Below are 72,089 nucleotides of genomic sequence, written 5' to 3'. Positions count from 1 at the left end.
TTTTAGCTAGATAACGATGTACATATTGAACTTGAGTTGTATTTTTTTTAGTAATTCTATTGTACAGAGAGATCGTCACGATCATCTTATTCCCGGTGTGCTTCATGAAGAAAAAAATTCGACATTGACGTCAAAAGAGACTCTAAAGTCACGAAAAAAAAACACACACACACAAATACACACACTACTATATATATCTATACACACATATACAAACACAAGTATTTTGTAATGGAAATCAGAGAATATTGTTAGATTAGAGGTCTAATCTTTCTGGCAGATGTTTCTAAGTCGCATGGATATTTGATTACTTGACGCTGTCATTCAAATACAAGACACACTTCTTTACCTGTACTGAGGTTTTCCTTGTTATCAGTTGTTTTTTTTTTTTTTTATTTATTAAAAGAGAAAAAAAAAGAGAGAAAATCAAACCGAATATGTAACAATAAAAACAGTCATATGGATGCAGACATGCAGCTCACACCTTTTACATAACGTCTGATTCTTCTCGTCTCCGGCTTTTGGGGGAGTGTTTACATTTTTTAAGCATTTTGTTCTTTCATATTAAGATCGTGTGTTTAGGTTCTCTGCGCTCTCTTCACAAGCATCCTGGAGGCGTTGCCAGATCAGAAAGGGGTGGAGCTTTTGCTTAAATGCAGTTGTGATCACCTGGGTTTGTGGAAACTCATTCATGATTCAAAACCAGCTATGACATGTTCCTTTGTCAGTTTATAACAAGCACGAAACACATTCATGCCACGTTATAATGCATTTATAAGAAATTGTGTCGCATTATGAATGATTGCTCTCATGAATGTTCAGGTTTGTCACTTGTCATGTCACATCACATTTCAGAGATTTTACCGGAGTGAAGTAGGTAAATCTTTATGCACAATTAATACAGTTATACTTTATATCACCACGACAACAGGACACAATGAAGTGAAACAACACAATTAAGTAACGAATTTCCATGTGAACGTGTTTAAATAGTATTGCTAACTTTGACCTTTGTTAAAAGGAAGTGAAGTGAAGGAGTCACTGCGGATGAACGAAGCACTTTTCTTCTACAATATTATTAAATCTGGTTCACGAACAGCCATTATTTTCCGCCTTTCTTTAATTAATTATTTATTTATTTCATTGATTTGATGTATGCCAGGCTTTCTTCTTTTTTTTTTTTTTTGTTTCACATCACAGATATCAGCAGTCGCTGCAGGACGACTTCGATCTTTTATTCGTTCCACCACACGTTTCACTCTTCATCTAAATCCCGAGGCCCATCTGACGATCTGAACAATCTTTCACATGGATTTTTCACAGCACCGTTCGTGTTGTTCATTTGCTCTCACCCACACGTATACACACACACACACACACGTGCGCGCACACACACGTGCATGCACACACACACACGTGCATGCACACACACACACGTGCATGCACACACAGTGCTCTCCTGTGCAGGAAAAGCAAAGTGTGAAATGTACATTTTCAAAACGAGCACCTTATTACATGGGTGACTGACTTATTGAACCGCATCGAACGAAACCCGGGCCGTTCAGCAGGCGAGGAGAAAGTTAATTAAAATTCAGCAAAGGCTTAAAATTCAATAATCCCTGCACAACTTTCAGATGAGCTCCGGTGATTAGGAGGATTCATTACAGCACACCTTCTCTTTGCTAAGACTAAAGGCTTCGGGTTACTTCATGCGGAGACGCCGTTCAGCCGACTTACCCGAACAAAAAGACGTCGTGTGGAGGTTCTGCTCGCTGCTTCGTGCACGCTCCACACACGAACACGGTACACGACCCAACACTGGGATCGGCCAAAACATAACCAAACCTACACACGCAAGGTATCGCAAGGTTTTCAGTAGCATGCTAATTCCAGCACATGCGCCCATTATGTCTCACATACACTTTCTTTTACTTTTCAATATTCTATCATTTTGTTTGTTCTTTTCTTTAAAATTTTTTTATACATTTTCGGAAACTTTTTTACACCAAGTAATTTGTTTTCTGGTAATCGTCAAACTCTCATGAAGTTTTAACAGCACCATCTGGAGGACTGGAGCTAGTTCAGGCTGTACTCAGGGTAAAGAAAGGCAGATACATTTGTGACGTGCAAAAAGCTGGATTTTTTTTTCCAGACCTTTCAGTGTGGACGAGCAACTTTTCGAAACGAATGAAAACTAAAGTGTGGACTGGGAGCATTTTTTAGACAGAAATGCCATTTTCAATTGTATATGGATTAGTGTAGACGTAGCCGCATGGTTGGGTGAGAAATAAATACTGAAATTACATGCATTTGTGTTCAAGCAGGAGACATGCAGCGTGGAGTTTCAATAAAACAGATGTATGTTGTTGCAGGATTTCAGCTCGAGTAAGGAGCAGTGCTCAGTCCAGTGCCACTGACTGATCATGTAACGTAAGCACAATATATTCTAAAATTCATGTTTTCACCAGGGAATGTATTTCACCTCTGCTTTTGAGGCTGATTCTTCTAATCTGGAAACATCTGGCGATTTCACAGGCAGAAACTACACGCCGGTAATTTGCATAATGTGAAAAACATGCAGTGTAACCCGACTCTGAAAACGTAAAACTTTCCACTCAATGTATATATATATATATAAAACCAGATCAGTGTTTAATGCAGCGGGTTCACAGTTTAAAAAAAGGCACATGTTCGTAAACTGTTTTTGAGTTGAAGCACGAGGAGCTCAGAAGCTCAGGAAGTTGTATAGCGTATGTTCTACCAGATCAATAAAACAAAGAAAAAAAATATATATAAAACAATTACTCATTATTTAGGGAAGGAATTTCAAACAACATACAGAACATGTCAAATGTTTTTTTATGGTGTTTCAGAAAAACCTGCATGTTCCTCTAGTGTCTACGCAACAAACCTGGTAATGTAACAGTATGAAGATTCACTTTGACCAAATCTAAAAAGGTCCAGATGTTCCACTTTGTTTTCACTGAAAATGAATTTAGCTGAAATACTTTGACGCGCCTCTTGAAAAACCTGCTAAAGTCGTTCTATACTTGTTCATCTCAGAGCAGTTCAGTAGGATTCAGGTGCGGTGACTGGGCAGGTGGTTCCATAATAAACACTCCAGACGACAATTTGCTCTCTAAATAACACTTACAGAACTCGGACTTACAGTATTTGTTGCTTCGGCTCATCGTCTTGTTGTACGGTGAAGTCGGTTTCTATTGAGCCGCAGTCCAGACGTAATCACATGGTGTTGAAGTATGGAATAGGAGACGTTGGGTCAGGATTCCATTCACCATATAACCTACATGAATATATGTTCTTCAACTGTATACAGAAAAGTGGTACATGTAGACAATGTCTATTGTAAAAAGCGCTACTTGAACTTGAACTTGATAATGTGACAGTTTAATGAAAATGAATACCTTTAAATCATTGAGTTTTGCATGGACACAAAAGGAACAATCATGTGTCTCTCCAAAATCATAAAAGACTCGAGGTTTCCAAACTTTTAATATGATCACTGTCTGATAATATAAAACAGATTAAAAGTACCACGTGTCTATTCTTTAATTATAAAAGTGCTTTCATTCAAACTAAGGACATGTTTATAGAACAATAATCCTTTTCAGTGTGCTAATAGAAAGTCCACTTCATTACACCAACGTGCGCATGATTATATTTTTCTAACAACACATCTGGAGAGGGAACACAAGTCATGCAGCTGGGTTTCAGGCTGGTACGTTAGGAAATCTTCACTCGGCGAAAGGTGCCTTCTAATGTTTTACCTCCATCTTTATTTATATAAAATGTCCTAGTTTGACTTGAACCCAGAGTGAGACTGAATGCCAGCTCTTTAGTGTTCCAAGATGAAATAATACATTCATCCTGCATGTTGTTAGTTTACTACATTCTCAGTGCACTGTTTTCTTCTGACCTTTGGGTTCTAAGCAAATTAGAGCTGGAACTTGATGCATCACCACTCGGGGCACTGAAGGATTTACTGCTGTGACCTTTCCTCAGATGACTGTACGATTCTGTTTGCAACTTTGTTTTTCTAAGAAGCACCAAATAAAAGAAAGAAGAACATCTAAAAAACTAATCTCCTGTAATTATAATAGTAGAAAAATCATACTATGTGTGAGGTCACTAGTTCAGACTCGCTGTCACGCTTCCTCTCAGCTGGAAGCCCCAGGTCCACGACCTCACGTCTGGGTTATTAGCAATGTGCTGATTTGTTGCGGTAATGAAGAGCCGAGTGCAGGCTGCACAGCACGACCATGAACCCTGGTGCACCAGTGAGAACGTTCCTCAGAGATAATGTGTGTGTTTTTTCTTTTAGGGCGGTGCATTTCTGCTGATGATCTTTTAGAAAGCAGTGAGGTTGAACATTGAGGTTTTGGTTTGCTATCCATAATAAACATGATTGAAGTTGTGCATGCAACCTGATTGACTAGCAGGAGCAGGATAGTACATTTTAAAAAGGTAAACAAAAGGTATAATGGATAGTTTGTGTCTGAGTCTTGGGTTGTTTCTACCTTAAAAGTGCAAAATCCAGGGAGTTGATGTAAAAACATGAAGTTTGCATGAAGAGGGTGCATTTTACAAATGAAGAACTTGCAACAAATCGAACCCGCTATATTGTGCTATTAAAGGAAAATAATCGAAAATAATCGTAGTTCCTTCACTCTATCTCTGGAAGCTACACTATGATTTTTCTTGAAGAAAAATCTCAGGTACAGCTCAGTCGTAAACTTCTCCATGCTGAAGATGTTGGAAAAGTTACAGCTTTACCTCCGTCTGCTACAAAGTGCTGCGACTTTTTTCATAACTGTTAAATAAATGTGTTCTTACACAAAATCTCACCACGCAGTCAGAATATATCTGAGACTTTACACCAGACTTTTTCAGCCAGATTCCTGGTTCTTTCCCAGAGTTTAGGACGTCTTTGGATACTGAAGCATGAAATTTACCTAAATAGGAGACCCAAACCTGTTCCAACCTGACAATGCCCCTGTGCACAAAGCCAGTTTCATGAAGATCTGATTTACATAGTTCGGAATGGAAGATCTATATCTATAGAGCTCTGACCTTCTCAATCTTATGGAACATCTTTGCCTCCTCACCTACATCAGTACCTGACTTTACTAGTAGCTGAATAAATCTTCACAAATCTCCTTAGAATCTAGTGGAACATCTTGCCAGAAGAGTGGAGGTTATTAAAACAGCAAATGGGACTAAATGCGGAATAGGAATTTTATTGTACACTTTTTACTAAACATTTTACGTATTTTATTATATTTAATTTTTTTCTATCATTAAAACTGCTAATGTTTTTGTTTGTTTTACTTTGAGATACATTTTAAATATAAAGAAGAAAATACATGAGACATTAAATGTAATAATATAATACACTGAAACCAGATTTTAGCGGTGAAACAGCGCCCTCTAGGCGGTGCGTGTGTATGTGCCTGTGTGTGTGTGTGTGTGTGTGTGTGTGTGTGTGTGTGTGTGTGTGTGTGTGTGTAAATGATCGAGGTCAGCAGGAATGCTGCTGATGGTGCCCAGTGGTGGAGGAGGTGGAGGAGCATGACTGGAGCTTTGCTTCTTTCCCCACGTGCTGCTTTGTCTCGGCAGCACAATGCTGAGGTTCTGCCAAACGCTCCCCTGCACAGAGGAAGTGGAACAACACTTTGTTCACCCGATATTATTTCTGTAAACACAGCCTCCGTTTTCATCACTGGACATTACAGCAGCATTACTAAGCTTTTGTTGTTTTTCTGAGAAGAGGCTCGGCCACGGGCCCGGAGGACATTTCTATGCAAAACACAATCAAATTGGTCTGCGTGTGAGCATCACACTCAGGTCTTCTTCACATCGCTAATAACAAAACATCGTTTCATGCTTATACTGTATTTGAATAGACCGATAGATGCAGTACGACTGATTTACTGGAATTAGTCCAGTTTACCAGTCCAGCAACACACTGGGGTGACTGCACATTCAGTAGAATTTAATGAACTGTTATAATTATGGAGTATTTGGAAGAAAGAGAATAAAACAGTCATAGCTTTTATTAGCTCTTTTTCCATAGTTGGGTAACTTACATTACAATACATTATGTTACACTTACAGATCTGAAAATAACTCAGTAACAATAATAATGAAATACCATCCCAGACACTTAACCTCTCATCTTTTATTTGTTTAAACACATTCTATTGGCTGCCAGCTGCTATGGACACAATCAGGATTAACCAAGCATTTTCTCTAGTTTTGTTTGAAATCTGCTAGCATAGTGTTTAAGGTATTGGACTTTAGATCTGGAGGTGAGTTTAAATCCCAGCTGCATCAAACTGCCATTACTCTGCCCCTCATCAAGGCCCTTGGCCACATAGTTGCTCAGTTGTATGAATGAGATAAATGTAAGTTTCTCTGGATAAGGACGTCTGCCAAACGCTGGAGGTGTTAATGTAACCCACGATGGGGAATTGTGACACTTGTGATGTTACGAGCTGATTATTGTACCCATGCATTGCACCAGTCTGAGGAATGGGGTAGTAAAACAGGTATATACTGTACAAAGGCTCTCGCATATACACCATGAATCCATATTAGGTGTTCTGGGTGTTTTGCATGAAAATGTTCTCAAGGTCAGTGGCTCTGGTTCTGGGTTACTGATTGGACTGCCATTCGTGGGCCCTTGAGCAAGGCCCTTAACCCTCTGCTCTCCAGGGCCCCTGTATCAAATTTGCAGTAAGGAATTCTGAATACATGCAGCAGCCATCTTGCATGGTTCAGAATATATAAGCTGGGTATCAGTGTTTATATATATTGGCACATTCTTATTCATAATCATGCACAGTATTGAAGGTTATTATGAGCACTAGTTCATTTGTGAGCCTGGGTGTTTGTCCAACCCCATGATGCAATAATGATAATAATAATAATATAAACATCTATTTATATATCAATTTGTTTGTTTTATTGTTTTTTTGCTTATTAGAATCCATAGCAGTATTTATATTCAACACTGTTCTTTTCCTAACCCCCTGGTGTCTTCTTAATACTCTTTGGTTCTTATTAACACACTAAGTACTTGTTAATCCTCTCAGGTTCTGCTAACACTACAGGTCCTTATTAATACTATGCTCTTGTAATAAAGCACACCCAGGGGTAGTGACACTCTGATTTCCTATTCAATATCTTTAATGTTTTTATATCAATCAACGGTTTCTAATATGGTTCTTACGAAGCCTGGGGATCTAATTGTCATGGCTAGTAGGCCTTATTGGTTCTTCTAGAATTGGCTCGTGGGGTGGGGGATCCTAACTAATACTGGCCAGACATATTCACTGTTTGTCGTACAATTTTCAAAGAAATCGCTGAGTAATTAAACAACCTTGGATCCAATCAGCATTCTGTAGTTGAAGAACAGCTGTAATATTAACTACTATAATATACCTACTACTGTATGCATTCTAGAGTGTGAATAAAAACACCATGGGCACATAATTATAACTATTTGTAGCAATTTGTGGTTCTGTTTCCACTCTGGGGACCTAAGATATAATATGGTTTCATGATTACATATTTGCTAGAATTGTTAATGTTCAGACACCCTACAGTTCTGATAACATCACTTAAGTGCTGAAGTAACAGTAAGGTCCTAATAGCATTCGGAGATTTAATATGACAGAAGATCATAATAAAACCACCCAGTGTTGCGGATCAACCTCTGGGTCGTAATAACGAATACCCTGCGTTTTAGTGACACCTGCAACTAATACCAAAGAGAACAATCAACCAATCAATGTTGTTTTTATTGCTTCAGTCATTTCTGATTTATATTACAGTCACTTGGGACAAATGTTTGTTTGTTAGTTTGAAATATATATATATATATATATATAATTTTTTTTTTTGTTTGTTTTTGTTTTAAATAACCCAGCCATTAGGGAGGCACAAGCCAGTGCATTCTTAGTGCCGGTCCCAAGCCCGGGTAAATGGGGAGGGTTGCGTTAGGAAGGGCATCCAGCGTAAAACATGTGCCAAATCAAACATGCGGATCACAAATGAGAATTTCATACCGGATCGGTCAAGGCCCGGGTTAACAACGACCGCCACAGGTATCGTTAGCCGACAGGGTACCGGTGGAAATTGGGCTACTGTTGGCCGAAGGAGGAGAAGGAGAGGAGGAAGACGTCTACAGAGACGGCAGGGAAAGGAGCAGTGTAGGAGAGTGGAGGTTAGGGTTGGTACTTTAAATGTTGGTACTATGACGGGTAAAGGGAGAGAGATAGCTGATATGATGGAGAGGAGAAAGGTAGATATGCTGTGTGTTCAGGAGACCAAGTGGAAAGGGAGTAAGGCCAGGAACATTGGAGGTGGATTTAAACTGTTTTATCATGGTGTGGATGGAAAGAGAAATGGTGTAGGGGTGATTCTGAAGGAAGAGTACAGTAAGAGTGTAGTGGAGGTGAAGAGAGTTTCTGATAGGGTGATGATCGTGAAGGTGGAAGTTGAAGGATGATGATAAATGTCATCAGTGCCTATGCTCCACAAGTTGGCTGTGAGATGGAGGAGAAGGAAAGATTCTGGAGTGAATTAGATGAAGTGGTAGATGGTGTACCTAGGAAAGAACGATTGGTGATTGGGGCAGACTTTAATGGGCATGTAGGTGAAGGGAACAGAGGTGATGAGGAGGTGATGGGTAGGTATGGTTTTAAGGAGAGGAATGTGGAAGGGCAGATGGTGGTAGATTTTGCTAAAAGGATGGAAATGGCAGTGGTGAACACTTATTTTAAGAAGAAGGAGGATCATAGGGTGACGATAAGAGTGGAGGAAGGTGCACACAGGTGGACTATGTGCTATGCAGGAGATGCAACCTGAAGGAGATTGGAGACTGTAAGGTGTTGGCAGGGGACAGTGTAGCTAGACAGCATCGGATGGTGGTCTGTAGGATGGTTTTGGAGGTGAAGAAGAAGAGGAGGAGAGTGAGGACTGAAAGAAGAATAAGATGGTGGAAACTGAAGGAGGAAGAGTGTAGTGTGAGGTTCAGGGAAGAGGTCAGAGAGAGGCTCAGTGGTGTTAAGGTGTTGGATGATTGGGCAACTACTGCAGGAGTGATGAGGAGGCAGCTAGAAAAGTACTTGGTGTGACATCTGGAAATAGAAAGGAAGACAAGGAGACGTGGTGGTGGAATGAGGAAGTGCAGGAGAGCATAAGGAGAAAGAGGTTGGCAAAACAGAAGTGGGATAGACAGAGTGATGAGAAAAGTAGGCAGGAGTACAAGGAGATGCGGCAGCAGGTTAAGAGGATGTGGCGAAAGCCAAGGAAAAGGCATATGAGGAGCTGTATGAGAGGTTGGACACTAAGGAAGGAGAAAAGGATTTATACAGATTGGCCAGGCAGAGGGACCGAGCTGGAAAGGATGTACTGCAAGTTAGAGCAGTAAAGGATGGAGAGGAAATGTGTTGACTAGTGAGGAGAGTGTGTTGAGAAGGTGGAGGGAGTATTTTGAGCAGCTGATGAATGAGGAAAATCAGAGAGAGAGAAGGTTGGATGATGTGGAGTTGGTGAAGCAGGATGTAGATAGGATTAGTAAGGAGGAAGTGAGAGCAGCGATTAAGAGGATGAAGAGTGGAAAGTCGGTTGGACCAGATGACATACCGGTAGAAGCGTGGAGATGTTTAGGAGAGATGGCAGTGGGTTTTGACCAGATTGTTTAACAGGATTTTGGAAGGTGAGAAGATGCCTGAGGAATGGAGAAGGAGTGTGCTGGTACCGATCTTTAAGCATAAAGGAGATGTGCAGACCTGCAGTAACTACAGGGGAATTAAGTTGATCAGTCACACCATGAAGTTATGGGAAAGAGTAGTGGAAGCCAGGTTGAGAGAAGAGGTGACCATCTGTGAGCAACAGTATGGTTTCATGCCGAGGAAGAGCACCACAGATGCCTTATTTGCTTTGAGAATGTTGATGGAGAAGTATAGAGAAGGACAGAAGGAATTGCATTGTGTATTTGTGGATTTAGAGAAAGCCTACGACAGGGTGCCAAGAGAGGAGTTGTGGTATTGTATGAGGAAGTCAGGTGTGTCAGAGAAGTATGTGAGGGTGGTGCAGGACATGTATGAGGACAGTGTGACAGCAGTGAAGTGTGCAGTAGGTACGACAGACTGGTTTAGGGTGAAGGTTGGACTGCATCAAGGATCGGCCCTGAGCCCTTTCCTGTTTGCAGTGGTGATGGACAGGTTGACGGACGAGGTCAGACAGGAGTCTCCTGACTATGATGTTTATGGATGATATTGTGATTTGTTGTGAGAGTAGGGAGCAGGTTGAGAAGAGCCTGGAGAGGTGGAGATATGCGCTGGAGAGAAGGGGAATGAAACTCAGTAGGAGTAAGACAGAGTACATGTGTGTGAATGAGAGGGAGGGCAGTGGAGTGGTGCGGTTGCAGGAGAAGAGCTTCAGAAGGTGGAGGAATTCAGGTACCTGGGGTCAACAGTGCAAAGTAATGGAGAGTGTGTTAGAGAAGTGAAGAAAAGAGTGCAGGCAGGGTGGAGTGGGTGGAGAAGAGTGACAGGAGTGATTTGTGATAGTAGGGTATCTGCAAAATGAAAGGGAAAGTTTATAGGACTGTGGTGAGACCTGCAATGTTGTATGGATTAGAGACAGTGGCATTGAGTAAAAGACAGGAGGTGGAGCTGGAGGTAGCAGAGCTGAAGATGTTGAGGTTTTCATTGGGAGTGACGAGGATGGATAAGATTAGAAATGAGTTTATTAGAGGGACAGCGCATGTAGGATGTTTTGGTGACAAGGTGAGGGAGGCGAGATTGAGATGGTTTGGACATGTGCAGAGGGACATGAATTATATTGGTAGAAGAATGCTGAGGATGGAGCCACCAGGTAGGAGGAAAAGAGGAAGGCCAAGAAGGAGGTTCATGGATGTGGTGAGGGAAGACATGCAGGTAGTTGGTGTAAAAGAGGCAGATGTAGAGGACAGGGTGGTATGGAGACGGATGATCCGCTGTGGCAACCCCTAATGGGAGCAGCCGAAAGAAGAAGAAGAAGTTTGTTTTTGTTTTAAATCCAGATTTTAACACTAAAAAAATGTTTAAATGTTTTCAGGGTATGAATAATTATTCAACCCGCTGTATTTTCCTTTCACCTTCATTTGGTATGGTACAGGTTTAAGCACACCTGCAATTCATCTCTGGAAGTGAGCAGAAAAAGGTTTGATCCTGAGTGTCAAGTCAAAGAAAGTAAGTCAAACATAACACAACAAGCATGACATTTTTACCAAACTCCTGAGTTCCTAAAGGGTTAAAACCTGTGATCCTGAGGGCCTCTTATCTCCATAAAAGCAAAACACACCTATGTTTACACGTGTTTTCAGTGTAGCTCCTCGAGATGTTCGTGACACGCTGGAAGCCACGTTAGGTGGAGGAGCAGAAAGTGGTGCTGGTGCTCAGGCATCTTTGCCCCAGGCTCGGAATAAGGTGTTAATTCCTGCCTTATTATGTTCATGCAACATGATTGTCTCCTGATATTCTTTTAATGGTTTTGTCATTTCAGACTGATGGCTTTTAGCATGCGTGTTGCGTTGTTGGATCTGCGTGTTTGGGCATGGGATGTCTCATCGGTTGTGAAGTCAGGATGAAGGTTAGCGTGATCAGATGAAGGTAAGACAAAGGTGTGTCCACTGATGAGCATCTACTTAATGCACACTTTTAAATACCAGGGCAACGTTTTTTTACCCGATTATTTTAATTCTATTTCATCATCGAATCCAGTCCCATGAGACGAATGGCTATCAAGCTTGGACATGAACTGAGAACATCCAAGAATGCCTATGGCTCAGGGACCCTTTATAGTAAATGGTGTTGAGATTGACAGATAGTGACAGATGTCAATTGGAATAAATGAAGAAATGTTATTTGTCCTCAGGGAATACAGAACTGACGGTTCACCCAGAAGCCTAGCAATCATTTATTTATTATAGTAACCACTTCATCTTCACCTGGGACACATCAGATCTGATACCAGAGAATGGATTACAACAGGACAACATATAATTACTTATTATACAAACTGGATTTGTTCCTTAACCTAAAGATGGAGTATAAACATGGCATTAGTTTTCTCTGGTTGGTGTCTTTGGAATGGCCTCTAGGTATGAATGAGAATTTCATAGAGTGGTGTGAATTCTGATCTCCTGATTTACAGTGACACTGATTACGATAAAGTGCCTAATGAAGATGATTAAATGGATAATGGTTGTAATGGATTCCTCCCTCAAAAGTTTCTCGGCTTGCTTCAAAAAGTGCTTGCACTTGTATCTCAAGAAGATTAAACCCCCTGCTGTACCCACAATCTTCTCTAAGCATTTACATTCACAGCATTTGGGAGACGCCCTTATCCTGAGCGACCTACACCTGTGCTCAAGGGCCCAGCAGTGGCAGCTTGGTGGTGAACTTGTGACCCTCCAGTCTAAAATCCAATGCCTTACCCATTGAGCTACCACCTCCTGCAAGCCATCAGATAAAGGGTTTTAAAAAGGTGTTTCTTCTTGAAGACAACTACATCAGCATCAGGTTCAGATCCTGCTTTCCAAAGTTCTTCACAACATGGCCACCATAAACATCATGACACATCAGATCACATGACCCAGACACATGGTGTTCACATACAAGTTTGCTTCAGCACCTGGTTAAAGCTCTGTTGTATGTTTGGTAGCACATTTCTCAAGCTCGTTTGATCAGTGTTTTGACTTTGGTTTGTCCTTTGCTGCATTGAAAACCTGTTTGTCTCCAGCACGTAAGTTTCTAAAATATATGTGCCTGAAATTGACCAAATTTACAGCTCAAAAAAGTGGTAGCTCAGTGGTTAAGGCACTGGATTTTGGACTGTAGACACACAGCAAAGGACACTTAAAGCTGCTTGATGGAACTTTTAGTGGTAAGTGCTTTTGTAGTAACATATACACAACTTAACTATCAGTATGATGTAAAAGTATATCATAAGCATGTCTTTAATAACATATTTCATTTATAGTGTTTTATTCTTGGTTCTGTTTGGTGTTACTGTTTAGCCCTGAAATACAGTCTGCTTCAGAAGCAGTTTTTGGCGACTCGATGAACAGGAAGTTGCATCAGTAGTCTGTAGAGAGTCTCTGTGTCCGGGAAGACGAGGCTCCAGAGAAACAGGTTCTGACTGCAGGAACACGGACTGCACTTCTCAGCTCACTATTCACTGCAGTCTGTCTTAGCTGACACGTTCTCCTGAATACTGATGTTCCACTTTTCATCCAGAGTCAAATTTAGCACTTGCCATGGACTGCGTGAGCGACGGATCGTTATGCAGGTAAGTGTGTGGGGTGTAGAGAAGAAAATAATGATGGGTGTCCAAAAATAATTCTGATGCATGGAATGAGGGACACAGAGAGAACTGATTCGGGTTTGTATATGATCAAGGAAGGTGTGTTAGTCATTCTGGATTGTGGTTAGTCAGAACAGTTGTGATTGATGATCTTTAATGGCAGCTCTGACAGTACAGTCTCAAATCACTGGGGTATTTTAATAGTCATTATCAAACATCGTTCTTGTTTTTTAAGATTAAGTACATTTTGGAGAAGATTTTATGTTTTTGTAGAATGTTACTCAAGGTTTGACATGTTTTGCATCCTGAGATGATTTTCTCCTCACTCTGGTTGTAAAGAGAGATTATTTGACTTTTTGGAGCATTCATCTCAGCTTTCTCCAAGCTTCTGAAGTCTGGTCCTTTGGCCTCGCTCATCAACAAGGTGTTTCTGCTCATTGGATGCATTTTCCAGTCTGGTTGAACTCACTGAGATTTATTTTTTACTGTTCTCATGATTAATGTGATCATTAATTAACTTAATGAAGCTCTTTGCCTGTATCTGTATGATTTAATGCATTATTGTGCTGCTGCCATGTGATTGGCTGACAAATTGCAGCACTGGTGTACAGGTGTTCCTGTGGGTATATGTGTGTATACGTATGTATATACAGGTATACGTGCTCTGACTCAGAGCATCTCCAAAACTGCAGCTCTTGAAAGACGTTCCCTGTCTGCTGTGGTCAGTATCTATTCAAAGTGGTCCGAAAAGGGTCATGTGCGGCCCGAGGCTCATTGATACACGTGGAGAGCGAAGGCTGGTCTGATGAAGCTCGAATTGCTGAAGAAGTTAACGCTGTTAATGCTCAACTGGTCCGGAGTGTTTTGCGGGCAAAAGGGCGACCAACACAATATTAGGCAGGTGATTATAAAGTAATGGCTGGTCGGTGTATATTCAATATACTCGGTACTCACGTTATGACAAACATGGTCACTCTTCACATGCTCAGAACTCGACACCGAGACTCATGATAAAACTCGTGAGTGCTTCATTCTTGTGCTAATACAGATGCATGTACAGTAGTCTCATGTTAGCTCACAAACCAAAGCCATTGAGTGCCCTCTTTATTCCGTGTATCCTTATACAATACAGTAGTACAGCACGTCATAAAATAAATATTTGTTCAGTATTTTATATATATATATTTATTTATATATAATAAACAGACCATCTGAAAACCCAGCTGAATAGACTACTGCAAAAGTGTAGCATTTACAGGGTTTTTTTTTTATCTTTTTTATTGTTTGGAGACTTTCTAGCAGATTTCCATGACAGTAAAAAGGTGGAGTAGAAATGATTATAGCGTTCAGGGTGAGGCTAAGCTGATTTATAAACAATATTGATAGCACGCATGATTTAGTTTTACGAAGATGTCGGCCATCTAAATTAAATACCGCGTTGTATAAGTTAAGACAAAAAAATGTCCTCCGTTTAAACATTGCAACAACATTTTGTTTTAATTTATAGAGACTGTTTTGGCAAACTCCAGCCATTACAGCGCTTTATGTCTGTGCTGTAGCGAAATAAATCGGACTCGGGTTTTCCCCCTCCTCACTCCAGGGGGGTCAGAAGAATATAAGGAATCTATCCAGTGTGGCTTTATGTTCCCAGAATGTACAGAGCGCAAGGGTTTTTCCTGGACTGCTGCTGTTATTTTGAGCCCGTGACTACCAGCTTCACTCAGTGATGTTGGCAGTGTCACAACACCGTGAATAAAAACCTCGGCTGTTCCAGCGCACCGGTTGAGCTCGGATAAACAACGCACGGCCGCAACTAGGGTTTCTGTTTCACTGCATTTCCGCAGGACACGTTTTCCCTATAGCCTTCACTCTTTAGGTTATTTGGCAGCCTCAGAGGTGGAAAGTTCAGCCAGGCGACTTGGCGTTGCACCGTTGCAGACGCACATGTTCAGACCCATCACAGGGAGCACGCCTGCAGATATCGTTTTAATGGAAAAAAGGAAAAAAAAATAACACACACACACACACACACACACACACACACACACACACACCCATACTAGCACACATGCCCTCCTCCACCCATCGCATGTTAAGTTGTAGGCGATTCTCATTTTTTCCTCTGCTGATTGTATTTTCCATTGATTCTATCATACACTCAAAGGCATCTGGAATCTTCCAGAACTTGTTTCTCCATTCATCCAGAACCAATCCTGCTCTCTCCTTTAAAGCCTGCCAGATCTAATGGGGAAGAAAACACAAACACACAAGTCGTGAGCGAAAGTTTGTGCTTTATTTTTTGTATATTTGCAAGAAAGCAGCCGGTTGAACAGCATGTGTCGGGGAAAAAATGCAAAGTGTAGCAAAATATAGGAAAAGCTGATTTGGGCGTATCTACAGGAACGCTCATTTCAGGTCCGGACAAAGAGGTGTGATGTTTCATCCAGCCACAGACAGGAACACTGAATCCTTTCGTCAGTGGCCTTCATTCCCACACCGCTTTGTCTTTGACACAAATGAGCATCTGTAGGGGTGTGTGCGTGTGCGCGTGTGTGGATATAAATAATTACTTTCATAAATGCATTGTTGAAGCAAAAACCATGAGGGAAATTCGAATCAAATATAGAACCGTTTTTCTCTTTTCTTCTTTTGCCAAAACATTACAAATTTAAAATACGTACAAATTCCCTTTTTAAATTAGTGCCTTTTTGAAGACCAAAAAAAAAAAAAAATGACGTATTAAAAATAAATAAAATGATATTCAGATATCAGTAACACTCTCTATGAAGGCCATAAATACATTGGCGGCACGCTATAACATTTATACGTAAATATACATTTTTATCAACAAAAAACATCCTCACATGTAACAGGAAATCCTGGATATTATAACAAATCATATAAAGCCTTATGAGTGTGTTATAATGTCTACAAACAAGTTCATGATATATCTATGGCCTTCACAGAAACTGTGTGTATTTCCAAAAATATCTTTCAATACACAAAATATATATAAAAACCTTCTTCAAAGGTTTGGTGAACGTTGAAGGTGTTGTTTTCTAAAAACGCCTAGAGTAAAGCGTCCTGTATAGAGCAATAGGGACAAACTGACAAACAAATGAGCTTATTTGGGTTTTAGCCCGGGTTTAGACTTCATTACTGACTTCCTTCCACAGGGGCAGATGCGCTAAAGCGTAAATCAGGCATGCGGAAGCTGCTAATGTGGCTAAAACTGCGAGTAATAAGAGCGATTGTCAACTTCGAAAGTGGAAAAAAAACAATAAACAAACAAAACTGGACGTAAACATTTTTAAAATAGCAAACGGCATCGACAAAGAAAATAAATTATATTTTTTCCGTATATTAAAAGCAGTGAGCTTGTGCTTTCTTCTGCAACTTTGGTTCTGCAAAGCGACAAATTTTATTTAGCATTAAATGAATTACACACTATAATACTACTATTAATGCAAATGGCTTGGTTATTGATAGTGTTTATAGGTGTTTATAGTGCATACACAGGGTTTTTTTTGTCAAGAGACATGCTTGCAAAGTATAAAAGTCGAAGTGCAATGCTTGGTTTAGTCTCAGTCTTCGTTGTTTGTAAAAGAATGGTCTGGATTTCACCCAGGAAACATGTGGATCATTAATGATCGTTGATGATCTTCAGAGATTTCGGATGACTTCCAGAGAGTTCACGCTGCCACTGAAGGCAGTCGAGGTGAAGAAGTGTCACCTTCTTTATTTGTTCTTTATTAAAAAAAGAACTATTCCACCTTTCATCAAAGGTTACCGCTTCCCGTAGCTCCGTTCGAGCCAGTTCTGTACATTTTTCAGGTTGTAATAAAATGGACCCTTCCCCCCTAAATACGTGATTTTATTCTTCTGAACGATGCACACCCTTTCGTAGGCAACGCCGTATGCCATGTTGGTGTTGTTGTCCATGCAGTCAGCTGCCAACCGGCACTGCGGCGGCAGAGAGAAATGCTCGACTAGCCGCTGCGCCGCCACCACACGATCCTCCATGTTGCGGTGTTTCCTCACCTCGAACGGGAAAAGTTCCATGGGTGGCCCCGCCCAACCGTCAGACGGGTGAGCCTCGTCAATGTAGACCAGCAGGAAGTCTGCCACGTCCGAGAAGTTCTCCACCAGCCTCCGGAAGACCGGCAGCTGGTTTACGAACGGGGGTCAGCTGGCTGAGCCGAAGTTGACCACCAAGGGTCGATCAGACGATTCAAAGTCCAATAGGTGACACTCATCTGTAGTCTTTCCATTTTCTCTGCTCCAAATCTCAGGAACCTTCACCACTTTTGAGTTTGGAGCCATCTCGCCCAATTTCACCTGCAAGCACAGAGTCAATTTTAAACTTTCTACTGATGGTTTTACATTTCTATTCCCAAAACACAGAGCTGCAATTTCAGTGAAACTGCAAAAGACAAAGCAACGGAGCAGCAATTGACATTTGGTTCAAGGGTTCCTCGGCTCTGCAAATTGGCAACGACGCTGTAAATGACAAATCCCAACCACTGACTCAGTGCGCAGTATCCGACCTTTCTTCAGTTCCCTGCTCACAATGTTAGCATCCCTCGAGTTATGCAGAAATAGAAAGAAAATCTGAAGCAGTGGTTTAAAGGTTCTGTCTTGCATGAGCTCGCATTAACAAGTATAGAGACATGATGATGGCAAAAATTAAGAAGGATGAAACAGAGATCATCGGCGAGTCCACTGAACGTGATCAGCTAGTATGGCTTCGCTAAGCTGAGAGCAAAACTAGTATGAACCTAACGATTTGAAATCAAACAACCATTTTCACCATTTTCAGAATTGATTCTGCAAGTGGTTAGCTTTCGGAACTAAATATAGCGACTCGTTTGCAGCGTCTCCCTCTTAAAGAACAAAAACACTAGACGGTCCATGGCCCCAAGTGACGACAGTAGCAATCACTACAAGCTAACACGAGACACGTGTTGCTGCAAAGTAACTAAATTACACTGACGACAGCTAGCGACTAGCATCTAGTGACAAAGTACTCAGATCTTTATCGGTAAACACCGTCACACAGCAGAGTTACAGTTCGATTCCTAGCTATGTTGGAGAGGAAAAGCTCAAATTAGCGAACATCTTTTATCCTGATCAAGATCAGAATTAAAAACCAATGTCTGTTTTTTTGCTGGCTCGGTCTCAATGTTTCCACCGTCGGCTCATCAGCCGGGGAATTTGGCGCAGTAATGACCTGACAGGCTTTAACTGCAGAGGATGCTGAAAGCATTCGTTTTGGCACGAGTACAACTTTACTACGGTCTGTTAGGCAATCGCTCAATGAGTCTGGGTTAAAAAGTAACATTCTCCGAGACCCAGACTTTTACAACAAATTGACAGGCCATCGTCCCATGTCCTGCGAGTTCGTTGACTGTCTGGAGATCAAAGTTCGTCGTTCTTTTTTACTGAACAGATTTAACTTTGGCTGGGAATAAAACGGAATGCTCTGTACTACTTACAAAAAACGCAAACCAAATGCCTACCAAATACAGCATATCGAAAACTCCTGTAATGCATAGGAGGAAAGGGAAAGTTTAAATTGTTTCAGGATGTAAAGTGTAGAGAAAATTGGTTGATGCAAATCATCCACAGTACAACTGAACCAACCCTCAGTGTAACATTAAATATGCTGAAAAAAACAATAATAATAATAATAATAATAGTTGTAATAATAGTTATAAGTGTACGTTTTGATTGCCTCGATCACTGCAGTTATGGAGTTTTACTTTCAGGAATGCCCTAATGGTTCCAAAGTTTAGTGTGTATCAAGGTCCAATTAAATTCTTTCGAGCTATAAAGATACACAACAAAGATACAAAAGATGCCATGCGATGAGGAAAAGTACAATCCGGTAGCTTCATTTTTTAGGGTAAGGTTCAGTGGTTTCCAGTATAGTGTTGTTCTGAATTTAGGAAAACAGAGGACCTAGCTCAAATATTTCTTGTCCTTTACGTGAAACACACATAAGCGTAATCGTGTTGTACTTTTCATCCAGAAAAATGTTGAGCTTTGCTGTAAAAGCCAATTTTGTGCTCTATAGGTACTCTAAATCCACTTTCCCAGGCATGTTTTCATTGTGATTAAAATACACCAGCAACAAACTGGTGATGTTCTCCATAATTATAATGCAAAGTCACTGCTATGTCTTTCAATTAAACAACAGCTCATTACCTCCATCACAGACCAGGGCCAGGACCAGTGCTGTATATTTTGGTGGGAACGCACATCGAGGAACTTTAATGCGTTCACCTTTAGAGGTGCCTGAGTGCTTTGTTTCAAGCACCAATGTAGAAAGTGTTTATTATAAAGACACTGTATTCACATTTCTATGTAAACAATAACAGAGTAGAGGGGGATTCCTTTACTTATTTTAGAAAAAAAAACTCTTGAAAGACCCGTTCGATGCAGATTGATTTAGATTTAGTGTGGTAGTATTTTAGCTATAAATTGCAGCTTTTCAATCTGGAAATTTCCAAGCAGCAGTTGACATTAATTTTTGAGTTTGTAAGTATTGAATTGTAACTATAAGTGCGTGATGATAAATAACGGCTTTTAGACAATTGGTACAGGTTTGAGAACCAGAGTTCCAGAAGGTACCACTGAAGCAGCAAGGAATGCTAAGTGGTACTGTTACCCAACAGCTCTTCTCAGCTGCTCAAATGGTTGTATCAGACGTACACCTTGAGAAGGTGTTTGTGGTTGGCCTTTAAAGTGCTTCAGAAGTCATGTACATGCTACAGATGCAAGACTGAAGATTAGTCTGTTAGCTTTATTTCATTAACACCATCACTACTGGAACGGTGCTCCTGCTATAGAAGATCAAATTCTATTGCTTTATCATTAGGGTTCTTGTTGGTGTAGAGTGATTTTACTTCGAACTCACAGAAATATCGCACGCAGGATGGTTTCATTTTCTTTTAGATTGTTGTGACGTTGCTGTACGAACCAACCAGGACGCAGTGGAACACGGACAGAACAGACAGAACAGACAGAATTGGGGGGATGCATCCAGATGGCCATGACTTGTTAAATCTCCTTCACAAAGTGATGCCCAAAGTGTACCTGAAACTTCTGATGCATTTTAAAGGTCGAGAGTTAAGAAATGTTAAATATTGACTTTGTTTCATTGAGTGCTCTTTACTGCACCTTATGGGAGCTTTAATACTATATAATCTGTCAATTTCATTTCTTCTGAAGGCATCATGCAAACAAAAGTTTTGTTGTTGCATAAAATAGAAAAACAAACCCAGAAGGTTGGTAGCATCATGAATTGTTGTGTACCTATTGGAATATTTGCTGTTTCCATCTCCATAATCATAAATGAATGTTGAAACAGGTTATTTCCAGTGTGTCTAAAACTTCTGAAACTTTCTAGAATGCTTTCTCAGGGAAAAGAAAGGATTCAGGATCGTGTCTTCCTGATGTATCTCCTACTGCATATTTGCTAAATAGACATCATAAAGACAACTTCTTTACGATTTGGATAAAGGTTGATGTTGCCATGCCGGATTAGTGTGTATCTGATGATTGTTAAAGTTTCATGAGATGAAGCTGAATCTCCGGAAAATTATGTACAGTCTGCATTGAAATGCCTGAACTTTCTAAACCACTTCCTGGGCTTAAAGAGTTGTTTATGCAGGTGTATATACAGTATGCATGCTGGATTATTTGCCAGATCTTTCTCAGTGCTCGGATATTCTGACAATGTGCACTGAAACTTTTTTTGCACACATTTTCAGAGCAGTACTAATTGCATAAAGGGTGAAATCCAGAAGTTTAGCGTTGCACGCACTTGCTTGCTTGCTCACCTGCTTATAGGCATCCAACAGAAAGCTATTCCAGATGGAGCGCACGCCGGCCGAGGTAAGCATGCGCTGCTGCCACGCGCCTCCGCCGCCGCCGCACGACAGGCTCACGAGTGAGACGACGCGCTTCACGAGCACCACCGAGTCGTAGAGCACGAAGAAGAGGCAGTTGGAGAAAAAGCCGGGCAAAATCTGCAGGGTGACCCGCAGGTCCGCGCTCAGCACCCCCATGCTTTCTCCAGCAACAGGTGACCCGTACCGAGTCCTCACCGCGCGAGACGCATCTTTGTTTTTTGGGTTTTTGTTTGTTTGTTTGTTTCTCAATCTCTTCTTTGGGCCTCCTTGCAAATGCAAAACCCTGAGGGTTGATAGATGCTTGGATGGATGGAAGGATGTTTCCCAGGTTCTCCACCACTAAAGAGACAGACGATCAGAGAGCGCGCGCGCGTCAGAGCGCACAGCGCACGAGCCACGGGGCCGAACCTCGAGCACTCCCTGCCCACTTTTTTTTTTTTTTTTCTTTTGCCTTTTTTTTTTTTATAATTTTGCCCCGAAAGCACAAAAAAAGAGAATGAAAGAGGGAAAATGCCTCGGTCCCACGCGCACTTTGTTCTCACACACACACACACACACACACACACACACACTCTCTCTCTGTGCAATGTCACAACATTTATTCCTGTCCAGAGTTGCAGTAATTTTTCACCAACATCTAGTATTGATGATGGGACAGTCGGACTGATGCTCTTCTCACTGGGGTTGGGGTTAAGGTCTGGACTCTGTGGTGGCCAATCCATGTGTGAAAATGATGTCTCATGCTCCCTGAACCACTTTTTCACAATTCGAGACCGATGAATCATGGCATTGTTATCTTGGAATATGCTCGTGCCACCAGGGAAGAAAAATTCCTTTATTGCTCCAGAGTCCAGTCTTTATGCTCCCTAGCTTTTTTTTTTTTTTTTTGCAATTACCTTCACTGATAAGTGGTTTTATTAACACTACACAGCAGTTTAGTCCCAATCCCTTGAGTTCCCTTCACGCTGTGCACGTGGAAATGCTCTCACTTTCACTATCAAACATGGCTTTGAGATCTACTGTTGTTTTTTTACGATTTGATTTCACCAAACGCCGATTACGATCATTCAAGATTTTTTCGGACCACAATTTTCCCTCGAAGATGATGTGCATAAATACATTAAAAACCCTTCCAATGATTGATCAAGGCTTCAGAATGTGACGACACACTTGAACGCTCTCGTGCGCTCCCAGGACCGGAAGTCAGCACGAGCCAGAGCTCAATTAAACACCTGACTGGCAGCACGTGTAGATTTGCCCTGGTATTAGGTGAGTATTATTAGGTAGGCAGTACACAATTCAATATATATCTAAATTACAAACAGTATATCTTTAACTATACATACTGTATGGCTTTCAGTGTTGAAAGTTTGGATTACTGTCTGATACTGAAGTTCTCGTGTCTACAGTATTCAGGTTTCCTTCCACTTCACTATATGCGCTGCTCAATATTCTGGCTGCTAAATTGCCCCCCACGTGTGTATGTGTGTGCGTGCGTGCGTGTGTGTGCATGGTGGTTATGGGGTATATTCTCACCTCACACCCTGGATAAGTTTCAGATTCACCATGGCCCTGACCAGGATAAATGAGCGAATGAATGAGTAAATGAATCAATGAATGAATGAATTAATGCGTAAACGAAAGAATGAATGAATGAATGATTTATGTATCCATCCATCCATCCATCCATCATACTATTCATACACCATTCATCTGTTGAATTACTAATTGCTTCACTAATTTCCTTATATATCTATCTATCTATCTATCTATCTATCTATCTGTCTGTCTGTCTGTCTGTCTGTCTGTCTGTCTGTCTGTCTGTCTGTCTGTCTGTCTGTCTGTCATTTGCATTTTCCCATGCTGTGTTAAGCAGTGTGTAAGATAATTTTATGTTCCTCTACCACGTTATCTCCAGACCTCAGAATGATGTGGACAAACACTGCTGAAGCGTTTCAGAAGAGGAATCAATCCAATGCCTTTACGGATGAATCACACTCTCATTTTCCACAGAGTCAGAAGAGCAGACAGTAAGACTCTTTTCTTTACAAGTCTGGGACTGAAGGACATATCTGGAGATTTATATTACTGCATTTTATTTATAGACTTATTATAGCAAGAGCTCATTCACAGAGACATGTAGGGCAGATGTCCCGGATAAACTGATTACAGAGACGTGTTTGTGTAAGGAGATGTTTATTAACGTATGGAAGGAGTCTCCAGTGTCTTTGCTTTGTTCTGTAACAGTCAGAGGTGAAGGCGTAAATTTTCGGACGATTTCAGGACATAGGAGGTTTGTGGTATGTTTTTTTTTTTTTTTTACAATATTATTTACATCAAAAGAGAACAAGTGACATTGGCTGTTTATAGATATAACAGTGTAAGCAATAACCAGAACCTCCTAAAAATGTGTGCATTTTGTGTGTGAGGAGAATCAAAACCCTCCAGTGTGTGCTGTTGGAAGAAAAAGGAATCAAGTGGTTTCAGGAACTCCACTTCATCACACGACTCATCTCTTGGCTTCAATTGCAGTTTAAAATATTTGAAATATGCCAGGAAAAGTAATGCCTGATTAAAGAGGAAGGAGAATCGAAATCTCATGCAGCTGTGACGTTGAATTTCCCCCTAAACGCCTTATTTAAAGAGTGAGCTGGGATTAATAATGTGTCATTTGGCATGATAAACCTGCTGACCCAATGAGCGTGCACACACACACACACACACACGCACACACACACACACACGCACACACACACACACACACGCACGCACAGACGACCAAACAGCTGGACACACAATAGAGGTGAAAAAGCGAGTGCTTCGGCCGATGTCCACCCGCTCATCAATCCTGCTATTGTTACAGCACGAGTCATCTGGGAGTCACTGAGATATAAGCAAAACATATTTTCATATGACTTTCCACCCCTACTATCCTCCATGTTTTCATTTGGACCGAGATCTAAAGCCGACGTGTTTATATGTCACATCCCAGATAAGCACTGTACATATGAGGAGAGAGCGATATTTACGTTTGAGATGCAAATGAATACAGGACAAAGGAATCCTTGTGCTGTGGATGTTGATTGGTTCGGATGAAGTTTCTGGGGCAGTGGGCTATGCAATAGCGCTGACGCAGGGGCACATGACCTCTGACCTACAGTAATCACTAATTATTTAGAACTGTTGTGAGTAGAATTAGTGAGAGTTCTTCATTTTGGGTTACATTTTACATGATTCTTTAAACAAGTAAAATAAGTAAAAAATCTTATATATAAATACCAAGATGTTGAGTTTATGGCAGAAATACAGAGTCCAGAAATGCAAAAAAAGGTACATAAAAAACAATCATCAGAATGTATTGGGATGAAGTGTAAAATTAATTCATAATACAAATAATATTATAATAAGTTAATATTATATACACCTTTATTATATAATAAAATGTATTTGCTATTTTACAACAAAATGTTCATTCTCTTTACTCTCCAGCTGTTTTTGTGTAAAAAATGCCCAGAGGTCAGTGTGTAATCCTGAAATATTCTGAAATGTGTTTTTGGACCGAATCGAATGCTGATGATGTGCTGCAGTGACACACAATGTTGCCACAGAACAGGAGACATGAGGCGAGTTCAAGCATCAGCATCAATAATCTTAATTTTAATTAATTGCAACATTGAAAGAAAAAAAATATTCCACCCTGAATGAGTCGCATATTTATTTTTTTCTTGTTTACATGCTACTTTATATCAGCGTGTTGTAATATATACATAAGCCAACATTTTAAAACTGCTTTTATTTAAATTTTAGACTAGTGTAACTGTTTACAGTATTCGCACTTCTATTAGAATATTCATCTATTCATTATCATATATATATATATATATTATTCATACCTAAAATACCTGATGCTTTTAAAATCTCTCCAGGTTTCTCGTCTCATCTCTAGATTCCACTCAAACAGATCATCATCCAGAACTTTAGTCATGGAAATACCAACATCAAGTCCATCACACTTGCCATCTGAGATCACTAACTAGCTGAGGTGAGTTTAGCTGCAATGCATTCTGGGAAATGGTCATGTTTACTTTTTTTACTTAAATTGAATGATATGTATTGCAGTCCTTGCTATAAGGAAGTGGTAGCTCAGTGTTTAAGTTGTTGGACGTCTTATTGGAAGGTCATGCGTTTAAATCCCAACACCACCCAGCTGCCACTTCTGGGTACTTAAGCAAGGCCCCTAACCCTCACCTGCTCAGTGGGATATTTGACATAAATGTAAGTCATTTTGGATAAGAGGAATCTGCCAAATGTTATAATTTGTATTTGATATATTTCATCCTTTTAGAGATATGTGAAGAATATGTCAAATTAATTCATCATGTGAAAAAAAAGTGGGAAAATAAAAAACTGCAAATTAAAAATAAGTGCATGTTCTTCTTCTTCTTTCGGCTGCTCCCATTAGGGGTCGCCACAGCGGATCATCTGTCTCCATACTACTCTGTCCTCTACATCTGTCTCTTTCAAACCAACTGCCTGCATGTCTTCCCTCACCACATCCATAAACCTCCTCCTTGGCCTTCCTATTTTCCTCCATCCTCAGCATCCTCTCCTACTGATATACCCCATGTCCCTCCTCTGCACATGTCCAAACCATCTTAATCTCACCTCCCTCACCTTGTCTCCAAAACATCCTACATGCGCTGTCTCTCTAATAAATTCATTTCTAATCCTGTCCATCGTCATCACTCCCAATTAACATCTCAACATCTTCAGCTCTGCTACCTCCAGCTCCACCTCCTGTCTTTTACTCATTGCCACTGTCTCTAAACAATCCAACATTTTAGGTCTCCCTACAGTCCTATAAACTTTCCCTTTCACTCTCACAGATACTCTTCTATCACAAATCACTCCTGCTATCACTCTTCTCCACCCACTCCACCCTGCCTGCACTCTTTTCTTTACTTCTCTAACACATTCTCCATTACTTTGCACTGTTGACCCCAGGTACCTGAACTCCTCCACCTTCTCCACCTCTTCTCCCTGTAACGCACCCCTCCACTGCCCTTCCTCTCATTCACACACATGTACTCTGTCTGACTCCTACTGACTTTTATTCCCCTTCTCTCCAGCGTGTACCTCCACCTCTCCAGGCTCTTCTCCACCTGCTCACTACTCTCACCACAAATCACAATATTATCCGCAAACATCATAGTCCACGGAGACTCCTGTCTGACCTCGTCTATCAGCCTGTCCATCACCACTGCAAACAGGAAAGGGCTCAGAGCCGATCCTTGATGCAGTTCCACATTCAGTCTGTCGTTCCTACTGCACACTTCACTGATGTCACACTGTCCTCATACATGTCCTGCACCACCCTCACATACTTCTCTGACACACCTGACTTTCTCATACAATACCACAACTCTTCTCTCCACCCTGTCGTACGCTTTCTCTAAATCCACAAATACACAATGCAACTCCTTCTGACCTTCTCTATACTTCTTCATCAACATTCTCAAAGCAAAAAATGCGTCTGTGGTGCTCTTCCTCAGCATTAAAACCATAATGTTGTTCACAGATGGTCACCTCTTCTCTCAGCCTGGCTTCATTTGCCAATTTGCTGACATCAGTATTTAGGGCTACGTGTAAATAGTGTAAAAATACCGAATGTATATTGGTGATTATTGAACAGACCTGGCAACCATTGTTGACTTTCCAGATATTATTCATGATTTTTGTTTTACTAGATCTGGATCGAGTAGAATGAAAATATAATATGGTTTTATTAACACTGGAACATTTGATTCCATGACACAAACTTTTAAATATTTAATTAAATTATTTATTGATTGATTTAAAACGACAAATCGTTTCTTTTTATTTCAAAACTCTTTCTCTGTCATGTATTAATACAATGGAATTGATATCCAATCGGAAGCGTCTAAGCTGATCACATGAAATGTCAGGAAAAGTTCTGGGAGGTTTTTTATGGTAAAATGGAGCCAAGAAAAGAGATGTGAGTAAGAGATGGAGTTGTACAAGATCACCAAGACAAGAATTTGATCGATTATTGATTTATTTGTGAATGTATTTAATTTGTTTTATTTGTTTACACTTCACTCTGCTCATCAGCCAACTGTAAATGATGTGATAAAATTATTACCAGGTGTAGTTTTGTTGAACCTGATGATTAGTTACGTAACAGCTAAAGTTTGTTGTATTTTTTGTTACACTGCAACTGGTTGCGGAACAAACACTTAGTGGGCGTCAACTGGCCGAGTCACGTGACTGGATTTGTGTCTGGCTGCCGCACCAGTATTTCCCTAAATACACTTGTGCTGTGCTAAATATAGTGCATTATTTATGCCTGTGTGTGTGTGTGTGTGTGTGTGTGTGTGTGTGTGTGTGTGTGTGTGTGTGTGACTTGCTTAGCAGCCATGGCTGTTTTTGTTGTGTTTCAAGATAAAAGAAAGGTGTAAAATTTCTGTTAATGGGTTTCCTTTTTATTCTTGAGCTTTTTATTGCCACAAAACACATGATTTTTGCTCCAGGCCAGAATTCAGGCATTCGGTAGACTTGTTCCAGTGACAGCTTTAGGAAATTGAATTTTCTCTTTTGTGTTGCGACTCCTGACATGGGTTCATCTAGTCTTTACGCCCAGACTGACAGGTGACGAAGCAACACGTGTATTTTTTTTTCTCTCATTGTACATCTGTCATGTTGCTCATGTTCATTGATATATTGTATTTGCGTAAGTCAATTTTATCTGAACCCTTGTTCCTGATTCTCCTCCTTGGTATGGTTCGGTTGGCGGGTTGGAACACAACGATCCTTTTCGGGTCGGATGAGAATAAGATTAGACTCTGCTTTGACTTTGCTTTGACTTTGAAAAAAAAGACTCAGCTCGATATAAAAGTTTATAAAAAATTGATGAGCCAAATAATTAACATAAATGCCTGAAATTGGCCCCACCAGAGGAATCTGCTGTATAAAAATGCCTCGATTGTTTTTGCTATATCATTTTTCAGGTGTTTGGTGCGGTCTGCTTAAATACCCATGACCCCCATATAGTAGGCGTGTCCTCGACTGTGTTTTCTTGATGAGCTAATGCTTTAGAAAGTTAATTTCATTACAGGCATTTTGCCTTGGGGCACACCGTGTCCTCTCTCATTTCCATTGGGAGACACAGGTTATAATTTAACACCTCTTATGCCATTGTGTTCAAACCTGTTATAATGTAAAAAAGAACATCCTGTTCTTTTTCTCATTTGTTGGGGTGGCACCATGGCAACCGGTTTCTCCACCTCCTGAAAATGACAGACTTTTATGATTTATGAAAGGGGAAGTTGTACAGAAGCTGGATGTAAATTTTTCTTTTTCAAAGTATTGAAATATTTTAAATGGTTTTCCGAAACAAATGTCATTAAATTCAGTGGCGGGTTTGAGAGTAAAAATGTTAATTAATCGAATGAATTAGACTTTCTTTGTCAGTCTTTTGTAGTCAGGAAAGAATACTGGTGTAAAAGAACACTGCATCTTTTTCTGCGGCTTTAGACAATCGAGTTGGAGTGACAGCCGCGGAAAGATTTGTGTGTAGAAACTTCGAGGGAGGTTCAGGCTTTCTTTCGAAGCGTGAGGTTAAAGAAACGATGTACATGCTTCAGTAAACAGTCCCTTTCATTACATGTTCCATCCATCAATTTATTCCTGTTAATCTAAACCCCAGAAGGTCAGAATAGTTTCTGCTAGCCAAAAGCTGCATTAACCTAAATAATTTACATCAATACAGTGGAAAATGACCACGGAATTCCAGCCTTTTTTTGTCTACAGTATTTTTGGAGTGCTCATTTTGATTCACTGAAATTCTTTGCCAGGCCTGCATCTGGACCATGTTCTTCCATTTGCAGTTCACTAAGCTTTATAGAACCTAGGCCTGGGCTGCAGAAATGTCATGTATTCTGGAGATTTGGGCCAACAAACAAACAAACACTCAGATAGCTCAAGAATCATTTTCTTTTGTATAATTGGTCTGAAAACACTTAAAGGTGTTTCAACATCAAAAGCTACATTTAAATAAAAAATGGCACTTCACAGAAGTTTCCTATGTTCTCATGACCTCTTTTATTTACAAACCCAAGAGAGCGGCTACAGTACATGTAGTGATGTAGTGTAGTGAAGAAAATAAAATGTTGCCTGAATGTAATAATAATATAGGTCCTGTAAAGTGATTATTAGTACCTTCCTATCCATTTATGTGTAATAGAAGAAAGCTCAGATCCTAGAAGTGTGTAATTACACATTTAATGCATGGATGAACCAGTCAAGCTGTGCTGTATTGCACATCACACTCCAGTGAAATTTGGAAGCCTGTGTAATTGCTTCAGGTGTAAATGGGGTGTTGTCTTACATTTTCTGATCTAGTGCCAAAACTTTGAGAGATAATAATGCACCATTAGATATAAAATGTGATTAACTGCTTCTTGCTTCGTTTCCAGTTCTTAAACATTACAATAACACCAGTCTAGGATCGCCGATTAATCATATTTTTTTGTCTAATTATTAAAACATAATTCCTATTTGCAATATTTTGGCCGTGGTAAAAAAAATAAATAAAAATGGTATGTTGGCCAATCACGGCAAATCATTTATCCCATATACAACAACAGAAGTATTACTCCTGCTGCAAGGATACACAAATGTCACATGATTCATAATTTCATCAGCTTCCCGTAATTACGTTACATCTGAGTTGAACGTTTTAAATATACCGTATTTTCCGGACTATAAGCCGCTTTTTCCAACGTTTTGAACCCTGCGGCTTAAACAACGAAGCAGCTAATTTATGGATTTTTCCTGGGTTTTTCTCGGTTTCACAAACTTCAAGATAAAAAAACTGAGCCCCATAACATTAGACCAATGAAATTGCAGAACAGGTTCAGGTGAACCAATGAAACTCTTTATTTTAAATCAGATGCGCTCCCACTAAATCGGGCCACACCACATCATAAATATGAATGATGTTCCTCTGACGTTTGACCTGCCGCTCACTCGGACTGTCTACAGGAAATGCGAATCATCGTCACGCTGAAAACAACCGGGCATGAAAAAACACTTCACCTGTGTTCTGAGCTGCATGGCATCAGGAGAAAAGCTTCACCGATGGTGATTTTTAAACGCACGACGATGCCAAAAGATAAACTCTCGAGAGAAATAGTTGTGAAAGGAAGGAGGAAGACAGTGAACAATGACCTTCTTGGTAGGCTACTGTTTAGATACAAGCCGTGTAACAGACACTGTCTTTCATTAAAGCCTGTGTAAAGTTCATTAGTTTCAGTGTAGACAGGTGCGGCTTATAGACAGGGTGCGGCGTATTTATGTTCAAAATAAAAATCTTTGTCAAATTATATTTGGGTGCGGCTTAATAGTCTGGAAATTACGGTAATCTAAAAACAACAATTCTGGTTTATGTTACTATTTCCACATTTATGTTTGATGACCGACTCGGTCCTCCATGGAATGAAGGATGGCAGTGTTGCACACATTTCTAAAGAGATGTTCTACCATTTTTCAAAAATCTTTTTCTTGCATGGGTTGTATTGCTCTGCCTTTTTCCTTTTGAAATACCCTGAAGGGATTCTGGTGTGTTACTCATGACCCCAGAATGTGTTACTCAAGGCATTTGCTTTTTTTTTTAAATTGCTGCATGGTTTTTGGTTATGTGCTTCTGATCTTTATCATGCTGGAATATTCCACTTCGACATCTATTAATGTCATCATTATCGCGATAGAGGAGCCCATCTTTCCTGATTAAAAACCTCTCGGTCTCGTTTGAACAGAGCATGAACTTCCTATATGCATTATGTAGATTATGTTCTTTCCTTTTTTTTTTTTTCCTTAAGTTTATTCTTACAGTTTTGCACCTAAATGGAAACAACTAGCTTTGGTGGCATGGCAGTAGCTCACAGCGGCCTCTCAGGATCCAAAATCCACTTTATGTCGCTTTATCGCACTTTATGTGTTGTAGCTCTATGTTGTTTAGTGAAACAGGACCAGGGTTCCGGGGGAACGTTGTCTCGTTTTTACTGTGTACTGTGTACCACTGTGTATCGTAGGAATTACAATAAAAGCCTCTTGACTTGACTTGACTTGATGAAGAAGAAACCATGAGAGGGTTAAAATGCATTAAAAGAACCCATACAAAGACACTTGCTCTTGTCTGTATCACTGCACTGAGGCGTCGACGCTCCAAACTAACCTTATATTTTATTTACCAGGTGCATTAATTACGGTTTTATAATGAAGGTGTGTTAATTATGGGTATAATCCGAATATGAGGAAATGGTTGACAATTTGTTAGTTGTTGGAATATAATGAATATTATAATGTACTAGTCATTAGTGCGGCATTGTTGAAATGTTATGGTGTAGTTGACATTTTGGTTTTCATCATTAATGAGTCTATTATATTAAAAATAATAAAAAGAATTCATGTCCATAGGAATGCATTGGACTACTGTTGGTTTTTGTTCATAAACAGTAACTGGTGGACGAATATTGTTGGTGTTGTTGGAATATAATCTAGTGTCTGTGTGTGTGTGTGTGTGTGTGTGTGTGTGTGTGTGTGTGTGTGTGTGTGCGTGTGTGTGTGTGTGTGTATGCGTGTGTGTTCTCTCACTCCTGCATTCGGTATGCACCGTGTTTGTATTGACGTAGTCATGGAGGAAGCCCTTTCTGAGGAAATTCTGTTTGTGAGTGCCGTTAATTTCCCTGGGATTAAGTGACCCTGCACTGTAAACAGAGTTCTGCGACTGCTCCTGCCAAATATTTACCCTCATCACCATGATAGCACTAAAACCAAGAAGCACTATTCTCCAGCAATGCAAACTTGGCACTGTATGTGAATACGGAACAATGTATATTGGGGATTTAACCAAGAATGCAATCATGCTGTCATGTGCGGCTCAATTGCAAACGTTCTGTAGCCGTATGCGCGTTCCGCGAAGATCTGCGAGTACTCCAGCCTCACAGTGGACTCTTACTCGTGGCTCTTGCTTGCTTCTTCTATATAAATATACTGTATATACAGTGCATTCACACTGTGTATATTTACATTTACCTTTATGGCATTTAGCCGACGTTCGTGTCCAGAGCAACGTACAAAAGTGCTTTGAGTCTCTATTAATAATAAATCTACACTGGTACGCTGGACAAACCTGAAAAAGTTTAGTTAGTTCTTTAAGTGTCTTGGGGAGATGTAGGTTTTTACCCGTCACATGAAGATAGTCAGGGACTTCGCTGTTCGGACATCTAGGGGAAGTTCTTTCCACCACCTCGGTGCCAGAGAAGAGCCTTGAGGTATAGTTAGGATTTAGTGTAGATTTTGTAATGAAATCTTTAATACATTACATTTCAAAATAAGTGGACCCTCCACAGGAGAAGTGTTTTTGTAATTGTGAATATTAAAAGTCGACCGATAGTGGATTTTACCTATAATGATAGCTAGGTCGGATCAAACTTGTGGATAACCATTTAAAGTTTAGGATACTGGAAAACTCCATAAAACTCCATGTAAAATAGTACTGAACCTTTCTACAAAAAAAAAAAAAAATACTGATTCATGAAAATGTGCGAAATGAATTAAATATGAATGTTTTCATTCATAAATATAAGCATGGAATTAATATATTATAAATAATAAATATAAAATAGCACTCTCCGTGCAGCACACAGTCTCACGTGTGAAAACAAACAGCATGTGGCATCAGTGATTGACCTCTAGAGGCCGCTATCCTAATGGCAGCAGACTGCAAGCCAGAAAAACGATAATAGTGGCAGCAATCCACTATTTGTGCTGATTAATTGGCAAAAACGATGAATCGTTCGACTTGTAGTGTATATGTAAGATTTCTGTAGGGTGGTGTTTCACTGTTTGCGGAAGTCTCCAGTGTCAGCATTTTGTATGAAAGGTAACGATTTCCGATATGAGAAAGTCTTCAGGAAGAAGGTCTTTTTAAAACCTGCTGCTCCTAAAATTCGTTATCAAATGTTCCACACTGAACATTCGTTGTTTTTTAGCTAATTCTTTTCAGTCACATCAGTTCTGTTTTTTTTTCAGAGTGGTGGTGAAATGACGAGTAGACATGTATATGTCTTCTGTACATTAGTTAACAGAGATGATATAAAGTTATGCCCAGTTTAATAATCCAGTTGCTTGTATTCTGGGCAAAAAACAAGACTGTCGAGTGTTGTACCCTTTCCTTGTTAGCTTTTCACAGATTCACCCTTTCACCCATTTACTTCCTCTTTCAGTCATTGATGCTTGCTTTAAAATCTCTGGTCTTTTCATCCTTCGTTGCTGCTTTCTGACCGCTGGATTGGAGCGTCTGTAGCTTCAGGCCGTACGTACTCTGGATGAAGTCATATGTGCAGGGAGTCTGGAATTTCTATACAGTAAAACTTCAGGATTGTGAACTGCTGCATTAGGGGGATAATAAAAGCATACATAAAATACAAGCTTGTTTATTAGATTAAAGCGGTGTGGAGTTGATGGCGTGACAGAATTTCCAAAATATTCTCCACATTAAAGCTGTTTATTTAAATTTTATTGATGTCTTCCTCTTCTTGCCCAAGAGCTTTTCCAAAGTCAACGAGTTCACCATGGGAAGATTTTCCTATCCAGCAGATTCTCTTACGGCTGATTTAAGTCCCACATTAAACATATCCTAAACGTCTGTGTTTAAAAGGTGGACGTTTTCTCTGTCACGATGAGAAATCTGGAAACTTCCCATGAGTTATGACTTTATTCATAATGCAGAAATCTAACACGATCCACATCTGTAGCCAAATGCACTTCCCGAGCTGCGTGAACTAAAGAACTTCTCAATGTATGCATTTCAGGCTGAATTTAGCTCGAATTTGGCATCAGCTAACAAAAGATTAAAATAAGCATTTGGGTTTTTTCTCTCTTTCTCCCTCTCTGTCTTTTGTTTAGTTTTGCTCTGACTGCTGAAATCGATCCTGAAGAAGCTCCATTTTGTAGCGAAGCAGTCCAGCTGGTCGGCTTATAGCTCTGTTTTTTTTTTCTTCTTAATAAATCCAAAATACATTAATTCATGCCTGATTAGTTAATTGTGGTTATTGGAAACTGAGTAATTAGGAATTAATTCGTTATTATTTATTAATTAGATATTAATTAGTAATTATATACACCATTAGTAATTATATACACTATTTTTTAAACCAGAATTGGCCAAAAGGCTGTATCATAACTCAAACCATGAAAACTGATACAGTATGTTGTAATGAAGGCCACATTAATCCGGATTGATACGAATTTTCTAAATAAATAAATACCTATGTTCAACAATCACTCATCCACCCGGAAAAACCGTTTACTCTATAGCACATGAGTAAAAATGTAACCCATGACAGTGTCACATGATTAATAACTATCATTAGTTTATAAAACAATTTGTATTTCTACATTTTGGCATTCTGTCCACTCAGATGCTGATTTTTTGCTGTGAAAAACATTTTTATTTTCTTTGATATTTAGCCATTTTAATGTTTTTGCAGGTGTAATTTCGCCGTGCCGATATTTTTTATATCTAATGTTAAAAAAACCGTAGCTTCTGTCAGCAGAAACTGGAACTATCAACAGTCGTGTCCTTGCTATTGCTCTCTGCCTTGAAGACACCAGAGATTCCACACTAATTTTCTTTCTATTTGACTCTAATGGTGAGTCAATTTCTTTAATGTTTCCGTAAAAACATTAACGTATTTGAACAGGTGCATTATTATAAAGCTGGGATTTGCAGCTGACCAATCCCCAGCTTTCCTTCATCCACGCAGCCGGTTCTGACATGCCTGACGAGCTTAAAAAACCACAGGCTACATGAATAGTGAGCAAGGGATCAGGAGATCGGTTCGAAGCTTGACCTGGTCTTAGAGATCAGGTTGCGTTTTCTCGTTTCCTTTTCCACTTATTGATCCTGCTGAGAGCGAGAGCACCTGTCAACTGCATAATCAACAGTAGGCTAATGCAATTAAAGACTCCGTTACATGTAAAAGGTCACCGGCGTGAGCAAGACGCCGAGCAGACGCTAACTCGCCAGCTGATCGTATCTTCTGGCCTTTTGCATTATTACGTGCTTTATGCTCAGCAGTGTGATCACACAAGGTACAGCACCACAGGGACGCGCATTAGCTGAATCAATAGCTACAAACACATGCGGTTCTGACTTCAGATCAATTGTCTGGGGTAATGCTTTTTGTGCCAAGCATAATGTTTTGAAGGATTAAGTTGAATGTACATGAACTTTTGGACGTGCTTCATCAGTATGTAATTGTATTGCTTGGCTATCGCAGACAACTCGTCATTTTTTGATGGAAATATCTTTAACGTTTTATGCTAAAGGACACAATTCAAAAGTGATTTTTTTTTTTAAAGAAAGCTTATATCCAAAGCAGATTAAAAACGTTGGCAATGTAACAGAAATATCATATTTTGTACAATACACAAGAACTGTCTTCAAAAATGTTTTTCTTTGATCTTCACCATACCGAATTTCTCAGAAAATAGTATCACGTTTAGCACAATTCCAATCTTATATCGCACCAACCCTGGTTCTGAAGATTTAACACTTCACATAAGCCATTATTATAAACATAAATGGCATTCAGAACAAAGAATAGCATGTGTGTATTAATATAGTGATCTTCCATGGAAGGAGTCTTCAGTGTCTGCAAGTTTTCATGACAGGAACGTTATCAGGACGTTCTTACATGAAAAAATAAACTAAGAATCTTCGTTAACAAATTGATATCAAATTTTTTTTAATTAGAAGCTTTCAAATTTCTTCAGCTGCCAAATTTGGAGGCATTACGAATGATCCGTGTCTCTGCAATAACGATGTGGATATCAACACTGTGGAGATGTGTGAGATGCGGAGACGAAGAAAGAACGAGTGTGCAGACAGATACGATGAAAGAGTTCCAGCTCTTATTTACAGACACCACTTTGTAGAATAAGTGATGCTCTTCAGCTAATGATGCATAAGAGCTGTCAAACATTTGGCCTCTTTCCTGCCATTCATATTTGCACCTGGGAGAAAAAAAAATCCCACACCGGACACGTAATTACGGTCTCCGCATTCCTCCAGCCGCATCGCACTCACTTATTTTTCTTGATTAAAATCCAAGTCACTGTTGTGCAGGAATAATTAATTACGCCAGTCGCTTTGGCAGGTGCGGCGACTCCACCGCAGATGTTTTCAGCAATCTCGGCCATGCCGCATTGGCTCCTGGAAAATGCAAACGGCGTAAAAAACGGAATCGTGTTCGTGTCACGGGAAAGCTCGCGCTATACTGATTATTTCCAAGAATTTAATCGTTCAGTAAATCCGTCAGACAAGTGTTCATACGTGTGATAACTTCACACCATCACATACAGACATGCTGTAAAAACCACCTGCCTATCAAACACATCTGTTTCCATTGTAATTATCTCTAACTGCTCCGCGTGCAGGGTCACTGCCACTCAATAATAAAAAGTGTTCACTTTTAGTAGTGAAAGCTGTAATTAGTGCAAAAAAAAATGGCGCCAAAGAAGAAAACAAACTGTCTTTTTTTGGACTGTAGTTTGAAATAGGAGTGTCTCATGAATACATTTCTGTTCCATTAAATATAAATGTAAAATTCAGAAGTTTCTCTCTAATGAGTGAGTTAGAGATGACCGTGTAAAGAAGAAAACTCCCTGAGATGATATGAGGAGGAAACCTCCCGCTGAGAGGAACCAGACTTAAAGGGTAAAACCAGATATTCATTCATTGTAATTCCATCATTGATTTTTATTAACTGTTCACTGATTTAGACTTAAATGCAAAACTGTTCGTGGCACTCGTTCTCTCAAGAAACAACTGTTCATATTAGTTGCAGTGCAAAATATCTTCATGTTTTCCATGTGGATTTTCCGCTGTCAAGTGGACAGCTGTCCTCAGCACAGCTAGCGTGACGAACTTATTTTCTGTTGTGTGTTAAACTAGACATGTGAGAATTAACGTTTTGGATGAGCTGTTAGCAATTTGATGCCAAATGTTGACTACTAATTTAAGATTGAGAGAAAACAATGTAACTTAAATGTGGTTGAGGTTTGAAACACTGATATAAACTTACTGGCACTAAAGGCACCAACATATAAAATTCAATTTTATATCCTACTCATCTCTGTAAAGTGTCCATTGTTTAAAGCGCTTTAAAAATAAAAATTTATTGTATATTGCTATTTTTAAGGCAAACAATTTAGACTAACTACAACATTAATACATAATTTATTTAAGATTTAATAGATGCCATTTGTCTTATTGATTTGCAAACATTCCCTTTTATGTTTTTTTGTTTGTTTGTTTTTTAAATAATATGTAAAGTTCAAAGTCTGCCATTTTTAATCCAGTCAAATAGAAACAGCAGAGTCAGTAAATTTGCCTGTGTTTTCCTGATGACTGCAGCAAAGTTTAAATCAAGCCTACTAATGTTTAGCACAAATTCAATAAGTCTCCCAGAAACCTACACCTTGAGAGGAAGTAACCCGTACTGCTGGTTTGAGAAGGTTGTGGCGTATACGTGGGCATTAGTGGAGAGGTGGTTTAACAGCGATGTGAAATGTAACACGTTTAATCAATGCACGTTGTCTGGGTATATGCTTCTTTCAAGGAGAGTAAACACTGTCTGCTCGAAAATCGACTGCACGTCTACAAATAATCCTGCACACATTATACAAACTCGCATTGGTCCCATTCCATTTAACATAAATCTGACCTCTGACCTTTTAGATCCAACCCCAAAATCCAGCCTAAGCAGCCCACAGTTTGCATACACAGTATTCGCCGGTTTGTTAGTAACCATGATGACCACACACTTTAATTTACATCTGAAATGTGACCTTGAATCTCAGAAGGATTCAGTCAGCATTACAAAGTGTGTACTCGGAGGTTTGGCCACAAACCAGTAAACATGGCTTTTCATGCACATCGAAAATGTTTGGTATGAAGTGAATCTCTGTGACTCGGATCTGCTTCAGTTTACATTCTTTTAATATTGCACAAACTTCTAGAGATTTCAAATCGCACCATGACAGTGCCAGGATTTGTGTATTTAGCTTACTGAAATGATTCAGGGCCAAAACATTTACACTGTTCTTTGGTGGCCTGAGAAACCCTCTGACATGGAGAAATATCGAAACGTATTATTCTATAGGCTCTTGGTCTGTCCCTGTCTGTGGGCTACGGCTCTGACCCTTGTTCTACTTTGTTGATTCTTATTTTCCATGTTTTAAATTGACATTTTTGGCTTTTTAATAACAGGTCAGTTTAAAAATCGTTCCACATCTGGCCCACTTTAAGACCCTTCCACGTCTGGCCAGTTTTTAAACTGTTTCACATCTGGCCTACTTTGCGACCCTTCCGCAAATGGCCCACTTTAAAACCCTTCCAGTTTTGGCTCCCTTTGGAAACCCTTGAACATCTGGCCCTCCTTTTAGACCCTTCCGCAACTATCTTACTTTGCGACCCTTCCACATATTGCCCACTTTGAGACCCTTCCACATCTGGCCCACTTTGAGACAAGTCCACATCTGGCCCACTTTGGGACCATTTTCACTTTTTGTCCTGCTTTGAGACACTTCCACATCTGGCTTACTTTGAGACACTTCCACATATTTCCCACTTTAAGGCCCTTCCACATCTGGCCCACTTTGAGACAATTCCACATCTGGCCCACTTTGGGACCATTTTCACTTTCTGTCTTGCTTTGAGACACTTCCACATTTGGCACGCTTTGAGACTGTTTTTACATCTGGCCCACTTTGAGACTCTTCCATATTTGACATGCTTTGAGACAGTTCCCACATCTGGCTAGTTTTGAGACTCTTCCTCATCTGGAGCATTTGGAGACTCTTCCACATCTGACCAATTTTTAGACCGTTTGACATCTGGCCCACTTCGGGACTGTTCCCACATCTGGCCCGATTTCAGACAGATCCCTGTCTCTAGTTTTGTGACTGTTTTTATTTTTATTTATTTGTATATGCCATATTGTGTTTGTTTCAGTTTTAAAGCTTATATATATTTTTTCTTTTATTGGATGTATAAAAATGTCTATATAAACTGTTGTCGTTGTTAAAGTAAAGGCACTGTTGTAAATAGCCATGTTGGTCCTTATCAATTGGCAAACAACACTCTCAATCTGTTTAGAATGATTCAACATTACACACATTTCAGCCCCAGATAGATTTCAAAGTACAGCTGTCTTTCAGGAAACGTGACTACTTCATTGAAAAGATTTAACTTTAACAGGAACAAACAAGCGTCGTTGTGTTAGCTGTGTGCTGAACAAACACGACGGCTCACACCACGACGGTGGGATTTTGGAGCTAACAGCTGCCAGGTTTCCTGAGTGACTGGCGAGAAAACGCCCACAGTGTAGGCGTGGAGATGACGAGGGCTGCCAGCTCGCTCGGTTTGTTGGTAATTAAAGGAAGTCGTGCTCTTTATGTCTAAGGGATTGTAAAATCGTCCTCCAGTGCTGGCGTTGCAGCTTGTTTAACATGCGGGAGGTTGTGAACTGCGTCATTGTTTCCTGCTGAGATAAAGAACACAAAGCTTTTCATTATGACGCTTAGGTCAGGAGAAGGATTTGAAACGTTAAACATTGATGGCCATTTTATTGCTTTTAAATAACACCATGCATGATTAATTCTAAGGTCTTTAAATGCAGATTACAGATAAGTAAATAAAATCTCCGCTCGCTTGGACGTGAATCGTGCCCGGGATGACGGAAAAGCTGTTTTTAACATCATGCACGCTTAAGCATATTGAATGTATAGCAGGGGGTGAAGACATGAGCCATATAAAACATTATTAGTCCTTTCAATTCAAGGGTAACAGTTCAGAGAAATGCAATCGTGCCAAAAACACTGGCCTGGGACATGCATAAGTTTCTTAAATTACAGCAGGTTTTTGGCAAGGCAGCTCCATGCTGTAACAGGGAGTAACCTTACATAAAATTAAGAAACCGTTTGTCCGTCTGTCTGAGCTTTACAGCTTCAGAGTGCTGAATACATTTTGCTGTAATTACAGTCTAATCAGAACGGTGCTCATTTTGTCTGCTAATAGGGGTTTAGTTTTAGTCTGAACCTCTGTTTAGACAGGATTAGTTATGTATTAGTTAAGGAGGCACAAAGTCTCTGATTTTATTCACATTTAATTTGGAAATGTTGGATCATTTTCAATCCTTCTGAAAAAAATAAAGGAAAAAACTTTTTTTGCCACCTTTAAAAAGATTTTTTCCCCCTTTTGACAATTCAAATGAAAAAAGAAATCCAGTCAATATAAAAAAAAAAAAAAAATTATAATAAAAAATGTAAAATAAATTACAAATAATATATTTGTAACAAATGTAACAAATAATTTATTGCAAAAATCAGTTGAAAAAGTTGTTACTGATTAATGTAAGCTTTTATCATTGAATATTAACACTTTTATTCTTATTTTAGAAATGAACTAATTAGTGCAGATGTTTACAGATGTGTATCAGTTGCTTTCATTAGCACTTCCAGTCGTTGCATATGCTAGCTCTACTGTAGCTACAGCAAGCTGACATTTTGTTGTTTTCCATTTAATCATAGTTTGAAAACACAAGGTAACTTATTTAATTATTGTTGGTTTTTGTCCCAGAAGAAAAACTCTAACACTGAATCAGATCCCCAGCTTCAGTTACATAAATCCTTCAAAAGTTAGAGACAATGTTATGACCTGTTAATGAGCTGGCACAGGACTAAAGCAGAATTATGTCTGGTTTTGCCTGAGCCTCTGTCCAGTAGTAAAGGATTGAGGATTAAAAACCATGTCCTGGCCAAGCTTGGATTAGTATATAACCTCCTCCTCCTTCTCCTTCTCCTCCTGTGCCTGTTCATCCGTAGACTAGTGAAGCAAGTTGCCAGGTCTGGACTTCCCCGCCTGGCTCCCTTTCATGTCTCAGCTCCTTTTCTGCAGGGATTAACTGAAAAGCTGCACCTCTGTGCAATTGTTATGCAGGGAACAGGCTGCGACGCTTTTGGTCAGTACTAGAACAGAACAGGAACAGAACAGAACGATGTGTTCCTTGGTGAAAAAGCGTAAAGTGAGACGAGGGAAAGTCTGTGAGATCATGCCGAGTGCTCGATCCAGGTCAACACACCCCAACGTGCAGCACTTTATCATTCCCGATACCATCAGAAGGCTTCTGAGATAACCTACTTAGTGACTTTGTGTGAGGATCAATAGACTCAGATATACAGACACACACTTGGGGGGGGGATTCTTCCTTGTGAGTTTTTCTGGATGGGCTACGGTTGTGAAGGTGCTCTACTTGGAAACATTTCAGCAGAGGGAATGGCTTGACTTGACACATTTGGGCTTTAGCCAAATGAAGAATACGTTATGGTGGTACTCAAATATCTCACATCTAGATGTGTACAGCGTGACATTTAGTGGCAGACACCAGTTAGTTTTAAATTAAATAACAATATTTGCATTTTCTCACAAAAACTGTGTCAAACTGGTGAGCCACTGACATCAACACTTTCATAATACTTTGGTGATACTTTTCCAGGCTTGTTGTGCAGCATCTTTCAGTTTTTGTTTATGTTTTTTTACCTTCTCCCCTTCAGGAGAGGAAATGTTGGTCTAATGATGTTGGGCATGGTCAGACTAAGTCCATTGTTGAGTTTTGAGTCTTTTTTCACCAAGAAGCAATTCGTTTCGTATACCTTTTTTGTAAATTGCTTTCTGTAGACATGTGAGTTTGTTTTGCTGATTCTATTATGAGTTTCATCATTAGTAAAATCTTGTGAATCCATTTCCAAAGCATCATGCAAGCCCAAGCCATGACACTATCTACCTGTTTTTTAACCATGAGATTGCATATTTTGGATTTTAATCAGATCCTTTTTTTTCCTCCACAATTGTTCTTTTCTGTCACTTTTGTAGAGGGTCGTCTCAGTTCCAGAACTTTTATGGCTTGTCTCTGCACTTCTTTGTAAATTTCAATCTGACCTTTTAAATCTTATTACTGTGGTAGTGATTTTGCATCTGAATTTTCTCTCTCAAAGTCTTCTTTGTTTGGTTAATTGTGATTAAATCACTCCTATTCTCTTATAAAGTCACTGACAGTTTGGGTTTTTTTCTTTATAGATTTTACAAGTGCCGTGGTTTTTCTTCACCGGACTGTTCGATGTCTGGTTGTTAGGTACACCAGTGGCCCTTTTCTTTTTACAGACATGCCAAATTGTTTGCATTTGCTACGACCAAAGTTTCTGCAATGACCACAGTTGACTTTTTTTTTTAAATGACTTGTTTTTTTTCCTATAAACATTTCTTTGGTCTTCATGTTGGTTTATCCTTTTTAACAACACATTGTCTTCACATAGCTTGAACAAGGGACATTTTTACGACGGTTTAAATCCGTCATATTTTCATATACTTTGTTTTAAATATATGGATTGGATGGAATGTGTGAAGCTTGAATAGAATATGAAGAACTTATTGGGCAAATAAGTGAAATGTAATGGACTGGGGCTGCAGCTATCGATTATTTTAGTAATTGAGTATTCTATTGATTTATCGATCAATTAATTGAGTAATCGAATAAGTACTTTTTCTTCAATAAAGAGCAATACTACATATAAAGAGAATACAAGATGGGTATCCTAAAATTAACAAGTAATTTGTTTCCTTTATAAGAACAATTTACATTTTTATTGCTGAAATTGCAATCTGTGAAAACTAAACCCATTTAGTGCATTTAATTGCCATGCAGTGCGTCCGGAAAGTATTCACAGCACTTCACTTTTTTTGCATCTGGTTATGTTACAGCCTTATTCATTATTGTCCTCAAAATTCTACAAACAATACCCCATAATGAGAATGTGTAAGATGTTTGTATGAAATCTATATAAATATTCACAGTCTTTGTTAAATCCTTTGTTGAAGCTCCTTTGGCACCAATTACAGCCTCAAGTCTTTTTGAGTTTGATGCTACAAGCTTGGCCACCTATTTTCTCCCATTCTTCTTTGCAGAACCTCTCAAGCTCCATCAGGTTGGATGGGGAGCGTCAGAGCACATCTATTTTTAGATCTCTCCAGAGATGTTCAATCGGGTTCAAGTCTGGGCTCTGACTATATTAAAAATAACAAACAAAAGGAATTCTAGATCTAATCTAATGTACATAAAAATGTACAGCCTTTGCTTTGACACTCAACATTTAGCTAAGGTGCATCCTGTTTTACTGATCATCCTTGAGATGTTTCTATCACTTGATTGGAGTCCACCTGGGGTAAATTCGGTTGATTGCACATATCTGTCTATATGAGGTCCCACAGTTAACCGTGCATGTCAGAGAACAAACCAAGCCATGAAGTCCAAGAAATTGTCTATAGACCTCTGAGACATGATTGTATCGAGGCACAGATCTGGGGAAGGGAACAGAAACATTTCTGCACCATTAAAGGTCCCAATGTGCACAGTTGCCTCCATCATCCATAAATAGAAGAATCACCAGTACTCTTGCTAGAGCGAGCCGTCTGGCCAAACTAAACCATAAAGGGAGAAGGGCGTTAGTCAGAGAGGTGACCAGGAACACGATGGTCAATGAGTTTAATAAATTTTTAAATAAGGCTGTAACATAAAATGTGAAGACGTGAAGCGCTATGAATACTTTTCAGGTTCACTGTATTACATCAAAATGTACAGTGTTTTCTTCGTGATTTCTTTACAAAATTTGGAAACTTCTGTTGTGTCCTTTGGCCTGAATCTTCTCCTCGCCCCTCGCTGTTTTCTCTCCGTTCCTCCATTTTTCATTCTGCAGCATCTTCTGTGTTTACCTGTCCTGGGGTCTCATTTATAAACCCCCATTAATTGATAATGAACCCCTTATTCACTTCTCGTTTTATATTACACAATCAAGTTTTTTATTTATTTATAATTTTGAAGGTCTTTACATTTTTGTACAGTTGTGTTGAGTGCATTCTACCTCCACCATTTTACAGGTCACTGGGGGCAGACCGGCTCTAAACCTGTAGAGGTTAAAAAAAAAAGAGAGAAGAGAAAAAATGAAATTCCATGAGGGGTCTTGGTACAATAACATAACGGAGCCACCACCCATTAAAAGTCAATTTACCCTTTAGTGGCTTGAAAGATTTTTTTTCTCAAGACTTTTCCAACCTAAACACAGCCAGCGTATGTCTTTAAAGGACTTTCTCTGCAGTATTCTCTGCAGTGCTTCATATATTCACAGGGGACACAATTACTGGGGTGCACAAGTTTGAGTAATAATTTAACAGAGACTCGTGGTGAAGAAGTTGCAGGTTTGTGTGTGTGAGTTGCAGGTCATGTCTGTGTCTGTAGTGACCACCCAGGCACGGTGGGATGTACACTTCAAACTCAGGATCTGCTTTTAAATAACTGCATGTCTGCAGTTCTGACCAGAAGATGTCCAGCTGTGAAGGAACTGATGTGATTTTTTTAAATAAAAATACTCTTGAGCACTATTCGAACAGGCAGCTGTGTGTTTTTGGAGGATCTCTGGAACATTTCTGATAGTAGCCTCTGTATTCATCACATGAGCGTGTACTCGATATCACTCTAAACCATTCACAGGTCACATGACCATCACATATCTATAGGCTGAACCTATATCCTGTTGTCGTTGTCTATATTTTACTATTCTGACACTGTTTTATTTTGGTGTTGATGCGCAGTAAAAGAAAAGAGAGAAGGAGAACACTTCTTGACATCAATTTCACCAACATGCCAGGTGGTATGTGGTATGGGAACCCCATTGCCTGGGGTTATTTTTACTCGCCATTTTAGAGACGATAAAATAATTCCTAATCCTTCCAGACTTGCAGTCCGTGAGTGGAAATAGAATCCCAGCGATAGCTCAATTGCATTACCCACCTCCATATGAAAAATTAAATCCAGTCCAAATACAGCTTTAGCGACATTTTTGTCACGTTTAGCATAATTGTGGCTTACGCTCGATCCAGTTTGGCACACATCACCAGCAAGGCATTATGGGTTTCAGGATGAAACACAATAGTGCTGAAATTTCACTTGCAGCTTTTTTTTTATTTCTTTGTTTTTTCTGGATCACATCCAGTCAAACAGTTTCTCAGTCTCTTCATCTCACTTGTAGTCATATTTAGTCTTGGCCTGACAGACAATTTGTTTCTGTGCATGTTGTTTATTGCTCTACCTGCTAAACAAAGAGCTAATAATAAATAAAAGTTTTTCAGTTGGCCAACAATCCGAGGGGCGTTCTGTACGCAGACTCGCTGTTATTTTGCCAAAACAGTTGATGTAGTTATCAGATTTAAAAAGCAGCCAAGTCTCCGAGCTCTTTAGTACGTGACGCCGTCTCGTCCTGAACCATCTCTTTGTCACAGAACCCCTCTGTACTGGCCATGGGAATAAAATGACCGCACTGGCCATGAATTACTCACTTGTTTCAGATTTTGTGTCAATGTCGTAATGAGTGTGTGCATGTGTTTCCCTTTCATGTGGTGCTGGTGCCACTGTCTCAGAGTACAGCACAGTCCTTCATTAGAGACAGGATTTTGGCCAGGACTGAAAAACACACGTGTATGTGTGCAAACACACACAGCCGCTAATGTGTAATGACCAATCACATCAAGTTTTCTCAGAATTAAAGCAAGCATCATAAAACTGAGCGCAGAAGTTACAATTAGCACATTTATTTACAATCTTATGGTATTGAGTTTGAGTTGGCCATGTTGATATATTTTCTATAATGGCAGCTCTAAAAGTTATTCAGCTACAAATCCCAGGTTTTCTTCTTAATGCTCTTATTTCTGTAGTAACGGATCCTGGAGTCTCCGGTGTTAGTATTGTGTACAGTTACTTTTTTTTTAATAAAACATCCCTGATTTTGGACAAACAGTGTTTTGGAAGACACTTTGGTAGCTTGTTTAGTTGCGCTAACTCTTAGCAGTGGCAGGCCATGCACTTCACCTCTAGGCCTTTAGTTTAGTCCTACATTATAAGAATCCCCCCTCTTAATACCATCATTATACCGGCATGGCTATAGACAACATCGATATTGTAGAGAAACGCAGTAGAACAGAGCACTGTATCACAGACAGGAATCTCATACAGTGAGAATGAATGCAATTACTAAAGCAAGAAACCCAAAACACAATACAGCAAGTCTCCTTTCACTGTAGCCACAACTGCACAACCGCATATATCATCTCTAGCAGAAGCATCACCCTGTGTTTTTTCCTTACATTTTTGGATTTGAAATGAAGGCAAATTGTAAGTTTTTGTTCAAATTCTACAGGAAAGAAAACGTAAAAATATAAATGGTTCATAAAAAGCTTAACTGTTTTGGACGACCTTACCACACAATGTCTAGCTTGTCTTATAAGTTATTTATAAAAGGGCCACTGGTGAAACTAACATAACTTTGTTCTGACACGACAAGTCTCTCAGAGGAACGTGTTTTACCCACCCATTTCTCTCGAACGTCTCAGAGCTTCTCAGAAAACAATGGTTATGATTGGCTCTTGATGCTTGTTTTGGCATCATAGAGATGCTTGTTTTTGGCATTATAGAAATACATATTTCACAATGTCATGAGGTTTATTTGATGAAAATTATGCAAGTAATGACAACGCTACAAAGTTACTGATCACAAGAGTTTAAATAAAGAAAAAACAAACTCGGCTTAGAAATGTGTATTGAGTTGGATTTCTTCTCAGCTGTGGTTGAATGAACATGTTCCCAAGTGACTCTGGTCTCTAAGAATGTCTTTAGGCCAACATTTTTGTAGAGTTTCATGAAGCCAACATTTCCAGCCTCACCCTTCACTGTTTTCTCCTAGCTCCAAGGATGCACGCACAAGCAACACTAAAAGCTAGAAAACGCCCTGATATTACACAAAAAACCTTACATGTGGCACTTGCTGCTGTTGAATTCTGGATCGTGATTGGTCAGGAGGTGTTGATTAATTGTATATTGTATTCTATAACAGCAGCTCTTAAGTTTATGCAAATGCATGCACTGTATGTAATGGCTCTTGGGGGAGTCTTCAGTGTTTCACTTGTATAACTTTTTTGACATGTGGAAGTCTTCAGCACAGAGAAGGACATGCACTGAACGTTCTCAATCGCATGACAAGCTGCGCGTATTTATCAATTATTTTATAAATACAGATGATAGAGAGGAGCATTTCACGGTATTAAATGGTGTGTGCAAGCTAGAGCTCCACCGGTTGTTTGGATGGAATGTAAAAACTATTATTATACATAATAAAAAACATACACTCCATGTAAAATAGTACTATACTAATACTATACTAATATATTCATATTAATTAACACATTTTCATGATACAGTGCTGTTTTTTTTACTTTGCATTTTTGTAATAAAGTTCAGTACTATTTTACATGGAGTGTATGTTTTTTATTATGTATTATAATAATAATAATTAGCACATTTTCTTGATTCAGTGCTTTTTTTTTATTTTGCATTTCAGATAACAATAATAACTGACGTGATGTCACCAGAGGTGGGAAGTAACAGAGTACAAATACTTCGTTACTGTACTTAAGTAGATTTTTTTGTTATCAGTATTTTACTTCACTATTTATTTTTATTATAACTTTTTACTTTTACTCATTACATTTTTACACAAATATCTGTACTTTTTACTTCTTACATTTTCAAAAACGGCTCGTTACTTTAGTTTTAATCCATTGATTTGGTGAAATATTTTTTTTATTTTCACTGTGCCGATTTCAGCCGAACAACTGATTTCCTGTTACTGCGCGTCTTTTTCAATCAGCTGGTGTATAAAGTCCTGACTCTCACTCACCACAGATGTAGACTAGTTTACGGAGCTAAGAATCAGCAGACAGAAGACAGTTAAAAGTTTGGGGTTAATGTGGATGAGACAGAGGGAGTCAGTGATGAGAACATGACTGAGAACAGACACATTCCTGATCATCATCATCTTTTCTCTGCTTGTGTTCTATATGTGGATCTTCAGCCTGGACACATTCATTAGGTAACAACATTTTCAATTAGTTTTGTATATATATATATATATATATATATATATATATATATATATATATATATATATATATATATATGTATATATATATATATATATATATATATATATATATATATATATATATATATGTATATTTGGCTGTCAAAATTTAAATTATTGTAAACGGCACTAAATTTTATTAACATGCTATCAATTCAGTGCGCATTTCTGTTTCAACATTTTATAGAAAATGTAAATACATAAATAAATAACTAAATAAAAAAGAGGCGAAATTAAAACCTTCGGCAAAAAATACGTTTATCCACGACGTCCTTTCTTAGATATAAAAGAAATAAATAAACTCCAGATAAAAATATTTTTAATCAGTAAACATTTGTTTTATTTCTGCGCCAAGTCTCAAATCAAACACCAAATCCGCCATGTTTTACACAATTAACCCTCTGGGTGGCGTTTTGTGGGTTTTTCCTCATAATGGCGACACAAACTTAAATTACTGTCTTTATTGATTGTACAGATAAAAACAATGCATCATTCAAATCTGTAAAATGTCTATAATTTTTTATATATATATATATATATATATATATATATATATAAGCTTTCTGACTTGAAGAGGTGCAGTTTCTCCGGTATCACCTCATTAACTGTCCGTGTGGAAACATAGCAAAGGCTCTTAATGATGTCCACACGTCTCTGCACTGATATAGCCTTTATATTTAATCACTGTACATATCACATGCTGTAAATATGATACATGTTTAACACCTCCAAGCTGCCAGTTTTGGGCACCTGAGCAAGCACTTAACTCACTACTGCTCATTTAGTAAATGAGATCATTAAGAGTCGCTCGGGATAAACACTTCCAACAGGAAGTGGCTATATCTCGCTATCTTTGTCTCTCTATTTTCACTATCTAATTGTCTCTGTGTCTCTTTTAGTAAATGTCTCTGTCTCATTGTATATGTCTCTTTCTTGCTGTCTCTCTATTTGTTTCTCACTCTTTCTAAAGCCGTGTCTGTGTCTCTTTGTCTTTGTCTCTGTCTTTCCTGCTTATTTACATGTCTAACAAAGTTTTGAAAGTAATGCCATTAGCGATCTATGATGAAAGACTTTCCTGGTTTGATTCTTACCTCTAGTTTCATATTAAACATTATAAGAAGTTTTTAAAAACAGAACAATAAAAGGTCATTAAAATTGGTTGCTGGTAAATCATGGTATATCAGTGGTGCAGGTGTTGGAGATGTGGTTCTTGTACCTGAGTCACTTCTCATAGACTTTGAGTAACTGAGAGAATGTACAGGAAGGAGAAGTTTTGACCCTCTACCATCATGATCTAAGAGAAAACAGTGGTCTCTTAACTATAGAAAAGCCAAGAGTCCAATAAGCAAAGCCTTGTTTGTCACCCCTCTGGTAGTGTAGTGGTTAGTGATGCAGTCTCTGCTATCTGACTCACCTGGTTCAATTCCTACCCTTTAGCTTTCCTTTAAATTGTATACAAAGTTTTATAAAAGAACCAAAAAAGGTCCTAAAAATCAGGTTCTTGCAGGAGATCCTGTGGCTCAATTGGAAGAGCTTTACCTCTGGGTTGAGAGGTTGCTGGTTCAAACCCCAGCCAGGACTCAAAGTTAAGAGTGCAGAAGGTTCCGGTGACCATACTGAGGAAGGTGTCAGAAATGGCTGCATGGAAGGTCAGATGTGACCATACTGAGGAAGGTGTCAGAAATGGCTGCGTGGAAGGTCGGATGTGGAAGGTTTCAGAGGGCATATCCTGAACCAGGGGGGCAATATACAGGCGTGTGCCCCCCTGGCATCTGAGAAGGTGAAAACAGGGGGTTATGAAGCAAAAACATGCAAAAAAGTTTCAACATAGGCTCCAGGGAAAATTTTATTCCACCACACTCTCCTCCCCCAAAATATGCAAAACCTTTTATTCTCTTCTTTGTCTTAGGCTGTAAACCAGCAGGTCTTCACAGCCACCCACTCCATTGCTCACCACACACTAGTTTCCACACAACTTACCCAGTATGGGGACAAGCCAGATTTGAACCAGCAACCTCTGAGCTCAGAGGCAAGGCTTTTACCACAAAGCCATCAAGTCCCACAACACACTTTCTTTTTTTTGGGGGTTTATCCTTCGTTTCATGCTTCAAAGCAAAAAATTCAGACCAGAAAGAAACACAGAAAGCAGGATTCAAACCCTGAACCCCACCAACAGCAAAATACCAGCCTTAACGCACTGAACCATCTGGAAGGACAGGCTGCAATGATTGTTTATAGCAGGTCTATCTTTTTTTTCAAACCGTCAACACAAAAATATAATGCTAAAGACATACTTAGGAAGCAAACCCATATCATGACTAGCAGGAAAAATGCAGGATTTGAACCCTGATTCACACCATTAGCAAGGCACCAGCATTAACCCACTGAACTATCAAGAAGGACAAGTTTGTTTAGAGCAGGTCTATCTTTCTTTTCAAACCATCAACACAAGAATTTAACGCTAAAGAAAGATGTAGGAAGCGAATATAGATGTAAGTAGCACAAGTTGAACCCACATTGTAAATAGCAGGATTCGAACCCTGATCCCACCACCAGCAAGACACCAACGTTAACCCATTGACCCATCGGTGAGGACAGGCTAGGAAGCTTGTAAAGAGCAGGTCTATCTTTCTTTTCAACCCATTAAAAACAAAAATATATCGCTAAAGAAAAATGTAGGGAATGAATCCTGATCGTGACTGGAAGGCAGAAAGGGGGATTCAAACCCTGAACCCCACCAAGAGCATGACACCTGATTTAACCCACTGAACCATCAGAGAAGACAGGCCAGGAAGTTTGTTTAGAGCAGGTCTATCTACCTTTAAACCATCAACACAAGAATATAAAGCTAAAGAAAGATTAAGGAAGCAGGAGCATAAACAACATCGCAACTAGCAGGATTCAAACCCTGATCCTCACCATCAGCGAGTCACCAGCCTTAATCCGATGAACCATGGAAGAGATCAGACTGGGATGCATGTTTAGATGAGGCACAAGCCTTAAACCACTGAGCGACCACTGCTGAAAAGCATGTGTGCTTTTTGGAGGGTTCATACTTTGTTTCATGCCAGCGCAGTAAGAAAGAAGGCATGTAGGACTGGCTTTGAAACCTTATCACCAGCGTGGACTATATTAAGGACGAAGTTCAGGCACAAGCCTTAACCCACTGAGGTTATATTTCATTAAAGACCAGGAAATCAAGAAATTAATCCAACACAGAAAGGACAGAATTGAAATGTTTTCAGAGTGGACAAGGTCCGAGAGTTTTATTTACCAACACAGAAACCACCAGCTCAAGCAGGAATCGAACTCTCAAACTCATCCTCGTGGGGACCCTGACATTAACCCACTAGGCTATCACATCTATCTATCTATCTATCTATCTATCTATCTATCTGTCTATCTGTCTATCTATCTAATATGATGTGAGGTCCAGTTAACAGCTAAAACAGGTAGCAGTAATAACTACTTTTTACTTAAGTACATATCTGAGCCAAAACTTCATTACTTTCACTTGAGTAAAAAAGTATAATCAGTACTTCAACTTTTACCCGAGTATTTTAAAACATGAGGATCTGTACTTCTACTTAAGTAAAGGATGTGTGTACTTTTGCCACCTCTGGATGTCAGTGATTTGCCTCTAGAGGCCGCTCTCATACTGTATAACTCAACCAGGAAAAACTATTGGTATGTACTGGTACAGTACCAGTATCAGTGCCGGTTAATCAGTAAAACCGATGAATCGGTCGACCTCTAGTGCTCACACTAAGCACGTTTACAGAGATCCGAATCTGAGCAACACAGCATTGCTGAAGCTTTGCTCTGCTTTCACACTTTAGCGAAAGCTAGTGCAGTTGTGTTCATCTTGCATCATCGCAAACGGACATGAGCATCTCCTAAAGGTAGTCTCGGGTTTGGTACCGCGGTCTCGGTTATCTGTGAGCTGTAATACATTACAAAAATATACTGGATTAAAGCATAGTTCATGCAGCTGTAAAAAAAAAAAAGTACAATTTAATAGAGATAACAGTAGCTAAACTTCAGGATATCTTGCTGTTGACTGTTTTCTTGGAACAGTATGACACAAAGGGTGATGTTCCTTTTTTCAGGCAAGAAGAAAAGACGACATTTTGCACAAAAAATATATAATTCAAACTTGTGACACGTAACTGCCTTTTTCTCATGACCTACAAAACAGTTTGTAACTCAAAGAAAAACTGTGTGTGTGTGTGTGTGTGTGTGTGTGTGTGTGTGTGTGTGTGTGTAATGCCTAAGCGGATCTTGGATTCATTACAAGATGTGGTCAGTGTGATCAATCTGTGTGCTAGCGAGGCAAATCCCGATCCCAGAGCCAGGCTAAATTTAGCTTGATCTGAAACACATTCCTCGAACTCATTCATAGCCGTATGCTCGAAACGAGAAATCTTTCGTGTAGGAGAAAACGTCACAGTCGTTACAGATAATGAGCACTGATTATGACATCAAAGTATTGATATGGAGTTTATGTTCATAATCATTAAATATAATTAACTGTATTATTACTAATCATGTGATCTGTACAAATCTATGGGTTTCTTTGTTTGTTCCTAGAAGATCAGATGTTTTTCAAGTAGATATTTAACTGGAGCCATTGAGGAATATAATTTAATCAATACAGTATTATTGAAATGTAGAATCAATATTTACACACGTTTAGTTTCTTGCACTTTGATTAAATCCTAATTAATATAACATCCTGATTAAACAAACAAATAAAACTATATGATGAGTCAGTCTAAAAAATTCAGATGCAGTTAATGATGATTGTTGTATTTTACGTAAATATCTTCAGACTGAATACGTTTAGTTAAATAATCAAAAAGACTTAATACGTGGGGGGGCAATTACTTTTGTCTCAGTCATGAAAAAAAAAAGATAAACTCTGACCTCATCTGAAAGGTTCTGGAGCTCCTTAGATTACCTCTCTGTGCTCTAAAACTCAATCACAGGAGCTTTTGTCACACTCGAATGTGTGGCGAGAGAGTGAAGAGGACCAGAGTGACCTTTATACAATAGCCGGAGCTCCAAAATATGAAGCGTCGAGCTTAACGGCACAGTATGAAACCCGTTCTTTTTCTAAAGCCACAATTGCATTCACAGGGTGGATTAGTGTCTGCCCTGCAGTCAACCGTCAAGAACATCGGCTTTTGATTCCAACCCAATTCGAGTGTTGCACCTGGTCATCGAGGGGGTCATCTATCGTCCTGGAGGAGAGAGACCAGAAGCAGCATGGTCCCAAACCCCCCCCAAAAACAAGACCTGGTGGCATTGTGGCAGTTCCAGCATCCATGTTCCTGCAATTTACTATTACATTAATAAATGTATTGCAGCATAGTGATGCAACAAAGCAGTTACAGCTCCTGCATTCACGCTCCGTACCGGAGTACACGGGTTTAGATGCGAGTCTTGTGCATTTATGGATCTTGTAATTGTTTAAGGTTGTTGTGTGTGTTTGTGGTTCTTTCTTTACAGTTTCTTTATCAGTTCATGTTTCTTTTTGTGTGTTTACATTTTGTGTGTGTTTACAGTTCTTTACATGTGTTCACGGTTCTTTTTGTGCGTTCACGTTTCTTTGTTTACAGGTTTATGTGTGTTAAAATCTTTTTTGTGTTCATGGTCCTTTTTGTGTGTTTACGGTTCTTTGTTTACAGGTTTATGTGTCTTCACATTTTTGTGTGTGTGTTTATGGTTCGTTTTATGTTTATGGTTCTTTTTGTGTGTTTACATTTTGTGTGTGTTTATGGTTCGTTTTATGTTTATGGTTCTTTTTGTGTGTTCACGGCTCTCTGTTCACAGGTTGTGTTCACGGTTCCTTGTGTGTGTTTGTTCACGGATTAAACAGAACGAGGAGGAGGACTAAGTTGCTGTCTTGCTCTTGTGTGTGTCTATACACTTTTTCTTTTGCCTTTTGCTTGCAGAAGCTTCATGATGCCTGCAAAAACGCTTTATGACCTCACAGTTAGTCTACATAAGCATTTCTGAAGCCCTTATTAAAGACGCGTGTGTGTGACTGCTTTAGTCGATATTAAGTGGCTTATGATTGTGCGTTGTGAGGAATAAAACCATGTGGTGGTGATGAAGGAAAATATTCAGCACTGAATTGATGTTATTGTTACCAGCCTGAAGTGAAATGTTTTCCTCTGCCAGAACGCTCTGAAGTGTTTTATTCCCCTCACACTACAGCAATTCATAACTTCATACCGAGAAGTTTCAGATCTGTTCATTCGGAACATTTGCAATAAGAGTCCTTGTGAATGCGCGGTTACTATAGAAACAATAAACTTTCTTTCAGCTTCTCCCATTAGGGGGCGCCAAAGCGAACCATCCGCATGTTTGATTTGGCACATGTTTTACGCTTGATGCCCTTCCTAACGCAACCCTCCCCATTTATCCGGGCTTGGGACCGCCACTAAGAGTGGCTGGGGTTGGTTTCCATGACCGGAGATCGAACCCGGGCCGCAGCGGTGAGAGATCCTAACCGCTAGACCACCAGGGACCTGGTTACTATAGAAACAATAATGTATTAAAAAGAGCATTCGTATAGAACCAGAACCGCTGTCTGAGCTGCTGCTTTTGGATGTGAATCAAAACCTTCTGACAGATTAGAAACCGGATTTGAGAGCATTGGGGTCGAAGGATTTTCTAAAAGGTGCTGCATAGAGAACGTTTCACTCGTTATTACCATTTATCCCACTTTATAAAGGCATACATGTGAATCCAAGAGCCTCTTGATCATAGTAGCCTTATTGAATGTTTTCTTAACCTCTGTTTCTTCTGTTTTATCAGTTTATTGACTTATTTTTGAAGCTTCGTCGTAAAAACCTATAGATAAATGACTCGGATGATGCGAGCATGAAATATAAAACAAATATCTGCTGTGATCCAGTGATCAGAATCTCCTGACTCTGATATAAACTATAGCTGGTTTGAGTGATTTCATGTTCTTGTTTTTTTTTATCTTAGATCTTAGTTGTTGCAAGTAGCAGCATTTTCCCATTTACTAAACATTTAACAAGGAATTCAAGTACTTATAATAGGATTAAAAAAAATGCCCAAGGAGGAACGTGAAAAACCGGCAGTGTTCAAATCAATCTTTAATCCGTGGGCGATGTCGGTTCTTCAACCTAATTGGTCAGTGGAGTGATTTTGGCAGCCTTTCCATGACCTTCACAAACAGCACGACCAGACGAAGAGCAAACGGACAGATGGAAAGGCAGATAAGCAGGAAGGCAGAGGGAAAGACAGGCGCCTTGACGTGACATTTGAACACGTTTTTAAGTTGGCCATGATCTGGTTGTAACATCTCGGACCATATAAGAGCAAGGTTGCCATGTTGAACCTCATACTGAGGAAGATGCTTCCATACTAATGTTTTGTAGCTGCGATGATGTATTCCACAGAATTATGAACCTCTTGCTAAGCTGAAGGCCAACGTAAGCGTCAAGCATTTTTTTTTCTGTCAAAGCAGCTGTTTTTGTCCTTGTTAGAACGCCCTCTACTGGACAAGATATGTATGTACAACCCCCACATATCCTTGAGTAAAAGTCTATCACATACACTGTGTTTGCACACTTTGTGTTATTAAAAAATCTTCGTGAACATCCAGGATTACGCCACATTCCACAAATATCCTTTCGCTGTAGTAATAATTACGTCTCTTGATTTTAACGCACACAGTTGCACTGAAACTGTCAATCTGCTGAAAAAGAGCTCTAATTTCACTCAAGGTCAAAGCAGTTACTTCTCCAAAAAAGGGAAATACAGAGCATTGCATTTTTAAAGAGCATACGAAGATATAAACAACAGCAGAGAAGTTTCAGATCCAGTTTTAGATTTATGTCTCTGCACTCATTTCTATAATAATGTCTCATTCTTTATTAATCTAAAAATTATTTCTTATCTCAGCGACGTTACGAAGCTGGGGTCAGAGCACAGACGGTTAAGGGCCTTGCTCAAGGGCCCCAAGAGTGGCGGCTTGGCAACACCGTGGTTTGAACCCCCAGACCAAAACCTTTGTTTTAAAGTTAAAAGCAAAATCCGATTAAATGTGCATCTAAATCCCATCCTGGACTGCAGGTGTATTGTGAAATGCTGCCCTCGTGTGGATTTCGGTTGTATTGTGGCTATTTTGCATCACTGTTTTAGCAAACAAAATTTTACTAAGTGAAGCACTTTTTTTTCCTTCCCTGGCTGGGGAATTAAATTACACACAAATAGTGGTTATATTTTTGGTTTTATTTTTGAAAAAAGACTGTAAAATGATGCAGTCTTTACATTGACGTCTTTTATGGGTGAAGTTTTCAATGAGGAGGGTGGAAAAAAAAGACACGATATTTTACATGAAGATATCTGAGTGAAACCAAAGCCCTCAAAGATATGCGAGGGTCAGACTGCTAACTCAGTGTGGCATAAAGCTGGCTCTCTTTTCAGCTGGGAAAACCTATTCAGCTTGGAATTGCTCTGAGGAGCTGCTGAATAAGGAGCACTGACACACTGTTCTGAAGCAGAAATGGGAATTAATGGGACCGACAGAACCTTTTCAAACCACAGAGGAACTGTGGGAATTAAAACGCTCTGAACAGAGTCACGTTGCCACAGAGATGAAAATTGGGATCATTGTCATTCTTTAGTCTGGTTAATACGACTAATCAGAGCAGTGGCCTGGGATTCTGCTCCAGTTTCAGCGTCGCTCCTCTAATTATTATTGCTCTTACTAAATATAGTAACGGTTTTTATGTTCGTTCTTTTTTTTTTTTGTCTCTGCTAAGACATTTTTTTCTCATCTGACTAAAGCAGGCACAGATCCCAGGTTTAATTAGTAAACATCATTGCTCTTCCCAGACGGTTTCAAATTCATTCACTGAAAGTTCAAAGCCCTGTCCAGAAACATATCCCAAAACCTTTGTGAAATCTATTAGGACTGTAAATCATTGCCTTTAGCTGTGTGTGCGTTTTTTGTTACCTTAAGCTAGTAGCCTTGTTTAAAACACTGTAACCCTGACCAGGCACTTACTAAGGATGAAGGAAACCAGATTTATTTTGAAAGCCCTGAATGAAGTCACTTATTCACACTTTTATCACACCTGCTATTTCTATCTGCATGTGTATGTGTTTAGATTCAATCAGCTCATTTCAAACGGTTTCATATTTGGACACGTTTCACGTTTATACGTTATGCATTATAATTTTGCCGCGGCTAAACAGTAGCTTACTGCAGCTCAGTAAACTACTGTTCTACCGATCGTTCCAACAAGTAAACGGATAAGAAGCACTTTTTTTTTATTTAAAAGCAATACTAAATATACAAGAGAAAATAAGACGGGTTTCTTAAAATAAACAAAAGTTTCCTTTTTACGGAAAAAAAATATTTGCCGAAATCGCGCACAAGAATATCTGTGAAAACGAAACCATTTCGGCATTTGATTGTCATATTGCTTCAAAATGCATTTACAAATTAATAAATAATAAATACAAAAATATATATAAAAATCTATTTCAAATGACTAAAAAAAGGTAAACACACAGTACAGTGTTTTCTTAATGTTTTTGTCTTCGGTCTGAATCTTTTTACGCCTCGCTGTTTTTTCATACTGCAGCATCTTCTGTGTTTCCTGTCCAGAGCGCTTCATAGTTTAGCAGTGGTGCGTCAGAAAAAATAGTCCGTGGGGAAACACAATGCTCTGAAGTCAATGGACTGAACTAAGCATTGAGGCAAATCATTTGCTTGGAAAATTAATTTTTTTTATTTAATTTTACTCGAGGAATCGTTTCAGCCCCAATGATACTATAATAATTAAGATATTTTATTTATTGAAAGATTTCTTACCTGTTTCTCCTCATTCTCTCCTGTCTTCTGCCCGCCTCTTTTTTTTTTTTACACATTTCAATGTACCTTTAACTCTTTATTTAAATTATTCTCACTCACATTTAAATAACTTTGAACATGTGATCGCAATCGAGCACATTAACACTCAACATCTCGTGGCCTCCTTTGACAAGACCATCTGCAGTTTTATCATTTTCTTTCCTTTTTAGAAAATCAGGACATGATCCCTGCGAACACAAATGCATCAGTTCTGTTAGAAAGTCAAATGCTGCTTGTTTGTTTGTGGTTATTTTACTTTATTGGAAAAATCAATGCTCTGAAATCGTCTCAGTCTCTCCATGAGATAATCACAGCCTGCAAGAGCAAACTGTCAGGAAAAATAATCAAGCACCCAGCAATCAGTTGATCCAAATCAGCTCAGAACCCTAAAACACACCATCAGCAGATAAATGGTAACACACACTCGTGTTACCGGCGCTAATGAACGTGTAATCAGCAAACAATCAGGCGTATAATTAACCAAATTTGTTAAATTGTACGAGAACAATAATGATGATGATTTATCCTACTGTAGCAATTAGTACAATTGCACAATTATAGGAAATTAAAAGCTTGTTTTCTTCTTGATGGACCAGAAAAAAAATCATGCAGGCTTTTTCTTCCTAAACACTGAACACCTCATCTGCAGGAATGAAGAATTTCAGTTCAAACTTCAATCAGGAAACACGGAAAAATTCAAACAACAAAGAAAATACAAATATCCCCAAAAAAAAGGATTTATTTTATTTGCTAGCAAAAAAAAAAAATTACAAAAAAAACCCACTCATGCTGGTTATTGCAATCACCGTACCCTAAAAACACAGTTAAAGAAAAATTAATTCTAATAGTGCAAAACTCCCCGAGACGTCAGATATGTTATAGTTAGTAAAAAAAAACATTATACTAAAATTACACTATATTAACACCAAACATAAAAAAATAAACAATACAGTAGATTTCTTTGCTCCAATATAAACACTGACAATAAGACTTGGGTTTAGTCTTCACTTCTTTTCAATCAGTTCTTTTGAATTTTCTATTCTACAAAATACCACGTTTCAGTGTTAAAAAATAATCTGTCTGGTGTTTAAAGACAAACAGTGTTTTAAAAAATATGCTTAATCATTAAACATTGAACCGAACTTCTGCGTTACTCAACTCATCTACAGGGGCTGTGGAAAGTCTAGAAACACTGAGTCTTTTATGGATTTTAAAATACGTGTGTTGCCTTTTTGTTTCTCTGCAACAAACTCAGTAAAAGGCAAAAAAAAAGATCTGGACAGTAAACGAGTGGAAGAAATTTCCATGGAGTCCAAATGAAACATTTTTGTGTCTATCAGAGAAACTTGTGTAAGATGGAGAACATGGAGGTGGAAGCTTAATGGTTTGGGGTTGTTTTGGAGGAGAGAAGGTTGGAGATTATAAACCAACATGGCAACCATTCTATAGGTTAACAGCATGCAATTCTGTCTGAGATAGATAGATAGATAGATAGATAGATAGATAGATAGATAGATAGATAGATAGATAGATAGATAGATAGATAGACAGACAGACAGACAGACAGACAATTCTGTCTGAGATAGATAGATAGATAGACAGATAGATAGATAGATAGATAGATAGATAGATAGACAGACAGACAGACAGACAGACAGACAGACAGACAGACAGACAGACAGACAGACAGACAGATAGATAGATAGATAGAAACACAAACAGACAGACAGACAGTTAGGCAGGCAGGCAGACGGACAGACAGACAGACAGACAGACAGACAGACAGACAGACAGATAGATAGATAGATAGATAGATAGATAGATAGATAGATAGATAGATAGATAGACAGACTTTTTTCATCACAATAGGAAACCGTACTTGGATTGTTTCATATAAACAAAAGGGACAAGCCTGTGTCTCTCAAAAACCACAACAATGTCTATAATTTCGACAGTTTCTGTAAAAACCCTGTACATCTGAAAGTTTAAGATGTTTAAGATGTTCATTATGGATTCTGTGCTTTGTGTCGTTTCGCAGGACACCAAGTATTTAATTTTGTAGCTCATCAAATCATCTGAAACTGTGTGTGTGGTTAAATGAGTGATCCAGCGTTTTATCACTATGTAGCGTTATAACTAATTTATAATCAGTAGCAGCACCGGAGGATTTATTTAAAGTGAACGGAAGTGGAACGAGTCGAGGCTGAGCCGCGATTCTTTCTATTCGTACTGTGAGTATAAAATTAAACACCTGCTGTCATGCTGTTGTAGGAAAACAGTCAAAGACACAGTGTAATAAAGTGGAGTCACTGTTCCCACTATAACCTCCATCATTCTTCCATCGTGTGTGTGTGTGTGTGTGTGTGTGTGTGTGTGTGTGTGTGTGTGAAAAAAGAATGTTTAAAGTGTTTTAAGACTCTATAACAGAATATTCATGCTTAATCTTGAAATCCTGATAAAAAGTGACTTAGACATTGACCTCTCGTTGTCTGGATTTAAATAAATGGGAAAAAAGAATGAGGAAAAAGTTAAAATAATAAACAAATAAAAGTGATATCGCTTAACGACTTCATATTTTTGTCTTTTTTTTAACGCAGACTGAATCCCTGCTAATTCAGACTTGTAATTCCTGTGATTCCTCGCTGCTTTTGACACCAAACTACTGAATGGTAAAGAAGACCGTTATCACGTGTACACCACAAAGTGAAGCTCAATTACACAGCATGCTTTTTCAGTAATTCAGTACTGTACAAACATCTGATGTGCATCTTAAAAATACTTGGCAACATCAAGGATCCCTGATAAAACAATATTACATAATACAATGATTTACTATATTATATAAATACATTTTTTCCTCGGGTTCAAAGCCGCCCATCCTTAACTCAAACACGTTTATCTGCACGGGTTCATGTTGCACGTGGATTATTAACACTGAAATTTCGAACGCATTGCTTTTAAATTCTCCCTTCTGATTGGTCAGAAGTTGTGAAATGATTTTCTGTAACAGCAGCTCATTATTGTAGAATGTAAGAAGGAGTCTCCAGTGTCAGATTACATTTTTTATAACAGAATGACACTAGATCTTATATAATAAATAATAAAGCCAAGATGTTTGTACACTACTGTAAATTGCATAGGCTGTATATTTTGCTTTGCTTTAAGAACTGAACATACTCAGTTGTCCTGAAAGGTTTGTGTGTCCTGAACCTACAGCTATAAAATGAGTTTCATAACACATACGAATCTTATTTCCAATTTCATTCACTTTAGTCATTGATGCCAAATATGTCCGAACCTCATCTATGATCCTCAGTCCTTTTTTTTTTATAATGGTTCAGTGTTCATCATTCATTCAAAGTGCAACGTTTAACCCAACAGAAGGTGAAATCAGAGACTCCCTTCTCACTGCTGAGCACACCGGCCTGCCTGCTCCTGGTTCTCCATCAAACGCTCGTTCTTTTGCTCGATCTCCACCTTCAAGAGAAAACAAGAAGTGAGGGAATGCTGAGATGTAATGACATCCAGCAGCCACAAGAGGGCAGGCAAATCATGTGCTGGGAAAATGGTGAGTAGTTTACAAGTTTGAAGTATTTACTGATTACTGAAACTTATTAAAATATATAAAACAGATAAGAATTCAGGGTTTTTTATGTAGGAACTATTAAAGGGGACATTAGAGCTTTATATCTGCAAGTCATAAAGAAACTAATGCTAACAATCAGATCCAGCCAAACATATTTAATCCAGAATCGAAACCAGAGCCTGAAACTGAACATCAACAACATCGAGGACGAGCTCATACATTTTATTCTCTTAATGACACTTTTAAAACGTAATTTCCACGTATGTCATCTGACCAATATGGTGACTGTTTCTTCAAACGTGATGATCTTTAAACAGTCGTGCTACGAGTCTCTGGTGTCATACAGTTTTTTAATGGAGTTAAAACTTATGGTGTTCAGACATTTTCAGGATCGTGGCATATACAAGGTGAGTCTGGGGACTGTTTAAGTGCTCACAGGTACATGAAAGCAGGAATTTTTATCACAGTGTTAAATGCAAATATACTAGAGGATAAAACTTCCTGTTTGTTCCAAACCTGCTTTACTTTGTGACTCTGTGTGTTTGTGTTCCATGCCTTTCCTGTGTAGCTGATGTGCAAACCTGGCAAGGATATGGCAACCCAAAGTTCAGATTTGACATTACTGCATCCATTGTTCTTCTGAGGACAACCTGCTGCAATGACACAGAAACCGAGACCCTCCAAACCCTTTTGCCCATAATCCTGAACGCAGTGTAAGTGCGAGAGCCATCCATCAACCACGACGCAGTTTCCTGAGCCCTCCTGTGAAGACAAGCTGTTCCCGCCACACGTCTGATGAGCTGTAATGGGAGCGCATGTTTGTGGATGACGGCTCCAGCCACCTTAATGACATGTTTGGATTGCAGCATGGGAAAACAACTCTGGCAGCTGAGACAGCAGGTTGCTGGAGGGCGACTCCCCGTCATTCAGTGACTGTCAAATGGTTGATGAACTTTAGCAGGAACTGATTCGTTCCCAAAAGGCGCATGCATCACTCACGCATTCGCAAATATGCCCAGACTGCTGCACAAACCACACACGGGCACTTATTTTATCGTGTTTCCTCTGGTGTTTAAACAACAAGCGTGTGGGCAGATCCAGCTTGAGCGTGCAGAGCAGCTTCAGAGAGCATAGTTATTAAAAATCAGCTCAAGGTGCTGGGAATTATACCCTCACAAAGTATCACACGAGGGTGAGAAGAAACTGTCCTGAGCGAGTGTACTTCATATTGGTGAGCACTGAGACACGCCCTTCTGAGTTCATGTTTTAGACGTTGTCGGAGGGGAAAACCAGTTTCTTCTGTAAACAGAGATCTTCATTTTGATTCCTGCACACTCATGTCAGCCGTACTCTACATGAAGATACGATTTAAACACCATGGTAACCACACACACACACACACACACACACACACACACACACACACAGAAAAGGTTTACCTGGTAAGAGTAATGTGCTTTGTAAGAGATCCACTTCTTCAGCTCAGCCCGGTCTTGGACAGACAGAGATCGGACAGTGGTCTTGGAAGCTGAAGCAGCAGGCATGTCGAACTCCACCTCCACCATGCTCTGGAACATGTGTGGCACCTCCCAGTCAGAGCCCAGCTCCAAACGGCAGAAAAAGGTGTGAGGGTGACCCAACCCTGGTGAACAAACCAAACAAATTTGACCAAAACTACAGTGGAACCCCGGTGTACGAGATTAATTCGTTCCTGAAAACCGCTCGTGTTCCCAAATGCTCATATTCGCATGTTCATTTTCCCAAAAGAATTCATTCCCAATAATCCGTTCCCAGACCTCAGATGAGCGCTTATTATTTCAGCGATTAAAATATGTTTGATGCCGAATTTAACACACAAATTTACTTGTAACAAAAGTAATAAATTATAAACATAACATGCCAAATGCAGACAAAGATCTCGTGTGCGTTCACCAGGTTCATGCTGTTCTACAATTTCTTTCTTTCTTTCTTTCTTTCTTTATTCTTTTTACAACCTTCTTTCCAGCACTTTCACTACACTTCTTGGGACCCATGATGCTTAATTTATAGTTAAATAAAACAAAAACATTTTTAAAACAGACAAAGAACACAATATTGTATGTGTATGTATGTGTAAATACACCCACACACACAAACACACAAACACACACACACCCACATATATATATATATATATATATATATATATATATATAAATAATATTCTTAACCTTATTTTTATACTTTATAGTTAGACTTAATATACTTTTATACTTTTATTTTATTTTTATTATTTTTACATTAGTTTATTTTTTTTATAGTTTTCCTATTTTTCACATTTACATGTTGGACAATCGTGAAAAAAGCGCATTTCGCTACAAGTCGTACTCTGTATCAATGTGTATGTGACAAATAATAATAAATAATAAAATAATTAGATTTAAAAATCCAACTTTAATCACAAAGCACTTTTCCATGACCCTGTGTATGTCATGTGATCTCTACACTCTCTTATTTACTTAATCAGATCATTATTGAGCCGCTTTTTTTTTCCTTTAGTGCGGGACAAACTGAAAACTGTGCATGGTAGGGTTCCAGTGAGATGGTGACTGAGAAGCGTAAACTGAGGTGGTGACTGAGAAGTAAAACAGGACTGTGAGTTCCAGGCCGCAGCATGGCGTTACAATACTGGGCCGACTTCCCAGGCACAAATTATGCACGGTCTAAACGGCATGCTCATCAGGGATTCTCTTTGTATTTACAGTCTGAAAAGTAAACGCAAGCTGTTCGGGAAAACAAGCATATGTCTACATCAAGACAACAATCTCAGTATAGTTATTATAGCGTGATCGTGGATGGAACATGAACAGATCAAATAACAGGGGAAAAAAGAACACAGGAGTATTAAAGAAATGACAAATGAGACTGTCGCAGTGTGTGAGAACGCAGAGGGAGACGCAAAATGAAAAGAAAGGCTGTGGGTGTGTGTGAGACCTAATGAATAACGACAGCTGGGGCTTTGTCTAGCCAATCCGACACACACACACACACACACACACACACCCACACAGCAAACCATGCCACTGATAGTTGTGATAAGAAGAGTGGATCATTCGACTGACGTGTATTTTTCAAAAATCTTTACTCAAGTCAGTTCCTTCATCAGATCAGAACCACATTAACTTGCCAAACACCTCCAACATTATTCTTAGACAAAATTTTGATCGCATTCCAAATAATTAATTCACCCCTCGACTCTTTTCTGTACCGTTCATTCTTTTGTCATGTGACAGCCACACAGGCTCTATACAGGAAACAGAAATAATGAGGTCACTGTGCACTGATGTTACATTTCGGGTTTAATAATGCAACTAAAGATACCCCACAAAACCCTCATAACACTGCCCCCTACAGGCTTGTATGATAGATGCATCACCCTGGATCGGGGCAAACCAGACTCAGCAGAACACAAGAAATTTTAGCACTATCCTTCAAGGTTTTAACGGTGTGTTGCCCAGTTCTTTACCCGATTTGAGTCATTTCAGCAAAATCCTTGGTTGTTTTGACTCTAAATCAGAGTAGCATCTTTTCCATGACTATATGATATGTGATTGTTAAGGAAATGAGAAGCTTCTCACTGCATCGGTTTGGTTTAACAGGTAAAACCTATTCATCAGTAATTATCCAATGGAGCTCTTACCTGTTTGTTTAATTAAATCTAGGTGGTCAGTTGTTTTTGTCCAGGCACAGTGTATTTTAGGAAGAAGTTGTGATGTTCGCGGTGTTACAACAGTAGATTTTGCTTTTAAAAAAGGAGGACAGTGAATTTGATATAAATATTGTGTGTAAAGGAGACTGTGGGTAAAAGTAAATCTGGGGGATTTGTTGTGAGTTGATTCTTTTATTGTATATAAAAATTTGCAAAATTTCACGTTCACACTTTTTGGAGGTTTTATTCTGATGACTTTATAAGTCGAGAATTTATCTAGATTATTATTATTTTTTAAATTGCATTTATATTTCCAAAAATGTCTATTGATACAAAAAATAATTGTCAGCTTCCATTTTAGAAATAATCTTAGGATTGTGCTAATTTGTCTGCAATGTTACTGACTTTCTCTGTAAAACCACAGAATTCATAATTCCACAAATAGACAACCGGAAATGGCATAATTTTTTAACGAAAAGTCAAAATTATTAAATTTTTATTCAATAAATTAAAAATATCTTTAGAATTCTATTTTATTGGATATAGCATATTGAACTAATTAAATACAAACCATGGACAATGCATGGGTGCCATTTCTTTTGGGCGCAATGTTTTTTGGGTTGGGGAGAACTGATTTTTTGTGTGGAAAAAGAAAGGTGCAATATGGAAATTCTTTAATATCTTCTAAATTCTTGACGGCAAATCACTTTAAAATGACAGTTCTGCTCTCTGTTTTATGTGAGGACATTTACTTCTCATTGGCGTTTAGAGATATTAAGAATTCTAACACTAGTAATTTATGGACGAGGTTATAAAAGTGAAAAAAGGCAGAAGAAAGCTTGTGAGAGAAATTAATGAGGCTATTAAAAAAATGGTTCCTAGAAAGTTCTTTGGACAAAAAAAAAAAAATGTCCTTAGCATTTTAAACTGGTACTATTAACTTCAGAGAGGGAAAAAATGGAAAGGACAGAAATGTACCAATGAATTTTTCAATGAAAGGACCATGGACTTAAATAATGTCAAAACCCCTTGACCACAGAAGCCTTGTAGAAGTGTAGCAGATAGCAGTCAGATCATTTCTAGCTATAATCTAGACTGAATCAAGAATGACAAAAGTTTTATCTAGAGGATTTACCTTACAGTGGGTTCCATAAACCTATTCAGAAAGCTAGCTGTCTAATCAGGTCCTGATTGGAATGATACAAATGGCATTTTCTTCTAAGAGTAGACATAACAGATCTGAATGATTTCTAAAAACAGCCTCTACAAGTCCTCAAGAATTCTTTGGAAGGCAAAACACCTTTAAATGGGTTCCACTTCAAATCATTCACAATCTAGTTTGGTGATGTAGAAGTGTAAAAGGCAGTGGTGGACGAAATCTTACCTGAGTTTTTGTCTGGCAGTCGTCCGATTCTCCACACCACAGCTCTGAAAGCTTGTTCGTACTTGGCAGTGCCCAGAGTAATCCGCATAGCTGGTTCTGACCCTGAAGTGCTGGTGGAACCAAAACTAGCTCCTTTATTAAAGCATGCCTTTAAGGACTTTTCCCCTGTCACACTCTCCCTGCGGAAGTTCTTTGCCCATATATCAGGAATGGGGTAACGGACAGCCACGTTTTCACATGGAATTAACATTAAAGGGTCTCTATTGGATGAAAACCCTGTCGACATAACAAGCCAGGACTGTAGCTCCACCTCAGCACCCCGAACGCTGACCACTGTTTTCAAGGTAAACGGCAGAGTCTTCTCTGCGTACGCTGTCTGGAAACGCAGAAGCTCAAATCTTCGTCCGGATGGGGGCTCAAAGGAGATGGTCCTGGATTCCGTAAACTCGGATTCGTCTGCGCATTCGTGCAGTCGGCAATCGCGCAGACGGATCCAGCGCGTGGTAGTGTTGGGGATGATGTCATGACGGGAAACCACCTCTTTCCCTTTCACCTGGAGATCGTTGAGGCCTAACTGGCAACGGGGTGAGCCTGTTAAAAAGGCGAGCACGGAAACTCGCGTCTTTATCAGCTGCTGTAAAATACGGTTGTCTCCTTTAGACAGAACCCCGTAAAAGCTATCGACAACTTCGACCTGAATCTCCTCTTCGGCGTAAGGCACAGGTGAGGTGATGGCGTCCGCATCGGCCGACATCACCGCCAGTTTTTCCTGCAAAGCATTCCTGAAGCTTAGAAAATCCTGGTAGTCCGTTGTCCCCAGCTTTACCACTTGCTCCTTCACAGGGATGTGAACCACACAGACTTTTGGCTGGATCTTCCGCTTCTCCTTGTATACCACCTGGTCTAAAATGAGAGTATGGACACGGCTGCTGTCTTCATAGTGCTGCATTTTGTGTTCGGAGATCTCAAGTTGTGTGTTGAGCTGGAACTCCTTAAAGTGTTTTTCCAGGCCTTTCTCGTAGTATAACCTCAGCTTACCAGCATCGCTAAGTTTAACAAAGATTGGCCCCCAGTGTCGAGAGGACATGATGTTCTTCTTCTCTGGGATGCGCAGGAGCATTGGCCAACCATCTCGAGGAGCCATGTGAGCAGGCTCGTATGGAATCCTCTCGTCGTCCCCTGCATTCTCAGATTCATCTGGTACAGAAGGTTCCTGGTCAGAATTAGAGTTTTGCATGTTTTTGTACTGATCTAGGTCATCTTGAAGGATACCTGAGGAATAAGTTCTAGTCTCACTCTCATTATCTAAACTCCTTGAGGTGGAAAAGAAAAGGAAGGAGTCTTTTTGGGTGGCAATATGAGGCGCAGGGGAATTGAACAAGGACACCGGTGGAGTCTCCTGGGTTTCATGGCTGTTAGATGATGTCTTATTAAAATAGGCACTGAAAGGGTTAATAGGAGAGGGTGGGATGTTTGAAAAATCCTCATGCAGAAAGGGATTCTTCTTGGTGTAAGGTGTGCTGCTGTTTAACAGTGGGCTCTCAAAGTCAAACACAGAATCCGTTCCATCTGGGGTTAAATCCAGAATGTGTCTGTTTGTACTCTGGTTTTGGATGGAGGACACGATCAAGTTGCTGTTGGTGTCCTGTAAACGAAAACTGTTGGAGTGGCCAATCCTAATGTTGGATGTTTTGGAGGTATGTTGGTAGTCTTGCTCCTCCACACCATCATCATCATCATCAAACGTGACCCAGCTGGCAAAGCGACTGGAGCTGCTATTAGATTGGCCATTTGTATGTGCGATGTTAGACGTCCAGTTAAGTGTATCCATGTTTATTCTCTCATCCTCGAGGCAGACAGAAGAATCTGCAAAGCAAGAATTTTTATTTTATTTTACTTAAGACTTTTTTATAACTTGATGGAGATGATTACATTAATATTCTGACTGTGCTGCTAATTCATGCTCTGCCTTATAAACTGTAACCATAGCAAAATACAGTTCCAGCCCCATCCAGAGTAATACATATATTTTACATAACTGTTATATATCATATATTAAACATTTAACTTATATGGTAAATATGGTGCTTGTCAAAAAATATGTAAAATTAAAAAATATAGCACAAGGGGCTACAGCTTATTAACAAAGATGCAATACAAAGGCATGTAATTTACACACCCACACACAAAACCACACCCACACAATAAATGTAAACTTATCGCGCTCCAGACATGATGTAATGCGGGCCAAATTCTACATATATTATATATATACTAGAGGTCAACCGATGGATTTTACCGAAAAATTTTCAAATAGATACTAAATAAAAAAAACAAAGAACATAAAATAGTGCTTAACTTTATCGAAAAGAAAAAACAGTACTGAATCAAAAAAATGTGCTAAAGGAAAGAAATATGGATATACAGGTGGTCCCCAGGTGGAGTTACGATTTTTCGATCTTACAATGACGATAGCGGAACGTCAATATTGTACAAATATAAAAAGTTTTGCACAATGTACAATACGTTGGACACGGAGCTGGGATGAGCGTATCTCTCGCCCTTTGAGATGCCCCACTCTCCCTAGCGGTCGACGGAGTAAAGTTGCCTCAGTGTGTATTTTTTCTGTTGCAAACGGTTTCAAACAGCAATTTTAGTGATAAAAGCATGTCTTCCAAGTGCCCCAGTACGTCTCCTGCTTGTAGGGAAAAACAGAAGAGCAAAGCCATCATTTTAGAGCAGAAAATGAAAATCAGCATAAAGCAGGAAAGAGTACTATCTTAGACTCACGATATTTTAGACTTACAATGGTGTCGTCATAACGTCTCTCCATCGTAAGTAGAGGACTACCTGTATTCATCTTTGTGCAGTTCCACGTGGTGTCAGTGATTTGCCTCTAGAGGCCGGTCTCGTAATGACAGCGGACCAGAAGCCGGAAAAATATCGGTAAAACCGACTAGTAGTTCTATGTGAAACTAGTTGTTTCTCAACACCTCTGCAAAGATTCAATTTGTAGTTGAATCAGGCCCCTCCTATCAAAGCTCAGAATCTTCAACTACTCAATATCACCTCTAGTTTTATAAAGAAATAAACTAACAAAAATGTATATTTAGTTTTGCTGCTAACATCAATGCCTGCTTTAACTCCGCTGATTCTATATAAATAGCCCTGGATTATTCCTCTCCTACCATATGCTCATTTGTTTCCCTCGGTCTCTTTTAATGTACCTAATTTATTCACTGTACTTATTACTTTGCTATCTATCACTTTTTAGCTGTTAGTTTCCAAGCAACCAGAACATCCAGACCAGTACACTAGAGCTTTTACTAGCTAATCAATGTCATTTGTTTGCCCTGTAAATAAACAGATTGTGATTGAGATAGCTGACAATTGACCTGCTGTTGCACAATGTTAAGCTTTCAGTCATCTCTTCTCACAGTTCAGTTTCAACTAATCTGCTGACTCAAATATATCACTACACATGACTTCACAGACAAAAAGTCAGATCCTCGTTTTTGTTCCGTTTAAAAGAAACTCATACCTCGACAAATTTAATCCTTCGTGCAACATCGACGCACCATGGCCTCACAGTCTGATACTGAGCTGAATTTCTAGCAGTTTGTGGAGGAAAAAAAAAAAAAAAGACTTCACCTGTTGCTAGGCACCAGCTTTCTGCATTTCAGACCCATTTCTTTTGCCAGTGCAGCAAAGGAGAATGAACTTGCACACTTCAACACACACAAAACAAACTACGGCCTTCACATGCCTCATACAAATTGTCTGGAACAGAAATGAACAAACATAACAGGCTCTTGATATTTTATCGTTCTCTAAAGTTTTGATTCTTATCAGCGAGAAGTGAACCGTTGAGAGTCAGTAGCTCAGGCTTTATACAAAACAACTAAGCAAGTCTTTTCATGCTCCAACAAAATCTAAAGTGAGTGTGCCTCAGGCTCAGATCTGAAAGCTTGAATAGCAGAAGAACTTTTTTCACTCTATTTTCTGGGGAGTGCAGTATTAAACAACTTTTTCTTTCTTTCTTTTTCCTTGGACATAACAGGACACATGGACTGCTGGTAAGACGGCTCCAGTACTCAGCTAATCTATCTACACTGAGGCAACCAGCTGTTAGTTCTCCTGCTATGTATCATCACGATGATAAAGCACAATGTGTAAGTAGGAGCTAAATCTGATATTACTTGAAGCAAACTTGGTCCGCATGATTGTTAAAGAAGTTTTAAATGAGCACTTATTACTCAATAAAACAACAGAAAGAGGAATAAAGCACTCAAAAGAAGGAAGCAAAATTCTTAACAACTTCCTTCATCAATGTATCAAAAACAAAAAACTGAGAAAATCTCAAGAATGAGTGCAAGCATTTTCTGGTTTATAAATGTAAAAAAAATAAATCTCTGACCCGCAGTTTGAGATGAAGATGATGATAATGATGGAGAGATTCACCAGAGAGCAGAAGAGCAGATGGGACAGTTTCTCTGAGAGCGCAATCCTGCAACACCGGATTTAAGAGGAGGTCACGTGAGACTCTGGACATGAAGTTGGCTGCATAGCTGAGCACAGGCATGTAGCTGCCTGCCTGTCTGCCTGCCTGCCTGCCTGTCTGCCTGCCTGTCTGTCTGTCTACCCCCTTTTCACCTGCCAACTCTGTCTCTGACAGCCTGCTCTCCAAAAGGTATCCATACAATCAATAGCTTAACACCACCTTGTTAAGCTTATACTAAGATAATGGTTATTTTTATCTTCTGCAAAATGGCACAAAAGCTATACAGCAGATATACAGCTGTGTTAAAATAGCAGTAAAATAGCAGTAGATAGAAGTCAATTATCAGTAACCTGATTAAGCAGTTTTTAGCAGCAGTGATGAAACTTCATTGTGAATAATTGTGCTTGTAGATGTAGTAGTGTATTAGAAAACTAACTGATCTAACTGTCACAGTGTTTGTTCTGAGTAACTCATTCATTGAAAGGGCAATGTTCAAAGTATTAGCAGTGTGGAGTTCAATTAGAAAACTCCCTCATTCTGTAAAAAAACAGCTGTCCAT

At 39.2% G+C, this 72,089-nt stretch overlaps 3 protein-coding genes and 2 long non-coding RNA genes across 16 annotated transcripts in view; 3 read left to right on the top strand and 2 right to left on the bottom strand.

The window, feature by feature from the left end:
* The window catches only part of nrxn3a (neurexin 3a), a 303,444-nt gene extending 302,966 nt beyond the window's left edge, over nucleotides 1-478 (top strand). Inside the window, 1 exon segment of the mRNA XM_046855388.1 lies at nucleotides 1-478. This exon segment is cut by the window's left edge and continues 2,229 nt beyond it. The gene's annotated coding sequence lies outside the window, so the exon portion shown is untranslated.
* A 15,176-nt stretch (nucleotides 479-15,654) lies between these two features.
* On the bottom strand, nucleotides 15,655-21,698 carry dio2 (iodothyronine deiodinase 2). Its single transcript, XM_046856526.1, has 2 exons — nucleotides 21,225-21,698; nucleotides 15,655-17,718 (listed from the first exon to the last, which is right to left on the bottom strand). The coding sequence occupies exons 1-2, from the start codon at nucleotides 21,450-21,452 to the stop codon at nucleotides 17,167-17,169; spliced, it is 780 nt and encodes a 259-aa protein (XP_046712482.1). The 5' UTR covers nucleotides 21,453-21,698; the 3' UTR covers nucleotides 15,655-17,166.
* A 163-nt stretch (nucleotides 21,699-21,861) lies between these two features.
* LOC124390527 lies at nucleotides 21,862-24,919 on the top strand. The gene is made up of 3 exons (XR_006926755.1): nucleotides 21,862-22,565; nucleotides 23,215-23,326; nucleotides 24,786-24,919. It is a non-coding gene; the product is annotated as an uncharacterized LOC124390527 (long non-coding RNA).
* Nucleotides 24,920-60,927: 36,008 nt separating this feature from the next.
* Nucleotides 60,928-72,089, bottom strand: part of ston2 (stonin 2) — a 33,111-nt gene continuing 21,949 nt past the window's right edge. For 7 of the 10 annotated variants that reach the window (XM_046855447.1, XM_046855448.1, XM_046855446.1 and 4 more), the window contains 3 exons: nucleotides 67,030-68,895; nucleotides 63,397-63,599; nucleotides 60,928-61,848 (listed from right to left, as the gene is read on the bottom strand). In XM_046855447.1, the coding sequence (XP_046711403.1) occupies nucleotides 61,777-61,848; nucleotides 63,397-63,599; nucleotides 67,030-68,895 (2,141 nt within the window). In that variant the 3' untranslated portion in view covers nucleotides 60,928-61,776. Of the gene's footprint in view, nucleotides 61,849-63,396; nucleotides 63,600-67,029; nucleotides 68,896-69,835; nucleotides 70,537-70,570; nucleotides 70,627-71,446; nucleotides 71,568-72,089 lie in introns of those variants that run through there. The other 3 variants (XM_046855453.1, XM_046855455.1, XM_046855454.1) reach the window with 3 other exon arrangements.
* LOC124389887 overlaps nucleotides 70,681-72,089 on the top strand; it is a 6,157-nt gene continuing 4,748 nt past the window's right edge. For 2 of the 3 annotated variants that reach the window (XR_006926650.1, XR_006926651.1), the window contains exons 1-2: nucleotides 70,681-71,201; nucleotides 71,453-71,719. This is a non-coding gene — a long non-coding RNA (uncharacterized LOC124389887). The remainder of the gene's footprint in view (nucleotides 71,202-71,452; nucleotides 71,720-72,089) is intronic. The other variant, XR_006926652.1, reaches the window with a different exon arrangement.

Source organism: Silurus meridionalis, chromosome 8 (assembly GCF_014805685.1).
Source record: "Silurus meridionalis isolate SWU-2019-XX chromosome 8, ASM1480568v1, whole genome shotgun sequence".
In the NCBI taxonomy this organism is placed as follows: domain Eukaryota; kingdom Metazoa; phylum Chordata; class Actinopteri; order Siluriformes; family Siluridae; genus Silurus; species Silurus meridionalis.
Note: the sequence above shows the minus strand (reverse complement) of the source record. Positions and strands in the feature narration are given on the sequence as shown.